Below are 72,089 nucleotides of genomic sequence, written 5' to 3'. Positions count from 1 at the left end.
CATCGCTGTAACTTGAGATAATGTCTGAGATACATGGGCATTTCTGGGTGGAGGGAGACTAAGAGATCATGTAAAATAATGGCAAAAAGAGGGGTGTTGTGGGTGTGTCATGGGTGTGTTTCGACATTTGGCTATGATCTCTTTCACAGCACTGCAGCTTTTCAGAAAGTTACAAGGGAAGCTGTGCGCCAGGCAGGGGCTGCTGGAGGAGTCATGTTGCCACCAATGGTGCGTTGATGGTGGAGTGATCGGATCCACCAGTGCAGTTCAGTATTGCTCATATATGCAAAGTGGGCACCATAGGTTTTGTCTGTCATACGGAAGTACACAAGAAGAATGCTCTAGCTGACATTTGCATATTTTTACACCCTCAAATCCATGAGAAACCAACGCCGTGCATAAACTGCGCATGATTTTGTGTCAGAAACATCCCATCTCTGATAACTTAGCATCTTAGTGTGACTTTGTCTCTGTAGGATGTTGATACAGACTCAGTGGTAGCAACCACAATGCCACCCTCAAAGAATGCTACACAGGTCTCCACAGCTGCAACTTTCAGGCTTACTAAACCCCTAATTTAGGTGGAAAGTTGACCTTCTGTACAACCCAGGTTGAAATGAAGCCCATTGTTTTGCCATCAAGTTCTTCAAACACTATATTGACTATGAAGCATGCTAGGAGTGGAGAATAAAGATCAACTGGAATGGCTCACAAGGCTTTTCCATGGAAGCGAATAGCCAAAATACTGTACCAGACAGGATTGAGGTTTACCACTAACCCTCCAGACTCCAAGAAGATAAAATACCTTATTAACATGGTAAGCAATATTAAATTGGAATGCATAGAACTCATTTATGGAAGGGGTGCAATGGAAATATTCAGCATAAGCTGAAAGCTGTACCTATTAGCATGGGCGCAGATAATGGTTCTAGGTCGTCTGAAAAAACAAAACAAAGTAGGAGTAGAGTCCAGGGGAAGAGCCCAAGGAGGAGATGTAGAGTGTAGCTGGTGTGCAAGAGAAGTAGGTAATGAGAACAGTAGGGAGTAGTGTATCTCGCACTATTGGCTTGCATTGAGACTTCACTGTAGAACCTTAAACATTCAATGTTTTGGTAATACCCTTGTTCTCCTAGAGGACATTACTTGGGCAGCATTTTACATTTGACATTTCCGGCTTTGGATGGACTTATTTTCCTCTATTCTTACTAAGCACTACAAATAGCACTGTAACTTGGACATTCGGGCCTGATTCTATGTTGCCAGCAATTCCATCTGCAGACGGAACTTGCCATTTTTGTCAGCCTGTACATTCATCAGGGCCTGATCACGCAACAGATCAATTACGGACATTTCAGAGTCGTACACATCTCAACTGGATTTGCACTTGCAGCTAAGTGGGTGTAACAGAGTGGCAATAGGGTGTTTGCACATAGTATGAGTGTTCCGTGGGCATGTCATGGGCGTGTTGATGGAATTCCGAGGTGAATGTATTGCAGAGATCAGACTGAGTGTGCTGGTGATGACAATGACTGCTTTCACCAGCGGATGGATGGGGGAGGAACAGTCGCATAGATGAGTCCGTCTCTGAATACAGCCGAATATCCACATTTATTTCCGAATGCATGTAGTGACCGCGATGGTGGGCACAATATGTGCAAATCTGTTCAACTGCAAGATACAGAGAAAATGTTCCAAAAAAGCAGTTTTCTAGGACAAAATAGAAAAACGTCTTATTTTATTTATTTCATGAACGGTTTCCTTCTAAAGTAAGAGGAGGTGTGACACTTCATGTAACGTTTATACTTTTCATTGTGCATATTTATCACATATTTCTACTTCCCCGCACACCTAGGTCCATTTCTAGTTCAGTGTAGAATATCTCCTTTATTATAAAAGTAATAATCCGGAGATACTTCTCCGACAAGATGATTAATTGCATTGTATTAATAGTTATAAACACGTATTCTACAGCACTTTACAGAGAATAATTGACCTTTCATGTCAGTCCCTGCCGCAGTGGAGCTTACAATCCATATTCCCTATCATATGGACACACATATAGATTTTTTGTCAGAACCCAATTAACCCACCAGTATGTTTGTGGATTGTGGGAGGAACAAACAATACCCCAGTTTGCTTATGAGTCTTGCTTACTATTACAGGGCAACTATTTGCTTTTATCATTTAGAACTCACCCAGTTTCATGTAGCAATGTATCGGATTTCCATTCTTCCTACAAATTGTATATATATATATATATATATATATGTAACATTTATGTTATCCTTTCATTATTTCTCCCTTTCATAGCAGCATATTACACAGAAGCAGTTAAAAAAACCCTTGCTCCCTATGAAGATGCTGAAGGAGACCAAATGCCCTTCTAGTCCTTGAACTTTCTGCCCCCGCACCTCCCTGTCTCTAGTGCCAACCACATCAAACATTGCCACGCAGATGCCCAGTATCTACTGCAACTAAACTCCCTGCCTGATCCCACATGGAACCCTCCCAGTCCCTATATAAAGCTCTTCTAAAAATAAGAGCCCCCCTCCCCATCACCACACTGAAACCCACACACCTCTCTTCCTCCGCCCCCAAACCCTCAGAGGCTGGGGTGGTCCCCACAGCTCCAGATATTTGGGGAATGTAATATTTGGCATTTCCGTGGCTTTGCTTTGTATGAATAAGGGAGGAGGCGGCAGGGGAACCTGTGGCTTATCATTTTATTATTTTATACTAGAAGATAGAATATGAATAACTTTTAATGCATCACGTAAGCAGATCATTACTAGTGACTGCAAACTGGGCTATACACCCGGGTTTCTGTCATATATAAATACAATGCTGCTTTTCCATATTGCAATGCAACATATTGTGTAGTCAGTGCAGATGCATAATATGTCTTCAAAGAATCCAACACAGGCGTTCAGTATGCATCTGAAATGATTCTAATCTAGCTGTGCACCATAGGTACTTCATGTGTCCGGTTATACATGGTAAGAAAATAGTTCTATGCAGGCGATTGTTAAAGAACAACTATTAAGAACTAAAAATAACACTGACAAATATATAACAATTAGGATGTTAGCGAACCTGAAGGTATTGAAAATGAAGGTCCGGATTCAATTAGACGCGAAAAGCCGTAATTTACGAAAAAGTTTCACCTATTGCCATTTTTCGCCTGTTTGTGTTTTATCGCCAAATTCAATTCCAGGACGTCTTTGCCTAAGCGGAAACTCAATGCACTGTAACAGGTGGACGAGTATCTCCAATGAATGGCAGGCGGACAAAAGTGCAAAATCTCTATTTTGGGGTGCAACTGTTGGGAAATTATTCAGAACCCTTTGAACACCCCTGCCCCCCCCCCTCCCAAAAAATTTTTTGCCACAGTACACTCCAAAAAAGACGTCATCTTTTGGGACGAAGAATGAAAAAGGTGGGGTGACAAGGATAAAAAGTAATGAAATAGGGACCTGATTCAGACCTGCTCGCTAGTATGCGATCATTCGTAGCTGGACGATTTTTGCACTATACACAAGCATCACAATGCGCGTGCACACACCACTGTGACAGATCGGGAAGCGCTCGCTCACCCAGCATAGACAGCCCAGTTGAATGAGCGACAGAAGAGGCCGTTTGTGGGTGGTAACAGGGGCTGGCCACTAGAAACGGAGGAGTGGAGGTACGAACGCAGGCATGCCTAAGTGTTTCAGCGCCGTTTAATAGGCGTGCATAATTAACAGGCAGCGTCATTGTACACGTCACCTTGTTGTAATTCACACTGAAGTGATCGCAGTGCTTGCGGCCAGGTATAATCAACCTCAAGCGCTGCGAGCACATCCGATGGTGCTCAAATGTACCAATGTTTTCATGCTCTTCCAGGAGATGACGTGCGCAAGTGGGTGTCTTATGAATGGCTGGTGGGCGTCTGCATAGACATAGTGATCGCACGCCAAGACATAGTGGGCATGCTAATGCCTTTCCGTGCAATCGCCTGCCTTGCTGGGTGTGCGCTGGATTTGCATACGCTTGGAGCGAGCGATCGCATCTAGCGAGCAGGTCTGAATCAGGTCCTAGGTTTCTTGGGGGGCTATATGGATGGGCCAGGTGTTTTTAGGATTGCAGGTGCATGCAACAGGTGGATTTTTCACTTTTTTAAAAAGTGCACTTTAGAGACACAAAAATATACTAGCACCCATTTTCAAGTACCCCAAATTTGACTGGACTATTTATTTCACCAAAAAATACGGTTTTCTATAATTTTTCACCACTTTTACAAAAAAGCTTCTAAAAAGCTTTTAACACAACTTAAGGACACAAAGTACATTTATTAGGGCTAATAGTACACATCTGTAATGACATCCAGTGTCAGTGCATCTTATTTTGGGGTACAGACTGATTCCCCCATTCTATTCAGTACTTTCCACCGGTTATGCATTCGTCAATTTCCTGCAAAACGCCAGTGTCAACGTCTACAGTGAAGAGGCGACTCCGGCATGCTGGCCTTCTAGGCAAAGTGGCCAAGAAAAAGCGATATCTGAGACTGGCCAATAAAAGGAAAAAAAGATTAATATGGGCAAAAGAACACAGACTTTGGACAGAGGAAGATTGGAATAAAGTGTTATGGACAGACGAATCGAAGTTTGAGGTGTTTGGATCACATAGAAGAACATTTGTGAGATGCAGAACAAGTGAAAAGATGCTGGAAGAGTGCCTGACGCCATCTGTCAAGCATGGTGGAGGTAATGTGATGGTCTGGGGCTGCTTTGGTGCTGGTAAAGTGGGAGATTTGTACAAGGTAAAAGGGATTTTGAATAAGAAGGCTATAACTCCATTTTGCAATGCCATTCCATACCCTGTGAACAGTGCTTGATTGGAGCCAATTTCTTCCTCCAACAGGACAATGACCCAAAGCACACCTCCAATTTATGCAAGAACTATTTAGGGGAGAAGCAGACAGCTGGTATTCTGTCTGTAATGGAGTGGCCAGCGCAGTCACCAGATCTCAACCCCATTGAGCTGTTGTGGGAGCAGCTTGACCGTATGGTATGCAAGAAGTGTCCATCAAGCCAATCCAACTTGTGGCAGGTGCTCCAGGAAGTGTGGGGTGAAATTTCTTCAGATTACCTCAATAAATTAACAGCTAGAATGCCAAAGGTCTGCAATGCTGTAATTGCTGCAAAAGGAGCATTCTTTGACGAAAGCAAAGTTTGAAGGACAAACTTACTATTTCAAATAAAAATCATTATTTCTAACCTTGCCAATGTCTTGACTATATGTTCTATTAATTTTTCAACTCATTTGATAAATAAAAGTCAGTTTTCATGTAAAACACGAAACTGTCTGGGTGACCCCAAACTTTTGAACGGTAGTGTATATTGTAACACGGCGTAAAGAAAAGAGGATTCCAGACAGGCAGGTATTTTTGGTAAAGCAGTGGCTTTTTTATAGCAGCAAACACTGCACCTTAGCATACGTAAGCATAGGCCTGCACACATACAGGCACTCCTTTTGCTAATCAGTGAACAGTGGCTTGCAGCCACAATTTGGGCATCCTCTCCCAGAATAGCCCTTGGACCCTGGTACTACAACACTGTGTCCCTACTTCCTGGCTGCTACTCAGCATCAGGGCAACGAGCAACAGGTGTATGAGAGTTTCAAACCCTTCCTGTGCTCCAGTGATTATTCCAGCTGGGTCTGTGTAAATGTGAGAACCTGGAATTCCACACCTCCACTGCTAATACGGAATGCATAGGTTTCATTCCAGCCTCCCTTGGAGGGAGCTGATTTCACCAGAATTTGAGAAATTCAGGCGAGAAACAACCCCTCTCACCACAATATCTATATATATGTATATATATATATATCTATATATATATATATATATATATGAATAAAGATGAGTGGTACACGGCGCTAAGTCCTTTAGAGAAAGTCACTTATAATCTTTCTTTCAAGTGAAGCACTCCCCAAGCTTAAAGGGTGGCAGCTCCTTCTCCCATCAACTGCAGTTCCAACACCTCCACCACATAGAAGGTGTTTGACCTGGTGAAGGGTATCTTAGATTTGTACGATATTGCACTAGGAGGCGCTCTTTTCCACTTTATATTTTATAGTATATAGACGCTTGCAACGTATTCAACCCCCTCTAAAAAGTCGTTAGGTCTGTCTGTAATACAAATGACACTTGGCCATTTTTTTTTTTTTTACTTTTAGGTAAGCCTTAGTGCATGCACACTGTGCAGAAGCTGTAGACTAGAGCTGTCCAATTGGAGCTGAGCTTCTATCCCAGGAGCGGGTGTGTGGAAGTGGAGGGCAGCCGGTGGCCACTACATGGACCAGGCCAGCCCAGCAGGAACCGGCCCGGTGTCCCAGCAGCCCGATCCGCCCCTGAATAAGATAAACATGGAGCCTTATGGCCTTAATTCAAAATGCTGTGTGTTGTGCATGCCTAAATCTGCTCATTCCCCAGCAATCACCATCCCGACAGTGATGTATGGAGGTGGCAGCATCATGTTGTGGGGATGCTTTTCCTCAGTGGGGACTGGGCATCTTGTTAAAATTGAAGGACGGATAGATGGTGCAAAATGCAGGGAGATACTACAAGACAACCTGCTTCAGTCAGCTAGAAAACTAAAGCTTGGGAGAAAGTTCATCTTTCAGCAGGACAATGATCCCAAACACAAGGCCAAAGCAACACTGGCGAGGTTGAACAACAAAAAAGTAAATGTTCTTCAATAGCCAAGTCAAAATCCAGATCTTAATCCAATTTAGAATTACAGTCTACAAACATCATCCAACCAACCAACCAACCAACTTGGACAACAAGGAAGAATGGGCAAAATCACTCCGAAACAGTGTGCAAGGCTGTTATTGCAGCAAAAGGTTGCTCTACCGAGTACTAGTCTCCTGCGGTTCAATACTTATGCAAGCAGCATTTTTTAGTTTTTTGTTTTTTTTAAGGAATCTGCAGACAAATAATGAATTATGAGTTTGAAAAATTACCTTAAGAATCTATTGGTTCACAATAAAATTACTGTCTGGAACAATCTGTGTCAATGACATTTGTAATACAGACAATACTGATGACTTTTTATGGGGGTTAAATGGTTTTGCAAGACACTGTATATAAATTATAAAATAATACAAACCACCTAACAATTCAGGTTTAGTTGTCTTTTCATTCGGATAAATGTGCCTGCTAGAGGAAGACTTAGCTTCAGAGCTTATGCACCATTCTGCATGTACTGTACATGATTTCTTAATACCATGTTTGAGAAGCATAGTGGACTACAAAAGCTAATCCTACCTCCTCTTTCCCATCGCCTAATCTTTTGTGTGTCCTTTTCCTTTCTGTCCTTCCCCTCAGGACAGTTTTGCCTCTTTGTGTCTCCCTCCCCCTGTGTAATTTGGGGCAGTGCAGGGACACACCTCACAGATAAATAAATGATAAGCTGTGTGACCAATCGGACATTGTCTGTATAGGCACGAAATGAGGTTTGTGCATTACACACTAAATTAGACCTTTTTTTAAAATTATATTTGTTTTGGTTTAAGAAAATAATCCCTACCCAAAATGACAGAAAGTAATCGGGGTCAAATCACCAGCAAGCACAAAACCAACGCGCAAAAATAATTTACATTGATTTATACAGCATATATTCAAAAAAAAAAAACCTAGAGAAATTGTTTATTTTATATATGAATCCACTTCTCTGAGTAATACCATGGTGACCATCCCACCATTGAAAATTCTACCAATCCAGTATATGAGTCTACTTCCCATACAGACTGATCCTGCTGACTGATAGGACCTATTTGCATTTTGCCCATTAATGTGGGTGGCCATACAAGACTTATCCAGTAATTTGGCACTTACGTGACCAGATCACATGAGAGCCTGCTGATGAGGTTGTGAGATGACTGCATACACAAGTCTAATAGTTATCTGTCAACTAGATTTACAAGTATGTCCACAAATAAGCAAATGTGGGCAGATTTAACCCTATCCAACAACATATTGCCTCAGTAATGTTTCACTGGATGTCATATATCTTTACAGGATTATGGAAGGAGGTCAGGAGTTCTGTATAACTGGCTGTGAAATACTGATGAGTTCTGAATGCTTTATGTAATACTAGATAGGGGATCAGGAATAAACGTATATTTTGGATACATAAAATGTCCAAAATGAAATATAGAGATGTTTTTATAGCTATTACTATCTCTTATTTGTAAAGTAACATAGTAGTCATTTACAACTGAGGAGATTATTAGCTTTGAAAGAGTCTCATTTACAGAGAGGCAAAAAGTTGTCCCTGCTGGTGACAGGAATAATTGGGGATACATTGTAAAACTACAGAGATGAGATAGAGTCAGATGGGGCGAAGTACAATTTGTCATTAATTAGGTGCAGCCCGAGGATCTTGGCAGCATAGATATTGTACTGGAAGGGTAAGGGACAAAATGTTCACATTCACAATGTTAACCTTTGGAATTTTAAAATGGACGTTATGTCAACATGCACAATGTCGACATGGTCATAAGGTCAACATTGTGAATGTTGACAGTCGGCATGTTGGCATATTTTTACTGTTACAGCCCTAACCCTACCCTCAGTGTAGCCCTAATACTAACACTAACTGCAGCCTAACCCTAACCCTGTAATGTCGATATTCTGTTAGCATTCACAATGTCAACATAATGACCATGTCGACATGTCTAACTCGACATTGTGAATGTTGACATGTTCACTATCAATATAAGACATATGTCGACATTGTGAATGTTGACATAATAAGTACATATGAGGCTGGAGCATATTTACTCCATATAAGGAGCATCAGAGCAATACAGAGATTTGCCAATAAGGGAAGGGAATATACATTAGAATCAGGAGGGTATACAGTACAAATCCGGGAATCCTGACATCAGCTGGTGCCAATTCTATAGTAACAAAATGTTTTACACAATCTGGAAATTAAAGTTGATGCCATTAGTAGAGGATGTGGCATTTGGAGCAGGAATTTATGTACACCTGCATATTATGCAAACCAGTTGGAAAGAGAAGGCTCTGATTTTTTTTCCCACATATTCAAGTACTGTTAGATACAAACTAATAATATTAATAATAATAATAATAAGTTATTTATATAGCGCTTTTCTCCTAAAAGGACTCAAAGTGCTTTACATTTGCCTTTACAGCACAAAATACAAAACAAACTTAACAATGGACATTAGTGAAATGCTTGGGTGAATAGGTGAGTTTATTTTTGAACAACTCTAGAGTAGAGGCCTCTCGAATTGTGCGGGGAAGTGAGTTCCATAGAGTCGGAGCCACAAAGCTGAAAGCTCGACCACCAGACGAATTCCAGGAGATTCTAGGTCCTGTAAATAGTCCTTCACCAATGGATCGCAGTAAACGAGTGGGACAGTAAGGAATCAGAAGCTGCTTCAGGTACCTTCGGCCATGATCATGTAAGGCTTTGTAAGTTAGTAATCCAATCTTGAAAAAAATTCGCCATCTGACAGGCAGCCAGTGAAGGGAGTAGAGAGTGGGTGTTATGTGGCTGGAATGGGGCTGGTTGGATAGTAGCCTGGTAGCTGCAGTTTGTACCCTTTGCAAGTGGTGCAATTCTTTTGCTGGAAGACCAAGATAGAGGGTGTTGCAGTAGTCCAGTCGTGATGATATAAATGCATGTATGACTTTAAGCAGATCTTCTGAGGGAATTAAGTGCTTTATTCTGGCTATGTTCCTCAGATGAAAGAATGAGGATTGATTGTGGCTGATACCTGATGTTTAAGTGTCAAGCCACTATCCGCACATGTTCAGTTGTGGTACCCCAGAACCTGGGAGTACCTCATGTTGTGTACCCTTATATATGTGTTGCTGGACATTTGAATGTATTCATTGGTGACAGTGGTCAATGTAGCCAGCTTCAGGAGCTGGTGTGCGGCTGGAGAGACTAGACTTCCAATGCAATAGAGAAACAGCGCCCCGCGATGAGAGGGGCTTGTACTGACAGTTGGGCGGCAGTTGGTGTGTGTAGTTTTTGAGGTAGCTGGACAGGAGAAGGGGCTGCGCTGCCTTGATGCTTACCTGAGGGCTGCGGCTGTACTCCGGGATGAGCAGCGGAGGTCTCTGAGGCAGGGAACATCTGGTGGGACCAAGCTGTGTCATCCGGGGAGGTTCCTGAGAACAATCAGCCTAAGAGGGGTGTGTCGGACCCCTAAGGGAGTGCCTCAGGCGGAGTTGCAGAAATATAGAGAGACTAAGCTTGTAAAGGAGGTTGGGAGCTGATACCTGAGGGGTAAGAAAGCTACTGCAACCTCCCAAACAGACGCTCAGTGACATTAGCGCCTATTAACTGGAGGCCTACAGTTGTCCAACGTTACATATGCACAGCAGTCCCTTCACAGATCAGCGTGGGGTTTATAGACTGCATTCATAATAGTAAGATTAACCCCCTAATACCACATATTGGAGGTTAGGTACAACAGTTACCAGCAGTGTTATTATTATTATTATTATTATTACCAGTTATTTATATAGCGCACACATATTCCGCAGCGCTTTTACAGAGACTATTCGGCCATTCACATCAGTCCCTGCCCCAGTGGATCTTACAATCTATATTCCCTACCACATGCACACACACATACACACTAGGGGTAATTTTGTTAGGAGCCAATTAACCTACCAGTATATTTTTGGAGTGTGGGAGGAAACCGGAGTACCCGGAGGAAACCCACGCAAGCACAGGGAGGGTGATACTTCAGTGCCAGCACTTGTAATACTCTTGCTATGAACTAAGGTTGCTAAGCAGAGAAGGAACTGACTGTAATACCAACACCATCGCAGCAGGATAATTTACAGAGGATTACAGTGTTGTATTAATTAGAGACAAGTACTGTAGCTGGAGCAGTTTAAGAACATCTATACAGGACTTGGCAAAGACAGAGTAGATTGCCAGTTAAATAATTCCCAAAGAACTGTTCTTCATATCCCGGGCAACGAAGGGTGCACCCTATTAACTATTTCAGCGGTGAACTAGCATTGTATGAGACTTGTAAAGTGCAGTAGTTTGAGGAAAACATTTTTCTAAAAAGATGTAAAGAAAAGTAACACAAGTTTGCAGTTGTATTCTTGATGTAACCTTATCCGTCTCTCATACTAACATGAGGTTGTTTGTATATATTTTAGAGATGTTAAGGGAATTGCTAAATTAGTAATTTGTTAATTGCCACTAGAGAATACTTACCCATTTATAGTTTGCAGGTTCGAAGTCCAGAGTTCACTAGTGATCTGCAGGTTCCTGAAAAATAAAATAAACAAGAGTGTTAATGTGTGTGTTACTGTCTACTGAAATGCATTGTTGATATATGAATACTGCCAAGTGTTTCTTTGTTCCTGCAAAGTAAAATAAACATAAGAAAGGATTCACTATTGCTATCTTTACTGTTATACTATGTTGTATGATTACATTGTGAAAAACTCATAGTTTATGGTATCACACAGTGTTTTGTAACTCTGAGCCCCCAAGCGCAAGTCCTGTTGGTTGGCTATGCTGTAGCCTTGTCCTGTGATCTATCATAAGGACCTCTGTTTTATCAGGGTACAGTCGCAGCCAACTGGCACTCATCCACTCCTGGGGCTGCCTAGCTGAGCTCCAAACTACCAAAAGAGTAACCAAGAATTAAGATAGGTACTGTGATCTGTCTACTCTATGGAGGGAATTCAATTAGATGTGGTAAAACGATAAGTTTTCTTGCGAAAACTTATCGGACCCGTCTCCAGAACAAAACCCTTTTCTCATGCACGTTTATCGTGTGAAAATTGGCGAAAAACTCATTCTCCCTAAAACTTTTTCGGGGATGATTTCAGAAAAAAAGAGAAATCTGCCTGTACCCCAAAAAAAGGTAAATAAAGATAGAGTCTAGAAGTGTGTTACACCATTTTCAGATATAAATTCCCAGGTCGCCACCCTTCACACCGGATCTGGGTATTGCAGTGACCTGATATCATCTCCAAGCTCCACTGAGACTGCCAATCAGAGCCTTTTAGGCATGACGCGGGTCGTACCGACCTAGGTTATGCCATTCGAACTAAAGGCGATCCAGGTCAGATCGGGAATAATCCTGCTACCAAGCAGGGTCATAGACGCGGGACTCAGACCCGGGTGGAGCCCTTTCACACATAGTCTAGACCAGGGTCGGTCATCTGCACCGGCAAAAACCTGGGTATTTAGACTGTGTGAAAGGGGTATTAGTTGCCATAATTAAAGGTTTTGGGGTTCTTAAATTGTGTTATTTAACTTTTCTAAGCAGTTTTCTATAACAGTAAAAAAAATGATAGAAAGCAATATGTTTTGGTCAAAATAAATGCTGTAGTTAAATTGGGGGTACATTAAAACGGGTGTAAGTATATTTTTGTGCCATCACTTTTAAAAAAAAATTGAAAACACACCTGTCACCGCCTCATCCAATGTTTAAAACACCTGTCCCATCCATACAGCCCCCCAAATTACCTATTCCACTACTTTAAACCTATTTTCCAGCACTTTTTTTTCATCCCAAAACTGACATGTCATTATTGACCAAATTAAGCTATTTAAAAAATAATTTTTGCCTAATTAGTCATTAAGGGGGGTGCCCAAGGGGTTCTGAAGCAAGTCCCAACATTTTTTACCACAAAATAGGGATTATTAAAAAGTTTTCACCTGCTCCAGGTTGCCGGAAAAAAAAAACTAGCGTAAAGTTGAAAACGCACTTTACGCCATGTGAAAAGCCCCTGAATCTGAAATACCCAATAACTTTTACTCAAAACTTTTCAGGAAAAAAGACATTTAACGCCAGATTTGCGCTTACCGTGGCTAATTGAATCCTATATATTTCCACAAAGTTTGACATCTCCATTAAATGCTAGTAATCCTAACAGAACACATTGGGGTTAATGCTGAGTTGGGCTCATGCCAGATTTCTTAGCTACATACAGAGACTGGGTCTGCGCAGGGTCGGCTCTACCATTAGGCAGCTTTATGTGGCTGCCTAGGGCACCAGGATCTGGGGGGGCGCCGTGACTCAGCCTATCACAAAATGAAGGAAGTCTCTGAGAGGTGTCGGCTGTGGAACTTTTTTGAGACGCCACGTCCACAGTTTCACATGAGTGGCTGAAAAGAAGGTATTAGGGTGTGTGTGTGGGGGGAGGGTAGGAAGACATTAGGGTGAAGTTTTGCCTAGGATGCCAATGAACCTTGCACCGACCCTGAGTCTGCGCATGCCCAGAAAACAGGCCGCATGTATTTGTGCATATACAGATTTCTGATAAGTACAGTGATCGTATCAATCAGGGTGTCTGAGGGCTGGTGCAAAACATGCTGATGATAATGACGATTGCCGGCACTAGCTGTTTCTTATTGGCTGCGTGTGGATTCAGCGCTGAAGTTGATAGGTGCTCACAGAATTTTATTTGATTTTATTGATGTACTTTAGCAAACTTTATTTACCTACTGTACAGTATATGATTAGTTCTTTTGATTTCATTCAAACTTAATAGTAAAAGCATATTTCGATTTTAAAACAAATGATAAAATTGGGTGTAAATGTATGTGATGTATACATGACATAAACTTGGTGCATCTGCTGACCTGCACACACCTGCACACAACATGCACACAACGTGCAATCTCTAGAACTTTGCACATGACATCGTTTTTGAACAAATTTTACATCTGTGATTTTAGACACAAAATAATTCAAACTCATCATCAGCCAAATTAGCTTTAGTTACACATTCTAATATAAAACAGTATTAAGTCTTTGTAAGCACATAAATGCAATATCTATATATGTATGTGTTTATACTTGCAGTTTAACATGCAGTAATAAAAATGCATTTTAAACCCTCGTGTTTGCATACACTTTGCAGAAGTCTGCATTGCTATCAGTAGGTCTAAATAAACAATATGCGTACATGTGATATTTATTATTATTTATTTATTAACAGTTTCTTATATAGCGCAGCAAATTCCGTCTCGCTTTAGAATTTGAATCAACATTATCATTATACTGGGTTGTAAAAGACATACATACATAAAAGAATACATAAGGGTAAAAGGGCCCTGCTCGCAAGCTTACAATCTATAGGTGATATCGTTGAGATGTCCTAATATTCAGTACAACAATGAAGAATCATTTCTTGTTAGTTCACCAGGGTTTAGCCTGCAAGACCCCAGGCTGTTCCTCACACCTGTGAATATCTGTTTCGCTGCAGGGCTGAATTGCAGGAAGAAGCAGAAACAATGCAAAGAAGACCCCAGCATGACAACAGGAGCACACACCTTGTGCTTGTGTCCACTACTACCTGTCACGTTACCTCATTAATCACTGTCCTCAGAACTGCTGCTACGTAACCAAAGATACCAGCTTGATGCAGGGCAACTGAAAAACAAACACGGTACTAAGGCAATTCCCATTAAATTTTTACTTACTGTATATACAGTATGTCATGCAAGAATACCAAATAGATTCTATAGATGTACTGGTAAACTCACTTTAAAATTACTGGGCTTAACTTACTGTGCAAAAAACAGTACGGTGCAACGCATAATTCTCTGCGGTGGTTATGAACGCTATGATTTGTAATGGTGCACCTAGATTTCTCTCTGAGTTCATTGTTTTGCTCAGCAAAATGGCAGCGTTTATACGAACTCCCAAACTCCACCATTACAGTCCAGGTTTTAGGGATATCTATGCTTGAATCCTAATGGTTAAATTAAGTTGACTGAGGTACGAATGAAGTCACATGTGCTCAAACATGGATATCCTTAAAATCTGGGGGAAAATGTAATAGGGTGCGAGTTCTGAAAAGGTACGAGTTTAGCGCTAAACTCACAAAATTTGCAAACTTGCACATGTAATAGGCTGCGAGAACATGCAAACTCTCATGTAACTCACATTTCCATTACTGGCATGGCCAAAACTCGCATCCAGATGTTTTCTCATTTAAAACATACAACTCACACATTGTAAATGGGTGCAAGTTGTAAACTTGTGTAAGGCAGTCCTGGCTGTAAAATTACGGGAAGGAAAATACGTAGGGGTCCCCCGTAATTTTCATAAACCGCACCATGCGGGGAGGCTTGCTGGGACCTCTAGTCCTGTAAAAGACAATATTAATTTGTTTATCTTATTTTACACAATCAACCCCACATCCACCGGTCAGGAATGCAGGAGATAACCCCGGGATTCAGCCCCAGCATGGAGTACCCTGTAAAGGGAGAACCCCTTTATTGGGGCGGTCCCCACCTCCCAAGGGATCTCTGGCCCGGGCTAATTAGTGTAAGGTGCTGAATGCTTTGGCCAGGAAACCCAGTGAAGCATTCCCCCGGCTGCGACATTATACCCACACTAGTTAGAGTCCCCTACTTATTTTGTCCCCCATATTTCCACAAACAGAACCGGCTCACAGAGCTTGGTGCTGGTTGATGAAAATATGAGGGACCCCTATTTCTTTTTCCCCCCGTATTTTCTCATCCAGGACCGGCTCACAAAGCCCGGTGCTGGTTAAGCTTTTTTTTTTGGGGGGGGGGAAACTCAGAAGCTGGCGATGGGGATAGGTAAGTAATGCTACTACTTCTGTAGCAGTGTTACTAATCAAGGGGAAAGCTGCTTTTCGGAGCAGCTGTCTCTGCACTGGAGCAATGATGAACTGCTTCGGTGATAAGTATCCCCAGTGGTGAGGTGGATACTTCATCATCGGGGGCCATACGGCCATAGACCCGAAATCCCTTTTTACACACTGAAGCCTGCACAGATCTCAATGATCTGTGTAGGCTTCTGCTAAACTCACAGTTTGTAATGAAACTCTCTTGGATTAGCATCTCTGACATTCTTGAACCCTCCAACTCGCACTCTATTACAGAGTGTAACTTTAAGTACAGACTCTCGGCAAACTCGCTGCAAATTGATGGGAGTACACAGTCGCACTAAAATTCGGACTCTATTACATTTCGCCCCTGGACTGGTGGAGTTTTGGAACCTCTGCTATAGAGGTTCATAGGATAGGTGCATAGAGCAAGGACACCCATAGCTAAGTACAGTTTTGGTGCAAAAGCCTTTTTCCCGCTTTCATATTGATGGGCAAAAATAATAAAATGAAATAGGAGGTGAAGAAGGTGCATATTTAGGGATGTTCCTCCCCATAAACACCTGAAGTCTGCACCAAGTCTGAGCTGGAGGAGTTTAAGTTTCCAATATTTTTTACTGGGACACATATGTGGGCAAATTGTGCGCATCTGCTTTAGACACACACAAAAGTGATAGTTGTAATAAGTGCAATCCTGATGTCCTCTAATGGTATTATAGGAGAAAAAGAAGATAAAGGTCTAGTTTAATAAAAATTGTTCTAAATTATATTGGATTTTGATGCAAATTTGACATACTCTCGTCTGTGTTGGATTCTTCCACCTCTCGCCACACCTAGGCAGGGCTTCTAGTTTTGGCTGGTGTCTCCAATGACCAGAAGTTGAAGCTGACCATAAGTGATTTGTGCTGCACATACACAATGAAGGTCTGAAATGAAGGTCACGGTCTCATATTGCTTTCACTCAGTGGGACTCATGTAGAGTTAGACGTACGTATCTTTTTTTAATGAAAACATGCATTTCTGTACTGCTTATGCCCACTTATCCATCCGTTTCTATCCATTTGAAAATTGTCACATCTTTCACTTACAGTTCCTTAACCACTTATCTGGCTAATATTTTTTACAAAAAAAACGCTCAGAAATTGTAATTTTTTTATGATAGAATTAAGTCAAGAGCAATTATTTAAAACTTACCCAACACTTTTTGTATATAAAAAAGTAAAATAAAATAAATAAAATGTTTAAAAAAATATATAAAAAAAATGAAAATAGGGAAACACAGATTTTTTTCGATGTATCTGGCAATCAAGATAGATTATCGGTGCAGATGATGGGTGCTGGGGCTGCTGTTTCCCCGGTGGCTGCTCCTTTCTGCAGCTGCCGGGTATTTATGCTAACAGGGTGCAGAGCTAGCTTCACTATCCCGACGGCTACTCTTCTCTGCAGCCGCCGGTTACACACTGAGGGGACAGTGGTCACATCGCTGTAATGATTTCCCAGCAGCTGCGAGGAACAGCGCTGGGTAGACATAGGCAGCGGCTTCTTTCACTGGCTTTCCCTGGCGGTTGGTAGGAGCAGCACCAGGTGTACACAGGGGGAAGCGGCTCCACTTACTAGTTTTCTGCGGCTGCAGTTGTACATAGGCGAGTTAAATGCCCGCCCATTTGAGCTGTCAATCCTGGCACATCGGGCAGACGAATTGGTAAGTGTGTATACTTCTAAGCACCGGAATCCCGTCACCTGTCAAAAGCCAGCACCGGCATCCCGACCACCGGCATTCCGAGGGTAAGTAGTAGGGGGATAGGGAGGTTTAGGGTTAGGCACTAGGGGGGAGGGTTAGGCACTGGGTGGCAAGGGTTATGGTTAGGCACTAGGCAGGGAGGGTTTGGGATAGGAATTAGGGGAAGAGGTTAGGTTCAGGGTGCAGCGAGGGAAGGTTAGGGTTAGGATATCTACAGACAGGTGTCAGTATCCTAACCCTGTCGGGATCCCGGCATCACTATTTTGACCGACAGGATCCCGAGTGCCAGCATCCCGTACCCACACATGAGCAAATCACCAGGAAAATAGCCGCTGCACCATTTTTCCCTGTGATTTCTGCCTGTAGAGCCAGCTGATATGGGACTCCAGAGAGTTAAGTAAAATATAATATGGGTGCAGGGTGGGCCCATTATAGATATGCCATGGGGTCCGTGTGCCAATGCACCCCATGGCCGTTGCTTATGGCTAGCAGGGTGCCTGGAATGACACCATGCAGCCATGATTGCTTGTGCAGTGCCATCTGGAGCAGACGCTCCAAACGGGCATTGCAGTCTGTGCTGCCGGCCTCTCCCCTTTTGCAGAACATCATGACGTTTCTAATCCTTGTTTTTTATGTTCTATTCTACATCAGGAATTGGATGTATCACTTTTGCCAGCTCTATGTTTGGTTTACTCTGGTTTAAGTCTTTGTAAAATCATTTATATATATATATATATATATATATATATATATATATATATATATACATACAACATTATTGTTATTAATAATAATAATAACAATAATAATAATAATAATAAAGCACTTAATCTAGCATCTAAAAATCTAAATCCTTGAAATGGGACCAACACGCCCATGTTTTCTGGAGTGCTTCCTGTCGCCGCCCTTCACATGTGCACAGCATGCCAATCAGACACAGATCTGCACATGCACAGATTGACAACCATCGGAGATGTACATAAGTCAGGGGTTCCCAACAACGGTCCTCAAGGCACACTAACAGTCCATGTTTTAAGGAAAGGCGTACTTAAGCACTAGTGTCTTAATTAGTACCTCAGTTATTTTGATTTAACCATCTGTACTCAAGCATGGATATCACTAAAACCTGGACTGTTAGTGTGCCTTGAGGGCCGAGTTTGGGAAACACTGACATAAGCCATCGGGTTTACGTACAGCTCTGAATTAGGCCCAAAGCTGGGTACACACTATGGGGGTCATTCAGACCTGGTCGCAAGCACTGAACACTCGCAACCGGGTCGATGTTGCCCCACTGGGCATGCACACGACGGAGCCGGCTCCATCGTGCGCATGCGCGAGACCCGGCTAGCGATGGGGGCTCCGTCACTAGGGGTCTTGCAGCAGATGGGGCGAGCTGTCCATGGTGAGTGACAGCTCGCCCCGTTTGGGAGGCGGGCAGGGGGCGTGCCTGCCCAAACTGAGGCGTTCCTGCCAGATGTCAGTGGGGAGGAAGCTCCCTGGGGCTTACGAGTGCCGAGACCCAACCTTAGGGTCTCGTCGTAAGCCCCGATGGTCGCGATGGTCTTGACCATCGTGACCATCACCCTTGTCGGTCGCTAGAGCTGTGGGTGGTAACCCACAGCTTAGTGATTGACCAAGAGGCGGCAATACAAGATGCAAGCGGCCACCCTCATTCAGAGCGACCGCTTACATCTTACGACCGCCTCTGAATGAGGTCCTATGTATAAATTGGGCTGATCCGACGATTTTGGGCTGTTTGGCCTGATAATCTCAGCGTGTACTCAGCACCCAGGACCCATCATTCCAAAACCTGCCAGATCAGATGATTGGAACTGACTTGCTGCAAACATTGGGTTGGCTATCAACCATTGATGGTTAGCAACCAGCGATGGTCTGATGGTGATGGTGAGTGTTTCATCATCAATGGGAGGCCACCGATGAGTGCTGGCCCTGCTATGCACATGCACAGGTGCAGTCTGCGCATAGACAAACAAGGGCCAGTCCCAGATGTACTAGCACACGGTGCAAGAAATTTTTTAGCCCCTCCCTCCCCAACCCACAACCACCTAAACCAGATATATTCATAATACTTTTATTAACCAAAAAGATTTTTCCTAGTTAGTAATTAAACAAATTATTCCACAGAGGAGAAATTAAGAAATGCTGAGGATTTAAGACACATTGGCCCCCACAGGACAAAAAAAAACACACACATTGGCCTCCATAGGACAAAAAGACACATAGATTGGCCCTCACAGGAATAAAACATCACACACTGGGACCCACAGGAAAAATAATTCACACACGTTAATTAATTGCCCCCACAGAGAGAAAAAATACACAGTGGCACACTGATGCGCAGATAGTATGGCAGGCGGCAGAGCCGAAGCTAGACATTTTGGTGCCCTGTGCCAGAGAGAGCTTTGGTGCCCTCTCCCCATCGAAAATAGGACAGGGCGCACCAAAAAAACCTGGCAGGTTCTGTCACTGTCCAGTGTCCTGGTGTCCACACAGCACAGCCACAGGGAGCGGCGAGCTGTGGCTCCGCAGAGAGACTTCACCCACGGAACTGTGGGAGCCTTGGGCGGGGAGACCTCATGACGTAAAGAAGTCTCTCCCATCTGTCACGGCTGCCGACATATGAGACTCCTGGAGGGAGTCAGGCCCACTAGGCACAATAAACTGGGGTGGTCTACGAATGACCTTTCCATGAAACTCAGTAGCACAGGGTGTAAAGTAAAATAGAATTTATTCACAAAAGAATTATAATCAGCAAGGTCTCATATAAAGTCACAAACAGCACAGAGATTCATACATATATGCAATAATAAGTATAGGAGAGAATCCCCAAATATATATGCAGTCTTTAACATATAAGAACTAACGTGGTAGGGAACCCAGAGTCCAGTATGAGGCTACCACCTCAGGATGGCATTGAGGACGTTGGCCAGGGTAGAACCCTGTAGTAATGGAAATCCGGAGCAGAGCGAGCCCTGCAGAACAATATAGTTCCAGGACAGGGCCGAGACCTGCGGTGCAGTGAGAGATGTAACAAACTTGAGCCTTGTGGTATAATGAAGACGGAGCAGGGTTAAACCCTGTAAGGCGATGAGATTCCAGAACAGGGTTGAGCCCTGCACCGTTGCTAGAGTATGGAGCGGGGTTGAGCCCCGTGATGTGGAGAAGATTATAGCAGGGTTGAGCACTGTGGTGCGGCTGGGGTTCGGAGTGGGGTTGAGCCCCGTGATGTGGAGAAGATTGTAGCAGGGTTGAGCCCTGTGGTGCAGCTAGGGTTCAGAGCGGGGTTGAGCCCCGTTATGTGGAGAAGATTGTAGCAGGGTTGAACCCTGTGGTGGGGCTAGGGTTCGGAGCGGGGTTGAGCCCTGTGATGCAGAGATAACATTGTAACAATGCAGTTGACAACTGGAACAAGGATGAGTTCAATATCCACAGGAACGAAAAGACAACAGGTAAAGTGCAGCAAAATGATGAAAGCACAATGATGGAGCAAATTTTGTCCCCTGTATTTTCACAACCAGGACTGGCAGTGAAAAGCCCGGGGCTGGTTGTGCTTTGGGTGGGGAGCGGGGCATGTCCTTTATTTTATTTTACACATATTCAATTTTCCACTGCCCCGCATTCCTGCAGCCCGACCCCACAGCCGCCTCTCCCTGTGCACCCCCAAAACACTTCCTGTGTGCAGGCCTTCCTCCACCTGCGCTAATGTACCATTTTGTTGCAATATATAATATATATATGCAGGGGAAAAAACTGAAGGGCACTCAGTAGGACTTAGGCAACCTGAACAACTTAAAACAATTAACCAGGCAGAGCCAGGATGTATGCCAACGTTTCAGCAGATTAGTGCCCTTCAGTTTTTTCCCCTGCATAATCTACCTCATGGTTTGTCGTGACACCGGGGCATTCTATTGGTCTTTTGGAGAGTGCCGGACTCCTGCTCATTATATATATATATCTGGTACAAAAAGGGAAGAAAGAAGGGAGCGCTATAACGTGCATGAAAAAGTTTTATTACGAGCATAAAATATCCACATCTCCAAACATAAGAAGATGGACTCGTACCAATTAAATATACACTGTGGGCTGGATACCACATGACATATACTGCACCAATAGGCAGAACAGTATATGTCATGTGGTATCCAGCCCACAGTGTATATTAAATTGGTATGAGTCCATCTTCTTATGTTTGGAGATGTGGATATTTTATGCTTGTAATAAAACTTTTTCATGCACGATATAGCGCTCCCTTCTTTCTTCTCTTTTTGCACCAGATCTTTTGTGCCCACTGAATCCAGGGTAATTTGAAGGAGAGCTGCAGTCCTCAAATTTAGGATCTGAGTGCTACAAACTCACGGAACTGTGCAGGATTCTTATGCTGGACTATTGAGAATTTATATAAGGACAGCCTTTAAAGTGATCAGCGCATGGGTATTTGTATGTATATATATATATATATATATATATGTAGTATCTGGTACTACTATTATTCCAATAGAACAGCACTTGTAATTATGGATAAGTATTTTCCTATTTAGTTCCCTTGAATAAGTCATTTTCTTGGACTGCCACTAGAGAGCCATTCTCAATGGCAGTAAGAGTTAGATCTGTATACATATTATCTATAAGCAGGGCCGCCATCAGGAGGGGACTTCCGGGACTGGAGTCCTGGGCCCAGACATAGAGGGGTGCCCACCCCTGCTCCTACCGTCCTACTTGGAAAGCTGCACAGTGGCAGAACTCCTGGAGGCCATGGAAGCATTGGCCTCCGGGTGCCAGCTACCAGGGGTGCACAAAGAGATCCATCTATACCCACTGCCTGTCCCCTGCTGATTACTGCAGCGGTGCAAGCAGCAGTTATAGATGGATCTATCCTATCTGCTACTGTGGGATCTGTCCGGGCACCCACTTGCCGGCGGCTTCCTAGTAAATAAAGTTTTTTTTATTGAGACAAGGCGTCACGCACACACCACACCACATACAGAGGAGCCTGCTGCAGCAGGGAGAGCAGCAGTCAGAAGACACATAAGAAAGTAAATGTCTGGGGACTGCAGGGGGCTGACTGGAGATACAGAAGTACAGAAGGGTGACTGGAGAGACAGTAAGGGGCTGACTGGAGCTGGAGAGACATTGGGGTCTGCCTATATTGTCAGTCCAAGGCCCTACGTTTTGTGATGGATGCCCTTGCTATAAGTCCTGTTATGCTGCAGTCTGTAAGTATATTTGGAGGTGTGGGCACGTGCACTATTAACCTTTTAGTAGGAATGGAGTCCTAGGTGTCTTATCAAGGGAAGCTCCTAGGTGTCTTCTCAAGGGATGGATGTGTGTGACAGGATGTGCCGTGATGGCTGCAGTGTCTGCTTACCTCTGTTCACCGCTGGCAGAGCTCTTGCACATGGGCTTGAGCTGGATCCTGTCTCTATGTTCCTATAGGTCCTCACAGTTAGGGTAGTTCCTTGGTGCTCCCTAGTTACACAGGGGATGTGTATAGGGGGCAAGTAATGTGGTCACATGCTCTGGAGGACGTGATAGGTGTGTAGAAGCCATCCAGATTGATCCTGGGTCCCAGCAACCACACTGTGCCCCCTAAGGGGTGGTGCAGCCTATAGGCCGCTCCACTAGAATAGCCCTCGAGCCAGCACTGAGACAAACCGTCAATGGCTCAGTCATCAATGGTTTCATACAGATGGTGAAAATAACATCGATCATCAGGTCATAATTAGCACAACATTTCTCCAAAACTATATTGTCCACATTTGTGTGCATGCATTTCTGAACATGTGTCTGACATTTTTGCAGATAGTTCATTTAAAAACATCACATTTGTGACAATTTTAGGACAGATAATTGTTCGGATTGGAAAGATAAATCACTAGTGTGTAGACTCGAAATCTGATGTTCTCAAATCGTAAAGTTGGTTGAATTGTTAGTGAAATCATTCAGGTGTATATCTAGCATAAGTCATTTATTTTTCTCCAATACGGCCTACACTATAAATAAACGGATTATACTAATTTTATTATTGAGCACCAATCTGTGCCAATTACTTGAAATCTTTCCTGGATGATACATAACTTATAGCATTATGATAACTTTAGAATACAAATAACTCTGTATTTAGGGCCTGATTCAGAGCCGGACGCTATTTGCGCTCGCTCGTTCAGAAAAAGGGGCCGGATATTTAAATTGAGCGCTCGCTCTTTGCGGTTTGTTGACGCCTCTATGTCTGAGCGAGCGAACGAAACATGCGCTCGTTATTTTGTAAAGACGCCCCCTGGCCGCTCGCATCATACGTCATCTCCGCTATTTATTAGATTAATCGAGTACATCGAAAGGCGTCTGAACTGCTTGCAGTACTTGTGGTTGGATTTTCCTACAGCAATCATGCGAACAGTTCAGGCTAAGAGACAACCAAGTGACGTGGCCGAAGACGCTGCTTTGTTAATTATGCACACCGTTAAAACGCCCGTTTTGACTGTTTGGCACGCCTGTGTTCGGATCTCCACTCCCCGTTTTCAAGCACCTTCCCCTGTTACCACCCACAAACGCCTCATCTTGTCACTCAAATTAGCAGGCAATCGCAATTTTGCGAACAAACGATTTCCGACCGCACTGACTGGTTGGCGCATGCGCATTACGACCCATACGCATGCGCAGATGTGCGAACATCGCTCAGAGCGAACGAGCGGCCGCTTACGAGTGGCTCTGAATCAGGCCCTTAATACAAAGTTGAGCACCACATTGCAACTTGTCTTCCCGCAATTAGTATATGTGCAACAGAGGTGTATAGCCCTATATCTTTGTGCATGCACATCCTTACACATATATACTACTGCTCATTACAGACCTTAACTTCACATTATATTGTCCAGAATGCCATGGGGCAGATTCTCACCTGGAAATCTACTGCTGAGTTCAATTATCCTCTCTTGTTCTCTGCTTTATTAGTTTTTTTTTCAGACATCAAAGAGCCTTTCTAACCTATTTAGTCTCCTGCTGTTTCTAGGGGATGACTCCCATGCTTGACAAACAAGCTAAGTGGGGGTCCGCAGAAACGACCCGATCACATTTATAAGCTTTGCTGTTGTCATCTGCCAATATATGCAATATGCAAGTCGCCGGGTAATGCAGAACTGAACACAGCTGGTTATTCATATTCTCACAGATTAATATTTATTGAAATAAATGGTCGATAATCTTCTTGCTATTGAAATCAACCTTTTTATTCTAATCAAATCTGACCGTAGATCCCGAGCACCATATAATTGCACTGTCTGCCCAGAGTATCATCACACAACCACTGTGTGTTATATGAGATTAGAATAATAAAATAACTTTCATTTTAATTTCCTGAACTGTGATGTTATGGGTGCAGAAGTCTCAATGTGTTCTCTGCTTGGTCTCTTCTTATAAAGCTAGATACAGAACGTTCAACATAGATATTAGATTTATTTTATACTGGAAAATGTTGTGGCCTCTATCCACTCTTCATTGAATTTGCCTACAGAGACATACTTTGTCTAGGGTGCTGTGTAGATGAAAGCCACACAACACTAGCTGCAACAGAACCGAATTCACACACTCAGGAAACAGAATGGTTAAAATAAAGAGCTGTCATAAAAATTCTTGCGCTTTAGTTTGGTAGCATAAGATATGTCCACATCAGAGAAGGATTTATAATGAAGCGTAAAGCTGGGTACACACCTTACGATGGTGCAATATAACTACACATTGCATATCCGTACACACTGCACGATCCGCCATACGATGCCACAATGTATCGTTACATTCTGCATATAACCGCACCGCGTCCACCGTGGAATCGTCTCATCTGATGTGCAGCACAGCTGCTGGGATGATTCAATGAACGACAGCCGGGAACAATGGATTGGGCATACACACTATATTATGCGTACGATATATTGTTCCGATCCACGTCGGACCGATATATCATATGACAGATCGTATAATGCAGAGGTTCCCAAACTCAGTTCTCAAGGCACCCTAACAGTCCCGGTTTTAAGGATATCCATGCTTAACCACAGGTGACTTAATTAGTACCTCAGTCAATTTGATTTAATCACCTGTGCTCAACCATGGATCTCTCTAAAACCCGAACTGTTGGGGTGCCTTGAGGACCGCGTTTAGGAACCTCTAATATAATGTGTACCCAGCTAATGGAAGAGCATATAAAATCTTATGTGGTGGAAGGTCCTAATCCATTGCACACCCATATAATCATATATATCAAGTCTTATTTTTTTGTGGGGACATTTTTCTGTGGACAAAGAGGTGTGTCCTAATAAATTGAGGGCGTGACCAGTGCACTTTTTAATTGTGGCCTGGAAGATTACTGTTGTGGATAAATGATCAATCTTTTACAGAGTGCTTTAATGAAAAAAGATAGCGGTACACACCTAAAATTACAAGTTTATACTAGACATATACCAACTGTGGGCTGGTTTTCTGATGCTTATTTTACTCATTTCTGAGATTACTTCACTGATTTCTTGCTGTCATGAAACTAGTTATAAGAGCTAAAAAGTATACAAAAATAAGTTCTGGCCCTCGGTATCAAGGAATACCACTAGAAACAAATCTCTGTGTGTTACAAATATCACATGTAGTGCAAATAGAAAATATTACACATACAGTATATCCTACACTTCAATGGTCTGTAAATCACAATGCCCCTTGCTCTTACTAAGAGCATGGTCAGGCCCAACTGCCACGTACAGTATGTCCAATCCTGATACAAATGTAGGCTTGTATGAAGTATATCTTCCAAAGTGAACATTATAAAAACACTGAACTAGATGTAACAAGCCTTGGAGAGAGATAAAGTGGAGAGGGATAAAGTGCCAGCCAATCTGCTCCTAACTGCCATGTTACACGCTGTTTGAAAAATTACAGAAGCTTGTAGTTTATATTTCTCAACTTTATCTCTCTCCAAGGCTTGATACATCTCCCCCAGTACTATATCCAGATCCTAGGTGGGAAATAATGACTATATCTACTGCAAAATCATAATAACTAAAAATGTGACATTTAGCCATTTAACTCACAATAACATCCAAATGACCAGTTTAGGATTCTTATTCTGACATTTAAGAATCCTAGCAGCTTGGTTGTACAAAGGCTCAGTATAACAGTTCTATGGGGCACAGTGGTGACATCCAAGATGTAGTCAGCATCCCGCCATGCGGGATGCTGACAGCCGGGATCCCGGCACCAGAATCGCGACCGCCGGCATCCCGAAGGTAAGTATCGGGCGTTAGGGGGAGGGTTAGGGTGCGGGGTTAGTGTTAGGCATTAGGGGTAGGGTTAGGGTTAGGCACTAGGAAAGAGGGTTAGGTTTAGGCACTGGGGAGGGAGGGTTAGGGGTTAGTCTTACCTTGTTTCCTTATGGGTGTCGGGATTCTGACTGTCGGGATGCCGCTGTCGGTATTCTGACCAGCAGCATCCCGAACATCGGGATCTCATATCCAACCCGTGACATCCTATGACTTGACCTGCTGAGATGTAATGATTAAATGAAGCATTATCTTTGAAACTTTTGGATTTTTAAATATTTTTGTCAAAAAGTTATTTTAAAACATGCACCTATTAAGTAATATGCAGATAGGAATCGTATTCTATTATACAACCTGTATACGACATGGATTGCTTCCGCTTGCTAAGCATTGTGTTGTCAGTCAGGCCAGCACAACAGGACACTGGGACAGCTGACAGCAGTGGGAGAAAAGGGGAACTGGATGATGTCAGTGGAGCATCTTGCAGCTGTATTCAATAAGTCACGATAGCCCACTTACACATGTAAAAGGGACTTTTTACAGGCGACGCAAATTTCAATCTATTCAGTTAGCCGTATAAGCTAACCTGATTTAATTAATTATCCATAGGATTTAACACAAGATTTTTTTCGCAACCCCCTGAGCTTGTGAACATTTGGTGAAAATCCCTACTTTAAGGTACAATTGTGGGGACTTGAGAGCTCATTCAGACCCACTCGCAAGATGCGATCGCTCGCTGGCCAACAGGGGCCGGATATTTAAATTAAGCGCTCACACTGCTTAGTGTAAGGATGCCCACTGTGTGTTAGCGAGCTACGGCAAAGTGCGCGTGCAAGTGTCTGAAGACGCCCCCTTGCCTCTCGCAACACACGTCATCTCCGGGAAATATCTGATTAATCTGGACCTTCGTGAGCCATCGAAGCAGCTCGCAGTCCTTGGGGTTGCCTTTACCCACCGCAAGCACTGCGATCAGTGTGGGCTGAAAAGCATGCAGGTGACGTGTACAACGACGCTACTTTGCTAATTATGCACGCCCTTTAAATGGCATTTTGGAGGACAGACACGCCTGCATTCGCACATCCAATCCCCCGTTCACAAGCACCTTCCCCTGTTACCACCCACAAATGGCACTATCTGTCACTCAAAGCAGCGACCTGATAGTGGCTTACAAGCTACCAAAATCAGACCGCAACGAATGGCTTGCGCATGCGCACTGCGAATTATATCACAGCAAGCGATCGCGCCTTAACGAGCGGGTCTGAATCAGGTCCTTGGTTCAGAACCACTGGGACACCCTCCCTAATGATTAATTAGGCACTTAGACATTTTTAAATAGCTTAATTTGGCCAATAATAACATCATGTTTGGGGTGAAATTCTGCAAAATGCAGAATAATGTGTTACAAGATGTAGGACAGGTATAAGGGGGTGCTCTATGAATGGGACAGGTGTTTTTAAGCTTGCAGGTAGGAGTTGCAGATGTTCTTTTAAATAATTTTTTAAAGTGGCTTAAAATGACACAAATATCTACTTACAGGCATCTTTATGCACCCCAAGTTTATCTGGACTAGAGCATTTATTTTGCAGAAAACACTTTCGCTTGCTATGATTTTTTTCACTGTTTTTGAAAAATAAATATAACAGCCATTTGACACATTTTAAGAACCCCAAATATTTTTCTTTTGGCCACTAACAGACGTCTATACTGTTATCCAATATTAGTTTTCCTTAGATGGCAAGGGCGATGCGGTCTCCATTGTCAACAATGGGGACCCAGTGCTACCTTTCCGGCTTCGGTGAAGCCTTCCAGGCACTGCTGGGTCGCCGCCAGATTAAAGTGCCATGCACATGCGCAGACGGACCACATTACACAGAAGCCCGTCGCTGGCAGCGCACCTTGCCAATGAGGAGGACATCGCTGGTCCTCGCCGGAGGGGTAAGTCATGATGAATACCAGTGGCATTTGGTTTGAATCACTGGGATACTAAACAAAATATGCCGCTGGCATTAAGCTTCATTAACAAATGGGGCCCTAAATGACAGTAATAATGTGAATAGTAAAATAATCACCACTCTTATTTGTTTGCCTCTTTCATAAAAAATTACGCTTTTGAACATTTTAACTCACGTGGTCTTACTTAAAGCATATGGTTTTCTTATAATATTGTGAAAATAAGACACATGAATTATTATGATGTTGATGATTAATTTCTGAATTATTATTATTATTAATAATAATAATAATAATAATAATAATAATGATAATAAATTAACCTAAGCTGCTAATACTGTTACAAATTGCAGCCAAATTCAATCCTAAAGCTAGGGCTACACTGGTGGTTTTTTTAATCCATGACAAAGAGGCTCATTAAATATCATGGTGCTATTTGTACAAATGTGCTGTATCCCATAGATGTTCACCTCTATCTTCCAAACAGTAAAGTAACAATGTTCGTTGAAATGTGTTTGGATTCTGAGGGTTACAACAACACACTGCACCATGTTATTGAATAAGCCCCAGTGTGCCACCGAGTTACATTGTGTCAAATCCCTTTAGAGACTCATAAAACATTAAAGCATTATTGTGTATATTTGTTGTGCATGTGTGTGTGTGAGAGAGAGAGAGAGAGAGAGAGAGAGAGAGAGAGAGAGAGAGAGATGTTATTTTACACCTATTGAACACATTGCATATATTGCTCTTGCACTCTGTGAAATGCTATAAGTACACGTATTGCATTATTTCAGCACTTGGTCTGACCACCTTACATTCCTGCAGAGCCTCCGTGTAGAATGCACATAATAAATATATCCCCTGGATCCAAATGGGATAATAACGTTATACTAAACTAGACACACACCCTACCCCCTTTACTGGTTTCATGGGGGAGGGGCATTTAATAAACACAAGTGCACAGGAGAGGTGCAGCCGAATGAGCCTTGGGGCAGTGGGTGGATCAGTAGCTCTCTCAGGACCACAAGTGCTCAGTCCCTTCACTCAGAGCTTCGGCAGCGGCGACACTTCCAGTGGAGCGAGGAGGGGATGGCATCTCCCATGCTAGAGGTAACTCCGTACTGGCAGCAGACACCGGACTGGGGCATAACGCATAAGTGTGTTGGTGATGATAATACAAGTGTGGGATGTTGGGATAAACGCTTTGAAGTGTAACAATCATTTAATAGTATGTTGCGAATGTATGATAGGGTAATAAGCAGCCCTGGTGAAAGGGACACATGTGTAAAACAATGTTGCTAATAGCAGGTGATTGGGATGTAGTAAGTCATGTGCGTTTGGCTACTAGAGGAAACGCTGCATGACAAGGTAGGTTGCGTCAAACGCGTTTAACGTTTCGTTTCCATAAAGTAACGAGCACCCTATTTGGTTCTACATTCTAATGCTGCACCTGGGAATAGATCTACTATTTAACAGTTGGAGTAAACTGTTACACAATTCTCAATACTGATATTAATACGAGTGTTGTAATGCTTTAAAAGAGCAGTATTCATGGCTAGGTAATTTCCATCTTGTTAAATAGAATACTAAAGGGCATAGGTATCAAAGCTTGATGTGAGATAGATATATCTATCACCAACCAATCCGCTTCTAACTTACATTTTGCAGGCTGTGTTTAATAAATGATAGTTCGGAGCTGATTGGTAATATATATTTCACATCAAGCTTTGATACATATACCACTAAATGTATCTTGTTTATGCTCGTATGTGTCTTCCTCAATGTAGTCTATATAGCAGGGCTTCGCCTTTACAGTCAATGGGGTAGATGTATTATAGCGGCACTTAACGTACTGCTAACTGCTTCGCCTCTTTACCGAGGCGAAGCAGGAAGCACTACCGATGAGATGTATAAACATCTCATCGGCCAGAGAGGGGGAGCGTTAACTCCCCCCTCTGGCGCTACCGTTAGAGACAGCAGTGCATCAGCCTAGTGCTGATGCCCTGTGTCTCTGTCCTGGCCGGCTCCACTGAGCGCGGAATCTCTCAAGTATCGCGAGATCCCCGCATGGAGCCGGCAGCAGGGACAGCAATGTCCCTGCTGTGGGGATAGGCTAGCGCCAGGCTGTAGCTGTCGATAACGGCAGCTACAGCCAGCCGAACGGTCAGACGATCTGACCGTTCATACATAGCCCAGGCTATCAGCGCTGCTATCTTGTAGATGGCAGCGCCAATAATGACAGGGGCGCATAGCGCCCCTGTCATTCACCGCCCAGACCCCCGATCATACATCGGGGAGAAGCGGTATCAGTGCACATAACGTGCGCTGATACCGTTTCTGGGCTTCATACATCTTCCCCAATGTTTTAAGAATATCCATGCTTGAGTCCAGATGGCTAAATCAAATTGACTGAGGTACTAATTAAGTCACCTGTGCTCAAGCATGGGTATCCTTAAAACCTGGACTGTAATGACGGCATTTGGGAGCCTCTGTTATATAGCATTGGTCTAGGTATCGGGAGACTGGGAGTTTGCATTGAAGTTCTTGATGGGATTTCAGCTTCAGTAGGGTTAAAGTATCAAAGTAATCACTCTGAGAATCCTGTCTCTCCTCTCAACCAGAAATGAGGACTCAGTTTGCGGATTTAACCAAAATGGGAGTTTGGGTCCGGAAACAACAAAGTTTATTTCCCCCCCACCAAAATCCTCCAAGGGGAATATATATTCCTAACTGTGGTTAGGAGCGTTTTCAAAGGGAAGCACAAGGAAGAATCCAGTTTAACCCAAATGTTCCCAGAGATGAGTAGTGCTGAATTAACCACTTTCATTTCTAATTTCAGAATGCCACAATAACTGATGTTGCCAGAATTTCTGCTGTGAAGATCTGGCCACAATGCTAGGCATTTATTTACTTTGTATGGCTTTATTTATTTTCTGCGTCAGGTCTGTTAGTTTTGGATACATGGATGTGTCCTATTAATCAACATGCTTTTTATTGGACATTTGGGGGCATATGTATGAAAGCTTGATATGAGATACAATTGTGAGCTCTATATCACCAATAAGTGGCTTCTAACTTACATTTTGAAGGCTGTGTTTAAGAAATGATAGTTTGGAGCTGATTGGTTGGTGTTATATATTTCACAATTTTATCTCACATCAACCTTTGATACATATGCCCCTTGGTGTAATAAATACAGTGTGTAATCCGTTTGAATGCATTAGATGTGACACTATCAGGGGTACCTTCTGGTGTTGCTGATGTCAAATTAATTAATGGTATAGATTGAAAATTCACAAGAAATGGACGATACTCCCTAAATTTTAAGTATCTCTTTTGCTACAGTCAGAGCAGTTATTGCTTTAGTGTAGGCAGATGCTGACTGGTCAGCAACCTCACATTCCTCCACGCACAGTTATTGGCTGTGAATATCTGTCATGCTGAAAATCTTTCATACAGGCCCCCAGCATCTCCTTCTGGAGACCTAGCAAGGTTCAAAAAGATGAACATAACCATCAATGTTTAACTTCTGCTGAATCTTCAGCTAATTGTAGGTGTTGACTGCAGGTCGTCAGTCCCTACAGCTTATTTTATAAAAGAAGTTTTTCCTATACATCCTAATATTTTGCTAAAATAAGTCGGTGCAAAACTACAAATTGCCTACTTGCCACACTGACATAGCGATTCTATCTCAAGTGGCTATTTGACCTAAATTTCACATAATAAAATAGGGAGAACATGATCTTGCAAGGAAAGGTGTGTGTGTGTGTGTGTGTGTGTGTGTGTGTGTGTGTGTGTAAAAATAGCCATCGTACAGCATCAGTGTCCTAAATTTGTTTTTTTCTGAATAAAAATGGAGCTAAATATATGGGCTTGGTATTTATGAAAATGTAAATTGTTTTGTTTCATAGGACTTCTTTTTTTTTTTTTTTTTTTTTTTATTAGACCTGAATGTTTTACTTTCTTTACAATATGTGTTGGAGTGTATCTCTTAGCTTATATTTAACTGAGTATGAAAAATGTCACCTGTGTAGAAGAATATTTCAGTGAGTTATATGTTTTGAATTGAGTAGATATTGAATAAACCGGTGGTTTCTTGTCCTAAAGTACTTATATTTAATTGTATTTAGTGTAGTAGTGTTGCCATTTATGTACATAGCAATGAATATGGCCCAGCTTTCATTTGCTGCAAGCTATTTGGCATCACCCATTTTTAAATAATATATTCCTGACTGTAGTGTTAATTGTTTTATCTATCCACTGAGAGACTTGTATAGGTAATTTTGCACAGTTGTGATACAGTGCTACTTGTTTCTTATATTAACAATAATCTTTGGTCGGCCACATATGCCGTGATAAAATATATATCTCTATCATAAACAACCTTCTTAAATATTACAATTTTAGCTCATGAGATCTGTATAAAACATGCGTGTTAGATATGGGGAGAATTTTACACATCTCAAATAGGATTTAATAAAGGCCTACCCAACTTATGACCTGCGGTGTAACTAAAGACCACCATACATCTCTGATTAATTGGGGCAATTTGTCGTTTTGCAGATTGTCCCAAAAAATCGTCAATGTATGGGGCTTGCTGATTCCATTCAAAAAGTGATTAGAATCATTAAATCAGGTTGTCCAGCGATTTGCTGACCATTCCTAGTAATATGATGAACCTTTTAAGATTGCCATGTCTGTGATTTGCTGAAAATGATCTGCAAATCACTAAAAAATATCTATAATGTATGGATGCAAATTGATGGATTGGGATATCATTAAATCTAGGGGGGAAAAAATTACAGAATCTGATATTCATTTTTTGTGTGTTGCTGATGGGCCCCTTTACTCTGGAAATGCCATCATGAATTAATGTCAGTTGTCCAAAGTTTCCAGAATAATTTTGAAACTTTGTAGTTTCTTCATGATCCAGGTAACTCTTCATGGGAAGGACCTATGTGAAATATGCCTCGAATATAAGCTTCAAAAATAATAAACTCCGTGATGGCACTAGTGCTTCCACTAGAAAAAGGAGCTTTTTTTAAAAAAAAACAACAACCCACAAACAAAAAAAACATAGAAAGTGCAGTGGATGACATTGCAGTGTCACAGAACTAGGGTCATAAGTTCAGTTCCTACCAGGACCCTATCTGTGTGCAGCTGTGTATATGTATAAATAGAGTTCCCGCTAGGCTGTTTTAGCGGGGCACGACAAAAAGCGCCCTGCCCACACAGCCTGTGGGTGACGTCTTCCCCCGCAGGTCAGTGTCCTGCGAGTGGGGAAATGTGCGGTGACTCGGTCACCGCTGGTGAATAGACGCCAGGCGCATGCGCCCAGCATCTATTCTCCCTGTCAGCAGCGCTTGGGGGCTGTCCAGCGTGTCCGTAAGTGCCGGGCACTCCTCCAAGAGTGGCGAAAAAAAGAGTGACGCGTCCTATAGACACGCCCCCTTTTCAATGGCCATGCCCCCTCTTCGGGTGCGCGGTCGGCGCGTGCAGCAGTGACCTCTCTATCTCCGGCGCCCTGCCTGCCGCCGGAGCCAGAGTGAAAGAAAAAAAAAAAATATATATATATATATATATATATATATATATATATATATATATATATATATATATATATATATATATATATATATATATATAGTGTGTGTGTGTGTATGTACACTCACCAGTCTTCAAAAATGTCTTTATTTAAGTTTCACAGTATGGCAGGGTTACAGCATATCCATATCTGTTTCGGTCCCAACCCTGGACCTTTGACAAGACACATATAGGGTAATATTTTTACCCTAGCATGTGTGAGGGAATATAGATTGTAAGCTTCATTGGGGCAGTTACTGAGGTGAATTACTAAAATATTAACTGTAAAATGCTGCGTAATGTGTGTGCTATAATATAAAATTGTAAAAGGAACCATTGATCAATTGCCATGTACCAGGTCCAGCGCATGAATGTTCAAAGGAACTGGGTACCTCTCTCCAATAACTTTTATTTATTTTTTTGCTGGTTCCCTAGCACACAGGTTACTACACAACTGTAATTCCTACATTCCAGCACAGAAGCTCGTTCTCATTCTGTAGAAAAACCCTCAGTTTCCAGAAATCAAATCTAAGCTCATCCATGCATAAAGTCCTATGCCTCTCCAGCTATCTGCTTTGTAATAGAATTATGATGTTGAGGAGAGATATGCATTTGGTCAATCCTCTATGTGCACCTGACTGTCTAAACCAGGGGTCTTCAACGTTGGCCCTCCAGCTGCTGTGGAACTACACATCCCAGCATGCACTGCCACCTTTTTGATATAACAGCATGCTAAAACTATGGCAGTGCATGCTGGGATGTGTAGTTCCACAGCAGCTGGAGGGCCAAGGTTGAAGACCCCTGGTCTAAACCAAAGCAATGTGATGTGTGCATCCAAGATGTGCAAATAATTGGTTAAATATCCTTTAATGAGTTGACTAATTTATGTGGCACTCGTAGGCACCACATGGCATTTCAGCAATGGAGAAGCTGAGTTCCAGTAAGCAGAATGACTGGACATACTGGGACTTATAGTTCATCCTCAGTCGTAGAACCACAGTTTGCCTACCTCTGATGTATAGTATAATAAACTTTTGCACAGTGACTAGGAATGACATAAAGTAAAAAGCTGTAAAAATTGACCACTGCTGGTTAAACAGGCCTTGTGCTCAATTTATTTGTAGGGGATATTATTAAGTTCACACTTTGAGACTAAGGTGGAGATCCATTTGGGTGGGATCGTAAAAAATATTAAAAATAAATTGTATAAACCTAGCAGGGACATGCTTCAAATTCTGTGGATAATAAGCAGCCTCAGACGCTGGCTTAGCAAATATTAGCCAGCACTTTGAGGTCAATAAACCCCAGAATTTTCTTTGCAAATGTTATTTGTGGAAAACCTATATATAGGTTGGTATTCTTCTACTTGTAAACACCTTGTAATGCATGCAACCTAATAGGACAGTTAGATGTTCTGACAGCATTGCCTACTGAAGGGATCCTCACACCTCTGTACAATAACTGATTATATTACAGTTTGCACTGTGGTGATGGGGCATGCTGTTTTATTTAGACATTTAAGCAGAATTTTTAACTTTTGCTGAATCTTCAGTTAACTGTAGGTATTGACACCATGCCATAAGTCCCTACAGTGTTTTCCTTCTATCATACACTATATGAGCCACCACTGGCTGCAGGTTTACTAAAATTCCAGTTTTGGAAACTGACCATAATTTACTAAGCTATTTACAGGTTGACACACAAACTATGAAGAAAATATATTTGCTCTGCCCTTTAATATTGGTCTTCCAAAACTAATGTAGAACACTGCAAATTGAAACCTATTTTATCACCCCCTCCTCAAATTAACAATTGGCACCAAATTAATTAAAAACACTTAAAATGTATATGAAACCTTGACAACTGTTCAAATAGATCATATCATGTATAACCCACAAATAATTAAAATAAATTTAAATGACTGTAAAATGTTCAATACTAACATGAAGTTAATGTCATGTATAAAGTAGGGATGTGCAGGCTCGGATAGGTTCGAGTTTGCACGTGGAGTTCGGATTTTTCCCTCCAAAAAAACGGAACTCAGAACGAGGCAAAACGTCATCTTACATGGACGAACATCATCATTCCTGGTCTTTTGTCCAGGAATGATGATGTTCGTCCATGTAAGATGACGTTTTGCCTCGTTCTGAGTTCCGTTTTTTTGGAGGGAAAAATCCGAACTCCACGTGCAAACTCGAACCTATCCGAGCCTGCACATCCCTAGTATAAAGTAACTGAAAAGCAGCAGTCCCCCTGATGTTGGCAGGTAGGGTAATTTACATTTCTTCTTTTTTTTTCTTTTTTTAAGTCCACACTACTGAGAGAAGCTGGAAAGGTTTTCAGTGCTTTATATTCTATTCACCAATCAGTGATGGACATAAATCTGCAATATGCTAATAAATAAATAAATATATATAATGGGCTAGTAATAAAGGCTACAGACAACATTCTTCCTTAAACCACTTTTAGACTGACAGCCCGGGAAATACCTGTGAATTTTCCTGGTACAGAGCAGGATCGTGAACCCGGGACTTCAATCCAGGTTGTTTGCATTCACACACAGCAGCAAAAATCCATAGAGGCCTGCAAACCTGTTGCAGGATATATGATGTCTGTGGTGGAACTATCTGCCCATACTTTTATAACCCTCGTGACATACATCCAGTCCTTTACATATAGCTAGTAAATGCAATTTCATGATCACCACTAAGAGTTCTCTGGAAAACTACCTCTTTATTAGAGCATACACTTGTACACCGAGACTTCTGTCCCAGTCTCCACTCTGTCACACTTACACCTCTTGGGTCAACTGTGCTCTTTTTCAAGGTTCACTAAGCATACCATGATGAGGATTGTAGTCACCAAATGTGTGCCTAGAACGTCTCGTGCATGATGTGCTCTCACTCGACACCAGTGTCCCTGATGGCAACAGTGGATATGGTATGCCGCTTATTAGGAAACCAGTTCCTCATCGAGAACAACTAGTCAGGTTTAAAGTCTTTGTGTAGACACTAACAAAGTAATAGTCTACTCCAGTTACCTGTAAGTTTTTACAGGCTTTCCCTAATAAGTGCATGTGTCTGCCCTCATAGTCACCAAAAGTAAGGGTGCACAGACGCTGATTAGGTTAACGGGGTGGGCTGCTTTCTGTTGATATTTGAACCAATCGCTTACTTGAGATAGCAAGGAGCAGAAACCATTGAGCTGTGGCGACACTTGCAGGTCTGTTGTCATATAACATAAACATAGAAACAGAATTTGACGGCAGATAAGAACCACTTGGCCCATCTAGTCTGCCCTTTTTTACCTTTTGATAACCTCAACCCTATGTGATCCTCAGTTCTTTGTAAGGATATTCTTATGCCTATCCCAAGCATCTTTAAATTGCTCTACTGTCTTAGCCTCTACCACCTCTGATGGGAGGCTATTCCACTTATCCACTACACTTTCTGTGAAGTAATTTTTCCTAAAATTTCCTTTGAATCTACCTCCCTTCTGTCTCAGTGCATGTCCTTGTGTTCTAGTGTTTCTCTTCTTTTTGAATGTCTCCCTCCTGCACCTTGTTAAAACCCATGATATATTTGAAAGTTTCTATCATTCCCTTCTCTGTTCCAGACTATACATATTGAGATCTCTTAGGGCACTATTTACTACAGTCTGCATTTTGAATGCAGATTGTAGTGTGATATTACCAACTGAATTCGCATTGCGAAATTCAGGCAGTGTCACAGGGATTTACTAAAAATCCCTTGCAGGGACAGAGCTTGTGAGAAAGCTGTCCCTGCGAATCCCCTTTGCACACTTGTCAAGGTATTTTCACAAAAAATACCGTGCCGACGCATGTACCGACCGTTGCTATGCCCCCCTCCCTTAAATAAACTTACCTGCAGTGATCGGTGCTCCGGTGATGTCCTCCGTGGCTCCGGTCAGCTGACATCCCATCCTGCACTGAGACCCGGTCAGGTGACGACCGGGCCAAAGTGCAGGCTGGGAGACCTCATCAGAACCCCCGATCACCGTTCCCTGGAGTCAAGTAAGTTGTGTGTGGGTTTTTTTTTTTTTTACAGTGTATCAGCGTGAGGTCTGTTTAGACCACACAGCTGATCACTGGTGCCGGCTCCGGGCTCTGCCCTGCCCGTTAGAGCAGAGCAGGAGTCCGGTAACCGGGGAGGATCCTGGATAACGCCACCTGCAGCTGTCGTTATTATCACAGGGCTTTTCTCTGTATTTTTTCACTATTTATTTTTAGTAGCTTTGGCCAGATCATATTTCCCATTACATTTATGTGAAATGCGATCTGCTTACTAAAAATAAGTGATAATTAGGGCTTGGAGTACAACTTTACGAATTCTACTCCAATTGCCCTTTAGTAACTTTAGGTGATACTAAAATAATGTGAAAACACCCTTTTTCACTTTATTTTAGTAAAAATAATGTTAATAAATAGAGCCCTTCATCTTTCCTGGTAAGTTTTTTGTGATGTAGGCCATGCACCATTTTAGTTGCCCTTCTTTGTACAGTTTCTAATATATTTATATCTTTCTGGAGATGTGGCCTCCAGAACTGAACGCAGTATTCGAGATGAGGACGTACCAATGACCTATACAGTGGCATTATCACTTCTTTCTTTCTGCTACTGATTCCTCTCCCTATGCAACCAAGCATCTGACTTGCCTTTCTCATTGCTTTGTTACAATGCTTACCTGCCTTTAAATCACCTGAAATAGTGACTCCTAGATCCCTTTCCTCATCTGTAGTTTCCATTAGAGTATCCTCAATACTATATTTAGCTTTTGGGTTCTTGAGACCCAAGTTCATAATTTAGCATTTTTTAGCATTAAACTGTAGTTGCCATGTTCTTGACCATTCCTCTAGTCTAGCTAGATCCTCAGTCATTTGTCTAACCCCTCCAGGTGTGTCTACCGTGTTGCATATTTTTGTGGCATCTGCAAAAAGTCATACTTTCCCTTCAATACCATTTGCAATGTCACCAACAAATATATTAAAAAGCACTGGTCCAAGTACAGAACCTTGGGGTACACCACTTGTCACAATTCCTTCCTGAGACTGCACTCCATTTACTACAACTGTTTCCTATTCTGCAACCAAGTTTTTATCCATTTAACCATCTTCGAATCCAGTCCCAAGTTTATCAGTCTGCGATGTGGGACCGTGTCAAATCCCTTACTAAAGTCTAGATAAGCTACATCTATGCCCCCTTGATCTATTACTTTATTTATTACCAGTTATTTATATAGCGCACACATTCTGCAGCACTTATTACTTTAGTCACCCAGTCCAAAAAATCAATAAGATTTGTTGATAACACAATTTCACCTTTTGGCCCTTGACCCAACTGGACAGATAAAGTGGCCATATAGTCAAACACACGGAACACACCTAACAACCTATTAATTGCAACAGATCAGGCAATTGCATTAATTTTAGGAACTGCCGAACAATGGTTGCTATGAGTTACTGCAGTTTTGTTATGTAGTTACCTGTTTATCTGATGCTCCCACCTCTTTCCCCCATTGTAGTCTGTAAGAGGTAAAAATTTTGTATAACAAAACATCAAACTTTGTTAAATAAAGAAACATGATTGATATTAAGGAAACTGTCGGACATAATCTCTCGATATTTTATCTTTCCATTCCGCATTCAGTTCAGTCAAGCAAAATAACTTTTTCATAACTTTCATGTTTGTTTTTGTTACACTTTGCTATAGACAAAAAAATTACTTTCATTGCACTAAGGGCATGGGCAAGCCTCTTAATAAACTGCAATTCCCAGTATCATGTAGAAGGTTAAACTTTTCAAATACAAGTTGCAATTCTGAAACCAATAGAGCACAGGTTCTCAAACTCGGTCCTCAGGACCCCAAACAGAGCATGTTTTCCAGGTGTCCTCACAGAGTCACTAGTGAAATAAATTTGCTCCTCATGTGGATCTTTTAAAAGGTGTCAGTGAGTAATGTATACACCTGTGCACCTGCTAGGTGACCTGGAAAACGTGAACTGTGTGGGGTCCTGAGGACCGAGTTTGAGAACCACTGCAATAGAGTGAGAGTCTGATTTCCCATACTTTGGATTGTTGAAGGTAAAAATGTATATATATTTTTAAAGGACCTCTTCTACAAAAATGGGGATGATGCAGAGTTGATCAGTTTTGTGGACATATCTTGCGTGTTTTCGCACTCCACATGCATGGATGTTTATGGGTGATTCAGAGATGTACACAACTCACATCTCTGCTTACAACTGAAGGGTTGTAGTGGGGTGCTTGCACATTGGCTCAGTTTTCTGTAGGCATGCCAATGGGCTTGGACTTAACCAGTGGCGAATCTATAATGAGTTCAGTCTGTGTGGTGTACCTGGGCCCAGGGAGGGGCCAGACTGCCCACCCGGTACTAATGTGTTTGGGGGCGTATTTATAATGGGTGCAGGGGGTGCCCGCACCGCAGACCCTGAATCCATATTATATTTGCGTCTCCGGAGTCCCATGTCGGCTACAGTGTCTGCGCTGTAAAAAAACAGCTGGAAAATGGCCGCCGCGGCCATTTTCCCATCTTATGTGCAGTACAGGGAAAATGTCTGCCGTGGCCATTTTCCCCATGACCTGCGCTATATACTCTGGGCACGCTATAGTGCCCAGAGTCTATGTGCAGCGCTGGCCGCGCACCGCTTAGTGCGCCGCCAAACTGATAGTAGGGGGCCTATGACTGAGACTGCACACGGGCCCCCTCATCTCTAGAAAAGCCCCTGAATGTGTTATACTTGCCTCCATAGAGTCCGGCATCTTCATCATAGATGTTGCCATTTTTCTGGAGACTTGCGCATGCGCAGTAGATCATCATGGGCGCCATGTTCCCATAGACCTGTACACTACATACGCATTACACTCTGGCAAGTCTACTACGCTGCACACAGGCCCCCTGCTCTCTTAAAATGCCCCCGATTATGTCTGTTTTCAGATGGGTCTCTTGAAGCAAGGACAGGGATAAGTACGCATAGATAATGATGGCAATTAAACTTGGCAATCGGATTGGCGCAGACAGGTCACATAGATGCATACAACTCAATGTACAGGCAAATATCTGCATTTTTTTTTTTCCCCCTGTCCACGCAATATGAGTGCAACTGTAACCGGCTTGCTTTCAACTCTGCATTAGGCCCTTTGTGTCATAATTTACTGAAGTTCATTTACTAAGTTACTCCTTGATATAACCCAGACTGGTGCTCTTTATTCTGGTAATTTATGAATCTATTCTAGCATTATTTAGGCTTTGCATTCCTGTACTTGTTGACTGGAGTAATATTATTTCTTCTATTTCAGGAAGAAGCCCGGTATGTTTCCAGTCCTTTAGCTATGCTAACTGCTGCCTGCAACAAATTTGGGGGGTCAAGTCCTAGTAGGGATTCTTCATCCTCCTTAAAATCTGGAGCAAAAAAGACCTACAACCCAAACAATGATTTCAGTGCCACTAAATTAATGACAGATGGATACTCCTCTACATATCTGGGAGGAAATTTATTGACATCGTGTGGTACACCACCTGCTTCTTCAAGTTATGGGAGTGACTATGGTACCTTCACTCATTCTTTCCCCACTTCCTCTGGATGTCAAGAACCCAAGAGTCTCTCAACAGCCGATTGTGTTCCAGGAGTCTATACTTCTTTAGATGTAGGACATCCTTATAGTTCATGGTACAAAACTGGAATCCATCACCCATCAATCTCTGGTTCACCCACTGGCACTGGAGGATCATGGTGGGATATGCATCCAAACAGTAACTGGCTGGGCAACCAATCACAACCAGAAGGGCTGACTGCATCTATGCCACCTGTAACTAGTCCAGGAGGTATGAGCAACCAATATAGCACTGAATACACCACTCTGACACCAGCAAGCTACCCCTCTGTGGGTTTTCCATCCATATCGCCCTCATCAAGCCCCTCTCCGACTGCCCATTTGCTGTCACCCTCTCAACACTCCTTGGGTCCTGACATGTACAAGCCAAAGCTTCTGACTGCTAGCCCATTGCTTGAGGCGCCAGGGCCTCTAAAGCCCCAAAGAGCATCATCCTATGGCAATAATGGACGTCCTTCATGTGACTGCCCAAACTGTCAGGAGCTGGAGAGGTTGGGTGCATCTGCAGCAAGCCTGAAGAGGAAGCCAGTGCACAGCTGCCACATTCCAGGCTGTGGTAAGGTGTATGGTAAAGCATCGCATCTCAAGGCTCACCTTAGATGGCACACGGGGGAAAGGCCCTTCGTCTGCAACTGGCTCTTCTGCGGCAAACGTTTCACACGTAGTGATGAGCTTGAGCGTCATGTGCGCACCCACACACGTGAGAAGAAATTCACATGCCCACTGTGTGCTAAAAGATTCACACGCAGTGATCACCTGAGCAAGCACCAGCGCAGTCATGTCGAACAAAATGTAGCAAAGGAAGGTGGCGTTCAAGGAGATGGTGATGGAGTAGTTGTAGAGGGCTCTGGAGAAGGACAGGGGGTGACCGAGGGTTCCCCAGTTGGTGCTAGCCAAGATGGGGCCTCTAGTAGTCCAGGGCAGGGTGGGTTGCTAGAGATATGAGGAGGACAACAAAACTCTTAATGAGTTGTCTGGTGCTGAAGAACTCCCAAGAGCTGCTATAGCAGTGTAGTGCAATTTGTCCCATCTAAGTCAATGAAGATCCATTTAAAAACTGCAGTTGTTTCAGAAACCTATTGCTGAGTCTATCTTATGGTAAAGAGGCCAGGTGGCAAACAACCGATTTTCATTAGGCCTCATCAGTTGAAAAGTGAAATAAAGTAGGTCACAGTGTGTTTATTTCCCTATTTTAAAGCATTCTGAAGAGCAAGTATAACGAAGACCTCCGATCACTGATTTTAGACTCTCGGGAATTAGTATTTTAAAAGTGCTAAGTAAATTCATGAACATTCTCTTCTCTTACCATTGTGACTGTTTTTGTTATACTTCTTTCCCTCTGGATCATCCACTGTCAGTGCTCTACAAGATTTGATTTGGAACATCCTTACAGTGAATGTTTACCCCTCAGTGATCATGAAGATATCTATGCATGCCCATTAGGACATACATTGGTCATACAAAAGAATTAACACCTTTTGGAAGAGGACTCCAGGCTAAAATCTGGCAATTTGTTTTCTGGTGCCTTTTTATCTCCTCTGCACTTTTGAAGATTGCACTGAGAACTGCCAGACCTACTGTAGCTGGACAAAAGACTGATTTGAGCTGAGTTTATTATTTTTATTATAATATTTTATAAAGAATTTTAGATTTGATAATTTTATTAAGAAAATTGACAAGCACCCACACACAAACTGATCATCTTTATGTATTGGTAGCTAGAATGTCATTAATTTCCATGCGGTTTCACAGTTTAGTTCTGAAAGGGCAGGATATTGGCTGTGGACTGTACAAGTTTTCATGAAGCAATGACCTCATTGAGGCATGGATAGGGCCTCCTGCCTCGGCGACTGGTTTCTAGTGAATTGATAGCCTGAATGTATGTTTAGAAGATCAGAAATTTAAATTAGAGATGATGGGTGCCAGCTTCATGCTGGGAGTACCAGAGGCAGGTGCACGTGGCATTGAAGGGAAGTCTCTGTCACATCATCACATGTTGTGCTGCTTTCCCAATGTCCCTGACCACACCCCTTTCTGCATACACTATCCAATTAGAAGCATCTACAAGTTGGGAGGTATGCAAATGTAAAAAACGAAAACCTGGTTCTATGTATTCATATTCATATACATATTGTTTATTTAGAAATTTGTATATTTAGACTTCTTCTAAGTTTCAGTTGGGAGAGTTGCCCATAGATACCTGATTCTACCCAGCTATCATTTTATAGAATGTACTAGATGAACAATAGATAAAATCTGACTGGCTGCTGTCCACTTTAGAAGATTTGATACATCTCCTCCAAAAAGAGCAGTAATATGCAGAGAACACACAACACTAGTCTCCAAGGTTCCCAATCTCCTCCATTACCATCCAGGTTTAAAGGATATCCATGCTTAAGCACAGGTGACTTAATTTAGTACCTAAGTCAATTTGATTTAACCATCTGGACTCAAGCATGGATATCCTTAAATCCTGGTTGGTAATAGCAGAGTTTGGGAAATTCTACGTCAAGGAAATGCTATATTGTTAAGGCATATTCAACATGTCTGTATTCTATTTAGTAGCTTAAAAACAATACTTTATTGATCCAAATCACTGACCATGTTCAATAAACACATCTGTGATTAAACCGGACTAGTTGCAGGTAAGGAAAGGCAATAGTTCTGTTATAACTATTTTCATATATTGTATAGGAGATAATTCCACTTTGACAGTGGTGCCACTAAGACATGTTTCACTCCAGCTCGGAGCACTAACATTTTTAAGGGTTGTAGCCTTTAGGGGAAATGTATCAAACCTTCAAGAGAGAAAGTGGAGAAGTTGCCCATAGCATACCTCCCAATATTCATGTAGCTAAATTTGGGACCGTGCGAGTGTCAAAGGCGTACATGAGCAAAAATGGGTGTGTTGCAAGCAGGCCACACCCCCTGGAGTGAGGTTTCGGGGTGTGACTGGATGTGTCACCCACGTTTTTAGGTCATGCTCGTGGCGAGCGCAGCACTCTGTCAGCTGCTGGGCTGCCCCCTGCTTTCTCCCTGCACTAAATTCACCTTCACAGGCACCACTGCTCCGGAGTGTCCCCCCAACCTCCCACTCGCCTGCGGAACATTGCGGCCTGGAGGTGGGACAGCAGGGTTGTGCCCGAAAAGTGGGACTGTCCTGCTAATATCGGATCACTTGGGAGGTATGCCATAGCAATTAATCAGCTGCTAGGTATCCTTTATCTAACACTATAAAATTATAGAAGCTGGCTGGTTCCTATGGACAACGTCTCTCTCAAAGGCTTGATACATCTTACCCTTCGGGGTAGATTAACTAAAGCTTCTAAAAATGAAAAGTGAAAGTGTTGCCCATAGCAACCAATCAGATCCTAGCCAATGATAGACAGAATCTGCTATGGGCAACACCTTCACTTGTCTGTTTTAGAAGATTTAGTCAAATTTGCCCCTTTCTGTTAATAACGTTGCTGTTCCCAAGTATATGAAGACTTGTGTGCGTGACTATCTGTTCCCTCGCTCATGCTTCTACATACAGTAGAAGGATAAAGGTTACAGTGGCAGCTGGAAAATAGAAGTACAATTGAATATATATATATTTATTTTCTATCTGGTGGTCATTTCCCCTTCATTAGTATAACTGTGCTTACATCTCGCATACCTACTTGTATGACACAAAGCTAGTAGCGAAGATAATTGTAAAAATGCCGGCTTCTTATACAGTACATAAACCCAAATAATCTTGTAGGGATGTGGAGTATTTCTCATTATAGTGAGAGCACCTCTTTGTTGAAACCCAATAATCCCTAGAATACACTAGCTAGACTAGAGCCTCTCCATTTTCACAGATGATGGAATTAATGACGGTTAGTAGAAGGAAATGTGTGTTGTACTGTATTATCTTATGTTTCCAGTGGTGTGGTCACAGCCTTTAGCTCCCAGCACAGCCATATTTCAGTGCTTGCTATAATTAGGCGCTTGTCATGCATGGATAGCACCAATAGATCAGTTAAGTCAGCACATGGTGGATATATGGACACATTTCAATAAAGTAAATGCAGTTTGTTTTTCTGGGGATGCGATGCTATATATAATGCAGCCATAAAGTACTGTTTTATACCAAATACAATCGAACACAAGTTATTACCCATATATTTTTCCTTAAAATGAACGTACACAATAATAGATCAGATCTATACAGAACTGTGCAAATGTTTTAGGCAGGTGGGAGAAAAATGCTGCAAAGTAAGAATGCTTTCAAAAATAGAAGTGTTAATATTTTATTTTAATCAATTAACAAAATGCAAAGTGAATGAACAGCAGAGAAATCTAAATCAAATCCATATTTGGTGTGACCACCCTTTGCCTTCAAAACCGCATCAATTCTTGCAGCATATTTTCCACACCTGCCTAAAACCTTTGCACAGTATTGTATATTATACCCAAATTTTCACAGGCAACACTCACAGGTCTTTGCAATATACATACATACAAAAGCTCTCGGGCAAAGAAAAAGAAATCTGACATTTCAGTTTTAATCAAACTGTTTTCAAGGATATACAAATAGGTGTTAGTTATTTTATGGTATATTTACTGCCTTAGAATAATACATTATTGGTCATACCTATTGGTTGAATCATCATAAAAGGACACATATATAATGCATTGTTTTAAAATGTCGGCGACTCCATGCCTCTTATAGCTGAATTGCCACCTGCATAAAAGATTCTAATAACCTGCACCCTCTCCTCAGCAGCAGCCATTTTTCAAAGCAACCCCTCCATTACGGCCGCAGTCCAGAACCACAATCTCTAAATAAATTCTTACTCTGTCCGCCGGCTCACACATCCCATTTAAAGTAGATGAGCTACAGTGATTTGCCATTTATATGATCCGGTGGCCTGGTGAAATGGCTGCGTGTAATACAATCACGTGTTTCAGCTAATGGAAGGAGAACATTGGTAAACTCTTAAGCTGTGTACACACATAAAGATTTTCTGTCCAACCATCCAACTAGTTGATTGGTTGGAATGAAAATCTGGATAAGGTATGAAAGTAAAGGCCCCCATACATCAGCAATTGATTGCAGCAATCGTGCAATTTGCAAATCGATTGTGTATAAAAATCTTTCCCTTTTTCAATTGATTGCAGAATTGCCACAATCAATTGTGTATAAAAATCTTTCCCTTTTTCAATCAATTTGCAAATTGCACGAGTGCTGCATTCAATTGCTGATGTGTGGGGGCCTTTAATGACAATCAGCAATTTGCTCCCAAATACCGGAAAATGGACAAAAACTGTTGTTTGTTAAATGTTGGATCTAAACAATTTGTTCAAAGAACTTGTCTGACGACCATTTTCATCTTTCTGGCATTTAGGAGCAAATTGCTGATCATCAGTTACTCCCATAAGTTACCAGATTTTCATTCCAACCAATCAACTAGTTGGATGGTTGGACAGAAAATCTTTAGGTGTGTACCCAGCTTTATGTACGTGGTAGTGCAGCTTTAATGTGTCACTAAAATGAATATACTTAATGTGTGGCCTACAATACATTAGTACAAACCTGGACCTGAGATACTGAAGCTAGTTCCTAGGGGAAGATTCTATTAGTTGTGAGGTTCAAACTCTCAACACTAATACCATGTGGGTTTTCTGAGCAGGAGGTTTTCTTTTTCCTACCATGGTTTCTAGTGGCAACGTTATTTATCTTTCAGTAACTACAAATAACTAGGATGTCAGAAATGATTTGGTCCAGTTCTTCTGCCAGCCCAGCCCGTTGCTGTGAGAGTCCTCGGTTGAATCAGAGCTGCTGGCTGGCACGTTAAGCTGGTACTTCTAGCTAATTCAAAAGTTTAAATGTCTTTTGTATGTATTTGTATTTCATAGGAAGCTAAATAGTAGACAGGTGGAGAAGTTGCCCATATCAACCAATGATCTTCCAGCTAGCATTTATCAAGTACATTCACTGAAATTATAGGTAGAAGCTGGATGCTGGTCAACGGCTGCACTCTGTAGATGGCTTGATACGTCTCCCTCACATTCTTTGGAGCTGGCCCAATCACTGTAGGTGCAGAGCTCCGATCACACTGTGGGTGGCCAATGACTCTGCATATCTACTGATGGGGGCATTGGCTAGACAGGACTCTCATCCCCATCAGCATGTGTATACAGTCACAGGTACCATGTCCTGCCCAAATATATCTAATTGTATTTTAATTGTGCAGGATGAAGTCACACATAGTACAATATTAGGCAAATTTTTTTGCAAATAACCCTACTATACAATTGAATCATGTCTTACATTGCCATTGTGCCAGCAATTCAGTATATTTGTTGTACTTCAACCAGGATACAATACATGAAACATTGCACCATGTTATCTCCCAGTTGAGCATAGAAAGCAGGTTGTGTGTTATACAGACAGTGTTGTCTGGGGAAAGTATGCAGTCTTTTTATTTTATTCTATTTTTTTTTAAATGTCTTAACTTAATGTTAATTGTTCCTGTAAATATATTAAAGGGGATGTGCATTTGTTGTATTCCATTAACCCTTTCATTGTGCCCTACAGTGATCACATGAGAAAGCCATATAGACTCCCTGTAGTGTGGGGGTTGGCTTATCTTTTGCATCGGTTACACAGTATTCTGATTCGCCTTCAGGAAGCAAAGGCGTTAAACGCTGTGGAAATGCACTTTGAGACATCTATGAAACTTGCACTCTATGATTTTCTATTTTTAAATAAGTATTCCAGGTGTCCCTGTGTTCGAGTTGCCTTCAACATACATTACAGGCTTTCTTTGCCCATTAAAACTTTTTTTTTAAGGTGTATGTACCCAATGCCAAAGTGTTTGATTTTGTTTCCCTTCTTTTAAGCCAATATGTATACATTAAGATATTTGCTATTTTTATGTTCTGGATGTATGTTCTTTTTGAATTAACTCTTTAATGGTCATTGAATCTTATTTATTTGCAATTTTAGCTTCAATAAAAAAAAAAAGTGATAGTGTACATTATTTCTTTTGTAAGTTACAGAATATATGCAAGGCCATGCAGCACCAGACATTAGATGTTATATAATTGCATGATACAAATTTAGGTAAAAAAATTAAATAAAAATCTGTTCTGAAAGATACTACTAAGCTACACAAGCCATAGTAACTTACTGGACCTTTTTAATGGACAATATAGTATGTTTGTACATAGGGCCGGCTCTAGGGGTGTTCAACCAGTGCGGTCGAACAGGGGCGCCACCCATAGAGGGCGCACCCCTCCCCAACATCCCGATTTCAGCAGGATAGTGCTGTCCCACCCGTGGGCCGAATCTGGAATTTGGGGACCCCCCACCGCCGCAGCTGTGCGGTGTTGCTGGACCCCGGAGTCTGAATGGATGCTGCTACTACAAGTACCTGGTGAGTGCCCTTTTTCTCTATTTCTGTGTGTTGGATGCTTATTTGGATCCTTGAGGAGCACCACATTGCTGACTTAGGCCCTGATTCAGAGCCGGACGCTCTGAAAGAGCGCTCGCTCTGAATCAGGGCCATCCTTCTTAATTTTTAGAGCGGCCTCCTGGCCGCTCGTATAGCTGTAGGTGACCACCCACAGCTAGTGCGAGCGGCCATGATGATGGTCGCGATGGTCAAGACCATCGGGCTTGCGACGAGACCCTTGTGGTAGGGTTTCGTTGCTGCAAGCCCTGGAGTGCTTTCGGCTCTATCAGAGCCAAAAGCACGCCCACTGACACCACTTGTTATGTCAGTGGGGCCGGCCCCAGACGGTAGGCGTTTCCATGGGAATGCTTCCGTCTGGGCAGCCACACCCCCGGCACGCCCACCATCCACAGCACGCCCCCTTTGGTATGAGACCCGGAGCGACTGCTTGCCCGTCGCTATCCGGGTCTTGCGCACGACTGAGCCGGCTCCGTCGTGCGCATGTGGACTGGGCCAACATCGTCTGAATCAGGCCCTTAATCTTTTTTTCTTGAGTGCGGACACCCAACAGTTATATAATATATAGATATATATATATATATATATATATATATATTATATATCTATCTCTATCTTGCACTAGAACTTTATTTGTTGGCTTGTTATAAGAGTTCAATATAAATATTTTTCTAGATATAATCTGAGTTTTAACCAGACGTATCATATCTTGCACTAGCACTTTGTTATTTATTGGTCTGATATATTTATTTATTATTCAGCGTGGAACACGCTCTTCTATATGTTCTGAGGTATAAGCAGACTTAATTGCATTTTGAAACCAATACTTATTCATTGTATCTTTCACTCTGTGTGATTTTACACATCTAGCAAACTAGTCGCCTGATTGTCAATTCCCTTGTTTTTCACTTTCTAATAATACTCACACTGGTATTACACTATTGACTCAGAGCGGACGCCGAAACACTAATAGGCCAAGTTGCTATACACTATACAGTTTAGTTGTTTCACTCAGTAAGTCACACAGGTAGTGGCGCTGTACCCATCTATTTCTTGAGAGATATATATATATATATATAATCTCCAAAGACGGAAGGCACACTCTTCAAAAAAACTCTCATAGAAAAAAAATGCAATTCTTTTAATTGTTCTGACAAACCATGCATCTTCATCACTACCCAGTGAGAGGAATGTTTAAACCCTGGCACATGTTGGTAAAGTGCCAGTCAGATAACAACACCGCAATGAGATATCATCAATAAGCATACTGGCTGATAAATCAGCAACAAGCCCAATATATACTCATGGGGTCTGTCGACCTCGGTCCCATCCAGGGCCGTTAAAGACCTGCAGCAATCACTCCAAATGTCACTTCTGAAAACAAATGAATCACTCTCCTCGACACACCTAAATACGCGCTCCATGAAGCAATCTGGGCATCACCTGTGTGGACATGCTTAGCAAGCCACCGCATGCGTTCCAACCGGACTACTCCACGCTTCATTCACGTCCGGCGCTCGTGGGTGACGTCATGCGTTTCACCCTTGCGTTCCACCGCCCGGCAGATCAGCAATCTGTGTCCTTGGATAATCCACACACCTATGCATGCGCTATCACCATAGCCTAATCAGGCACACTAGTAAAAAAGGAAGCCAATATGAAAATGCCATGCCATAGCCACTTCCTAGAGCGTGCATATTAAATGTCTCTAAAGTGAGTGATTCAATACAAGATGTCTTAAACAACAAGTACTTAAACTAAATTGACCAAAATAACCAAAGTTAAGAATAAAGAATGAATACATGTTACAAAACCCACCTAGAAAAACGAAAAAAACAAACAAAAGTAAACAAATATGTCTAAAGAGCTCAATATTCATAAGAAACACTTAAAATTAATATTCTCATTAAGCCCTCTCGAAGCAATCGTGTCCAATCTGTAGATCCAATGGGCTTCCTTTTGCAACAACAATTTATTTCTGTCACCATCCCTATCAGGCTTGGGGACATGATCTATCAGAATAGACTTTAATGCAGCCACCTGATGACCACATTGAAAAAAATGCCGCGCCACTGGTTTATCACTCTGTCCATCATTAAGAGCCTGCCTAATCGTACTCCTGTGATTCGCCATCCGCTCACGGAAGCTCCTAGAGGTCTTTCCAATATAGTATAATCCACACGGACACATATATATATATATAACAAATGACGATGTACAAGTCAGCCAATGTTTGATAGGTTCGGTCCCCTTCTAAAAGCAACAAGTGGCGGTTTCCTTAAATTTTTCAAATGAGGATCGCTTCCAACAATGGGCCAATTTTTTTAACAGCCCTAGCAAAAGTCGGTGCTCTGGTGTTATACTGGGTGGTGACATCAAACGTCCCTCAGCGTTCTCTTCCCTCACTGTCTAGGTTTTGCGACAGATGTATCTAGCTTTTTTTAAACATCTAGTGACCACTCTATTTGAGTAGCCCCTTTCAATAAAACGTGTAGCCATCTCTCCCAACTGGACCTCTGCCGTCTCTTTGTTGGTATTATTGCGAATTACACGGACGAATTGTGAAATAGGCAGGCCCTCTTTCAATGCCCGGGGATGGTGACTTGTGGCATACAAAAAAGTATTCCGATCAGTTGACTTACGGAAAAGAGTTGTGCCTAAGGAATGCTCATCAATAAAAATGGACACATCCAAAAACTCTATGGCCCTACTATCAACCCTACTAGTAAATCTTATCGAGGTGTCAAGAGAATTTAATTCTTCTACCATCCTTGTAAAGGATTCAATGGTGCCACGCCAGAGGATAAGGATATCGTCAATGAACCTAAAATAGTGCAGAATCCTGGGACCAAACCTGGGGTAGATGTATGTACGCTCATACTGCGTCATATATAAATTAGCATACACCGGAGCCAAATTTGACCCCATAGTGGTCCCAGCACTCTGCACATAAAAAGAATCACAATATTGAAAATGATTGTTGACCAACACACATTCAATCACCTCACAAATAAACTCAACTGGTGGGCCTAGAAAATCTGTGGTCGCCAGAATGTCCCTAACCGTTTGTATCCCGTCGATGGGGAATCACGGTGTACAAGGACACAACGTCCATTGTGGCCAACACAACATCCTTGGGTATCTCACCTATGTTTCTCAATTTCTGGAGGAGATGGGGAGTATCCTTGAGGTAACTTTCACTTTTAACTACCACCTGTTGTAACAACCTATCAATAAATTGGGCAAGAGGTTGCAAGACCGAATTACGGGCGGACACTATGGGGCGGCCTGGTGGTGATGTTAGGGACTTATGTATTTTTGGTATGCTGTAAAAAATTGGACAGACCGGATGGTCGACAGTCAGCAACCTATGCATGTTCTCATCTATCCACCCTTGACCTAATCCCAAACTCAACAAATTGTCCACTTTGGACTTTATAGCATACATGGGATTTTGTGTCACCCTTTGGTAAATTGCTGTGTCAGTCAATTGTGCTCTAATATCAGCATCATATTGGTCCCAATCTGACACCACCACCGCTCCACCCGTATCGGCCACCCGAATCACGATCTCGTCATTCTTCATCAATGACTCTATAGCAGCACGTTGTTGAAATGTCAAATTGTGGTAAACCCGATGTTGTTTACTAGCTGACTTATAATCATGTTCAACCATACGCAGAAAAGTTTTTATACTCGCGTTAGATGACTGTGGATCAAAATTACTGGGATGTTTAGGTAACTTGGAAAGATCTTTACCAACACTCAAAGAATTATCTTTAAAGTGTTCTTTCAGCCTTAATTTCCTCCCCATTTTGTATAAATCAACTTCAAAGTCAAAATCATTACCCCTGTATGTGAGAACAAACGTAAGTCCCAAAGCTAATACTGATTCCTCAGCCTGTGTCAAAACATATTTCGAAAGGTTAGACATTGTCTCTCATCGCCTCCTTCTTACTCTTTTTGTTCCCCCTCCTCGTGGTTGGCCTTTTTCTCCTCTGGATTCCATAATTTGTGGGGCATCCCCTGTAGCCTCTAAAAGAGAATTGGGGTCTCTTTTCGGGGGTCGGAGTTGGCTACTACTCTCCATATCAGACGATGAATAGGACGAGTCAACTGTAAAAGGTAACCTACGCCTATTCTGCCTAAATCGTGGTTTATATGATCTCGAGCCATCACCAGTTAACCAGGGATAGACCTTATGGGTCACATAATCATTCTGGACCACCTCTAGCTTGTTCCTTTTAAAGGCCACTAATTCCTTTCTATATATATCAATACTCAATGATAATTTCTCGAACCACTTTTCAGACTTATTCTCAACTAGTCTCAGTTGTGACTCTGCCCTAAAAAGTCCTAAATTTGCTCTCGTTTTCTTCAATTCTACACCTTCTTACAAAAAGACGGGTTTGTGCGTCCAATGGTAGGCACATTATGGATCCTGAATCCCCTTGGAATCTTTTTTTTGCCTAAAATAGTCTGACAGGAACTGTCTGTGAAGTACCAAATCCACTTCCCTCTTACTTAACCGTAATAGCTTATGGTACAGATCTAATGAAGTCTCAAACGGTAGTTCCCCAAACTCCTCAACTTCAAATAAAACCTTTTTTGCATCCTCGTCAGTAAGGCTAACCTGTGCATTTTCTGCACTATCCAGTAACAAATCATCCATAAACCTGACGTTACCTTGAGACATCCCCAATCCCTGGATGCGTGGCACCAGTACCAAACAAGGTAATTATGGATAATACTAAATCGTCTCAGAAAGCTACTCAAGACATGAATCCTTTCACTAAAATTATCACATTTTATACATCCTCCTATTATTTATTACCAAAAAATACAATATTTAAATAACAAAGAAAGAAAAAAGAAAAAGAAAAAAATCAAACAATATGTAAATAACACAACACCGCTAAAACACCTTGTTACTTAATCCCTTCTAGCAGCACATGTTCCGATGCTTCATTAAACACTCAAAATCTTCTGGGGTGCAATCAAAAAATTAGGAGAAACAAGTCCAGCTCATAAGAATATCCACTGTCATGAATGCACACCTCCATTAAATCTCCATCAGCGAGGTGCTCTACCCCAGGTTTGGTCCCAGCATTCTGCACTATTTTAGGTTCATTGACTATATCCTTATCCTCTGGCGTGGCACCATTGAATCCTTTACAAGGATGGTAGAAGAATTAAATTCTCTTGACACCTCGATAAGATTTACTAGTAGGGGTGATAGTAGGGCCATAGTTTTTGGATGTGTCCATTTTTATTGATGAGCATTCCTTAGGCACAACTCTTTTCTGTAAGTCACCATCCCCGGGCATTGAAAGAGGGCCTGCCTATTTCACAATTCGTCCGTGTAATTCGCAATAATACCAACAAAGAGACGGCAGAGGTCCAGTTGGGAGAGATGGCTACACGTTTTATTGAAAGGGGCTACTCAAATAGAGTGGTCACTAGATGTTTAAAAAAAGCTAGATACATCTGTCGCAAAACCTCGACAGTGAGGGAAGAGAACTCTGAGGGACGTTTGATTGTCACTACCCAGTATAACACCAGAGCACCGACTTTTGCTAGGGCTGTTAAAAAACATTGGCCCATTGTTGGAAGCGATCCTCATTTGAAAAATTTAAGGAAACCGCCACTTGTTGCTTTTAGAAGGGGACCGAACCTTAAGCAGCTTTTGATGAGCCCAACCAAAAATTTCAAAAAGGATAGTGGCTCAACCTGGTTGACAAGTAAAAAGGTTGGCTGCTATCGCTGCCTTGGCTGTACCACTTGTGGAGGTATGCTAACGGGCAAGGAGTTCGCCCATCCTCACACAGGGGTGAAGATTGGTATCAAACATTGGCTGACTTGTACATCGTCATTTGTTAGGTATATACCTATGTGTCCGTGTGGATTATACAATATTGGAAAGACCTCTAGGAGCTTCCGTCAGCGGATGGCGAATCACAGGAGTATGATTAGGCAGGCTCTTAATGATGGACAGAGTGATAAACCAGTGGCGCAGCATTTTTTTCAATGTGGTCATCAGGTGGCTGCATTGAAGTCCATTCTGATAGATCATGTCCCCAAGCCTGATAGGGGTGGTGACAGAAATAAATTGTTGTTGCAAAAGGAAGCCCATTGGTTCTACAGATTGGACACGATTGCTCCGAGAGGGCTTAATGAGAATATAAATTTTAAGTGTTTCTTATGAATATTGAGCTCTTTAGACATGATATATTTGTTTATTTTTGTTTGTTTTTTTCGTTTTTCTAGGTGGGTTTTGTAATATGTATTCATTCTTTATTCTTAACTTTGGTTATTTTTGTCAATTTAGTTTAAGTACTTGTTGTTTAAGACATCTTGTATTGAATCACTCACTTTAGAGACATTTGATATGTACGCTCTAGGAAGTGGCTATGGCATGGCATTTTCATATTGGCTTCCTTTTTTACTAGTGTGCCTGATTAGGCTATGGTGATAGCGCATGCATAGGTGTGTGGATTATCCAAGGACACACATTGCTGATCTGCCGGGCGGTGGAACGCAAGGGTGAAACGCATGACGTCACCCGCGAGCGCCGGAAGTGAATGAAGCGTGGAGTAGTCCGGTTGGAACGCACGCGGGGGCTTGCTAAGCATGTCCACACAGGTGATGCCCAGATTGCTTCATGGAGCGCGTATTTAGGTGTGTCAAGGTGAGTGATTCATTTGTTTTCAGAAGTGACATTTGGAGTGATTGCTGCAGGTCTTTAACGGCCCTGGATGGGACCAAGGTCGACAGACCACATGAGTATATATTGGACTTGTTGCTGATTTATCAGCCAGTATGCTTATTGATGATATCTCATTGCGGTGTTGTTATCTGACTGGCACTTTACCAACATGTGCCAGGGTTTAAACATTCCTCTCACTGGGTGGTGATGAAGATGCATGGTTTGTCAGAACAATTAAAAGAATTGCATTTTTTTCTATGAGAGTTTTTTTGAAGAGTGTGCCTTCCGTCATTGGATTTACATTATTGGCTGCAGGTGTACTGTGAGCCCTTGGAGTGAGCACCTCGCTGATGGAGATTTAATGGAGGTGTGCATTCATATATACATACACCCCCCCCAACCTTACTCCCACCCCCTTATCCTCCACCTGTGCAAGGTCATTTTCACCTGAGGGGCTAAATGAGTATGAAGAGGGGGGGGCGCAGGCAGAAGTTGTGTATGTACACACACACTATCAAGGGCGTAAGTAGAACTTTTTGGGCCCCATAGCAACATTTTTAAGGCCCCTCCCCCTAACTTAGGTCTCACACAATGCCCACAGTAGTTCCCCTAAAACACTAAATGCCCACTGTAATGGTGCCCCTTACGCAGTGCCCCCAAGTAGTAATAATGCCCCTTGAAGTGGCCCCTGTAGTAAGCAACCCCCCCCCCGCGCGCGCACACAGAAAAAAAAACCTAATACTTACCTTAAACCCTGCTCCAGTGTCCGTCCCCAGCGCCTGCTCCTCAGAACTGTGGGAGTGACATCATGACGTCACTCCCATAGTGCACTGTGGGACCTGGAAGACGGAGCTCAGGAGTGAGCACTGTCCTCTTGCTGCCGCTGGCGCCGTAGGGCTGGGGTGGTGTGGGGGAGAGGAGCCGGACGCCAGCTGGTAACACAATATCAGCGGGCCCCTGGCAAATGGGGGGGTGCGATCGTTGTGCCGGGGGGCTGGGCGCCCCCTAGTGGCCGGTGCCCCTAGGAAGCTGCCTAAGCTTGTCTAGTGGAAGCGCCGGCCCTGGGTGTGGGGTGATGAGCAGGGCCATAGCTAGGAGTGTGTGAACGGTGTCATTGTGCAGGGCTCTGTGGGTGGCACTAACGCTGCCCCACACTCCCTGCATCTGCCTAGCAGGGTGTCTGGAACGTTATATGCTCCAGACATGCAGCCGGCAGCCTATACAGCACCCTGGGGCATCCTGACGATGCATTGGTGGTGCTGCTGTCCTTACCAGCACTGGCAGTCCCGCCCCTTTGACATGCCATGTGGCCCAGGGGGCACAGCCAGCATAGGGCACCATAAAGCCCTCTTACGTCTCTGGTAATAATTATAATGAAGAGAGTTGATTTTTTTTTTTTAAACTTGTTAACTACAGGTCCTAGGAAGCCCTGTCCTACCTAAAGTGTATGGGTATGCTGGATCTTAGTGAACTACAAGTGCCAGCATACCGATGGTTGCCAGAGCATTACAAGAACCAGTAAGCCCTTTGCATCCTGAGCCCACTGAGACCTGTAATACACCTGTAAAAAAAAAAATGCACACCATGAAAAATAAACATTTAATTAAATAAAGACACAACCCCCCCCTTTCTCCAGGCATTACTCACCTAGTTCCATGGGGGTTCCTCTGCTTTCTTAAAAGCTTGCAATCCACTTGGCAGAAAACTTAAAAGACAACACAAGACTGCTTTGTGAAGGAGCTCTGCTGCAGAATGAAACTCTCTACAGCTAGGTACACACTATTCAATTATTGGGCCACTATGCAAATAAGCTGATTTAGTCTATAGGCATGAGCCCAGGGCCGGCGCAACCCACTCAGCATGGGCTGCACTGCAAGGAGGTGCCAGGCTGGAGAGGCGCTCTCCCTGCAGGGCTGCTGAGTCCATTGTTGCTGCACACGTCAAACTGTATGACAGGCAGAGGCAGCCTGCTGCAGAGAAGCGCAGCTGTGGCTCTTCACACACGCTCCCACGAGTCCCACCTCTCCACCTACTATGCTCCTGGTAGGATAGCTGCTACCTACAGTAACACAAACTACATTTGTATCAGTACTACATACAAAATATAACATGACAGCTGCATTATTATTCCATCTACCAACACGGCAGAAACCATTTAGTATTTTGCAGCAAATAAAGTAGCATTTTTAATGAAGTGACCGTCAGATAATACAGAGAACATCCCAGTGACCACAGTATGATGCAGGTAAGATCGCAGTGACTGCAAGAGAATGCAAGGTACATTGTAGGGACCGCCGGATAATGCGTAAAGCATAACAGTGACTGCCATATAATGCATAGAGCGTAACAGTGACTGCCATATAATGCATAGAACAGTGACCACCAGATAATGCATAGAGCGTAACAGTGACTGCCATATAATGCATAGAACAGTGACCACCAGATAATGCATAGAGCGTAACAGTGACTGCCAGATAATGCATAGAGCAGTGGCGTATCTATAATGGGTGCAGTGTGTGCGGGGCACATGGGCCCCCGGGTCCAGGGGGCCCTGCACCGCACACACTGCACCCATATAATTTTAGACTTACCTGTCCGTGGTCCCGCGTCGGGTGTCTGCGCCACCAAGGCCATTTTTCCAGTTTTCTACGCATGCGCAGTAGACTCCAGGCACTAGAGTGTGCGCGGAGTCTACTGCGCATGCGGAGAATGCCAGAAAAATTGCCGCCGAGGCCATTTTCCGGCATTCTGCGCATGCGCAGAAGACTCCGGGCACACTTTAGTGCCCAGAGTCTACTAAGGCTCCGGTGGCTGGTCATGTCAGTTGGGTGATGTCAGTGGGGCCGCCCCCAAACGGCAAGCGTTCCGTCAGGAACGCCTCCGTTTGGCCAGCCACCCCCCCCCACCCCGCCTACAAAACGGTGAGAGCTGTCGATCACCATCGACAGCCGCCCCTTTTGTAGTGAGCCCCGGAGGAGAGAATTTCTCTCTCGCTCCGGGGCTTGCAGCTGCGCATGCGCAGGGCCTCAACATCGACCCGCTTGCGAGCAGGTCTGAATGAGACCAAGAGTGTAACAGTGACTGCCATATAATGCATAGATGGTAACAGTGACCGCCAGATAATGCATAGAGGACCTCATTTAGAGCCGCTCGCAAAATGCGAGCGCTCACTCTGAATGAGGACGGCCGCTTCTATGTTCCGAGCCGGCCTCCTGACCGCTCGCTAGGCTGTGGTTGATGGTCGCGATGGTCAAGACCATCGGGGCTTGCGACGTGACCCTTGTGGTAAGGTCTCGTCTACTGCAAGCCCCAGTGAGCTTTTGGCTCTATTAGAGCCGGAAGCTACCACCGACATCACGAGTGATGTCAGTGGGGCCGCCCCCAAACGGCAAGCGTTCCGTCAGGAACGCCTCAGTTTGGCCAACCACCCCGCCTACAAAATGGTGAGAGCTGTCGATCACCATCGACAGCCGCCCCTTTTGTAGTGAGCCCCGGAGCTTGCGCACGCGCAGTGCAGCAGCTGCGCGTGTGCAGGGCTTCAACATCAACCCGCTTGCGAGCGAGTCTGAATGAGACCAAGAGTGTAACTGTGACCGCCATATAATGCAGGGAACCAACCAGTGACCACCATATAATGCAGGGAACATCGCTGCGACTGCCAGATCATGCAGAGAGTGTAGCATTGACCACCAGATAATGCAGAGAGTGTAGCATTGACCATCAGATAATGCAGAGAGAGTTGCAGTGACCATCAGATAATACAGAGTGTGCCACAGTGACAGCCAGATAATACAGAGACCATCACTGACCCACATATAACAGATAATTTGAAAACACCCCTCACACATAAAGAAACACAATAATTATATCCAAGCACACACATTAAGTAATACCCAGCAGACAGTATTAACACCCCCAAGTAAAAAACAAATACACCCCTCCCCATTGCATAAGTATACCATCCCCCGAGATAACATTTAAACATTTTCACACCTCCACTAGCACATATCAGAAGGAGGAAGTGTCTGGTCCCTGCAGAGCTCCAGGCCAGGGTACAGGAAAATAATTCAGACTAGGGATGACCATCGACCGTTGATGATTCAGAATCATCAAAAGTTTATGGCCGAAGTCGAATGCTTTTGACAACGATGGGGAGAACAAGATAGTTCTCCCCCCATCGATGTCAAAGCATAACCGAATGTTTTTAAAAAAAAATATTTCAAGGTGCCAGGACTCAGAGCATAGCTCTGCCCCCACCACTCGCGAAGCCCCACCTCCATGTTCTGATTGGCCCATGGGCCAGTCATTCAAATAACAGGGATGACCATTGGTTGGTGTTACGATCAATGGTCATCTATTGAATAGTTTGTAGCCATCGATGGCTACTTGCTATTTTACAATCGACGGTAACCATCGATGGTAATACCACCAATGGCCATCCCTAATTCAAACTGAGACAGGATAGACTAGGAAAGAGGCGGAGACTCAGGGCAAGGGGGTGGGGTCTGTCAGTAACAGCTCCTTGAAGCTATATTGTGCTGTCTGGGGGGCATCTGGTTCTGGAACCCTGCCCTCCGGTCCAGCCCACGAACAGCAAGGGGATTGGACTGGGTGAGGAGCTGCTCAGGCTCAGCTGCGCTTCTCTGCAGCAGGCTTCCACTGCCTGTCATAGTTTGACAGATGCAGCAGCAGCCGACAGCAGCAAAAACGGACTCAGCAGCAGCTGCAGGGAGAGCGCCTCTCCAGCCTGGTGCCTCTCTGCGGTACAGGCTATGCTAAGTGGGTTGCACCGGCCCAGGTTTCCACCCAGGCCCGCTGAGAGCCGCGGTGGGCCCGGGTAATAGGGGGCATGGCCTAATCATAGGAGGCGTGGCCATGCCCCCTTCCCGAGAAAAAAAAAAAGTGCAGCGGCGGGGGGCGCTCTGTGCCCCCTCAGCCCTGCTCAAAGCCAGGGGGGACGCGATCAGTGTGATCGCTCCCCCCCACAGGCATAGGAGACTGCTGTGGCTGCTGCTCAGCAGCCACAGCAGTCTCCACTGCAGCTCAGCACACTGTGAGGAAGGGGGAGTGGCGCCGGGCCCCTGAGGAAGCCTGGGCCCCGGTAATCTGTACCCGCTCCCCCCCCCCTCTCGGCACCCCTGTTTCCACCCTCCAAAACAGTATTACAGCCAGCAATTTGGAAGCTAAGATCACAGAAAAATTGCAGCGATTCACATTCTATTAAATTCTACCCTGGGGTGTTTGTGTCATACGTACTGTACCTACTTTAAAATAACTCCACTCCGGGAGAAGCCTGGAGAGGAGATGTACCTGACAGCTTCGGGGGGCGGGTTGTCCACATCGTTAGGCCCCTCCACTGTCACTGTAAAATGCAGAGGTTCATGGGTCCGCAAGTAGGGGATGGGGCTAAACAACGCAATTCACGTCATTTTACCCACGCCCCCCTCATAGTATACAGACATCCATATTCCCAGTATAATCTCCACATCCTACCCACTTCACTAGGGAGTGTGTTAAGGGGGGATGCAGGAGATCTGTATACTCTACTGGGATGTGGGGGGCTACACGCAACTTCTGGGAGAGTAGGCAAGTATGGTTTGTGTGTATGGACTGAATATTTACTATAGGGATCAATGTTCCTCATTTTTACAATCATTCAAATTGAGTTCACTCTGAATGCAACATAAACTAATGAAGTGTTCACAGTTGAGAACAAAGTAACTGGACAAACCATGTCTTGCAATCCAAGGGGTGCAAATACATTTATGTTTTTGTATGCTGGGTAAATACTGGCTGGTTTGGCATGTAGCCCATAAATGTTGAACAGCTTTATTTTTACACTGCAATTTAGATCTAAGTTTAGACACACACCTCTCAAATCTAAGTCTCTCTGAACAGGGCTGAATCCAAGGGGAGCTGTGCCCTTTGCAGGACAGGACTTAGGCACCCGCAACCAAAAATGGGGTTGTGGCCTAATTACCATAGTCCACCCCCCCTTACATGATGTTATTTTGGGGCATGCCCGTATGGCATGCCTCCCATTAACATCAGGCTGGTGGCAAGCCCAGCACTACGTCAGTAGCTGGGCTTCTCCCAGCCCTCTTCCTGCACTGAATGGAAGCCCTCTTCCCTGGGCCGGCACTGCTGCACAGCTGTGGCAGGGGATGTGCCGAACCTCCTGAGCACCCGCGGGGCACTTCACCCCGCAGGTGGAACAGCGGGGCAGTGCCCGAAAAATGGGAATGTCCCACTAAAATTGGGAATGGTTGGGAGGGGTGCGCCCTCTATGGGGTGGCGCCCCTGTTCGACCGCACTGTCTTTGGACATTTAGATCTGCCCCACCTGCAGTGCAACCTGGTTTTCCCCAGGTACACAGGGGGTATTCAGACCCGCTCGCGAGCGCAGGACGCTCGCAAGCGGGTTGATGTTGCCCCACTGCGCATGCGCACGACGGAGGGAGCTCCGTCGTGCGCATGCGCAAGACCCGGATAGTGACGGGCTCTCCGTCGCTCCGGGTCTCGCACCAAAGGGGGCGTGCTGTCGATGTTGATTGACAGCACGCCCCCTTTGGTGGGCGTGCCAGGGGCGTGGCTGCCAGACGGAGGCGTTCCCATGGGAACGCCTACTGTCTGAAGCCGGCCCCACTGACATCAGTAGTGATGTCAGTGGGAGTGATTTTGGCTCTGATAGAGCCAAAATCACTCCAGGGCTTGCGTCAGCGAGACCCTACCGCAGGGTCTCCGTCGCAAGCCCGATGGTCTTGACCATCATCATGGACGCTCGCTATAGCTGTGGGTGGTCACCCACAGCTATGCGAGCGTCCAAGAGGCCGCTCCATTTTCATGGAGGAGGGCCCTGATTCAGAGCGAGTGCTCTGGTCAGAGCGTTCGGCTCTGAATCAGGCCCACAGGTCCTAATTTAGAGGTGGAAGCAATGCTGATGTTTGCGGATTGAGCATTTTCTTTGTATTGCTCATGTGTCAAAATAGCACTGCGCCAAGTTTGATTGCGTTTGCAGTGAATATATTGATGCAAAGTGTTTGAAAGTGAGTGAACGTTTGTGGAAGATAATGGAAGGAGGGGGTGACAAGTCAAATGCAGGTATGTCGCAGCCAATTTAAGGCCGTGTCTTGGCCAGTGACTGACGGCTTACTTCCAAAGGACATGCTGAGCATCTATAGGGTTGCTCAGAGGATGGAAGGCGCGACCAATGGTGTGTCTTTGTACGAAAGCAGCAGATCAGAGAGGCAGTCGATGGGCATCACTGTATAAATCTCAGCGGCTGCGACATTTGCATATATTTTTGCAGCTGTGCTGCATACGGAATCGCAGTCGCAACGGGATTTGCGCCTACGTCTAGGTCAAGCCCATAGTTACTTTCTCTTTTTTGCTCTACTCCCATTTTAGAATCAGGTCCTAAATGTCAGTAGGACAAGGCAGCTCACCCTACACTACTGTCATGGGAAATAACCATTTAAAGATGTTTAGAATTTTGACTAATCAAATGTTTCTTTTATTATAATCAAAATGCTATTGAATTAATTAGAAAGCAATCTGGCATAGCTATATTCAGCTTCGATAGCTCCCAATGAGTCTAAAAAACATGGGTTTTATGCTTTACAAAGAAATGCTGACTTGTATGATTCGGCGTAGGACAAGATTGCAAGAAGATGTGCGCATCTTATCATAACATTTAGCTTACACAGCAAATACAAAGAAACAGCTTTAAAGAAAACAAAAAGTATATGCAGAACAATTGATCTGAATGTTCGCTTTCCCACATACAACAGACACTTGGCAGTATTATTAGTGTAGAGGAGACATCTGTTCTTCTTGTGAATCAAGTATAAAACTTGTCTGAGTCTCATACATTCATACACATCTGTATAATTCATGCTTGTCAATTAACCGTTAGCATCCAATTAACCCTTGCAATCCCTGCTCTTATGCTTTTAAAGCCCTTTAGGTCTGAGTATTAGTTGCACACAAGTGCGGTCGCATTGCTTGCACAGAAATGTGAATCTTTGCCCATATACAATAGCTATGCAGGCTCATCCAGCCGTATTAAAGTCACCCTCATTATTATCAGTGCACATTCTCTCCAGCGCTATACCTGGTGTAAGAAATCTGTTCAAATTAACGGATCTCTCGTGTATACAACTCTCCATAGCCCACAATCAGGGATGTCCCCTGGTCTACTAGCACCCTGAGCAAGACATTTTGGAGCGCATAGGCATGAGAAAAAAAAAAAAAAACACACATTGGCCCCGACAGGAGAAAACCCAAAAACATTGTCCCCCACAAAACAAAACACATTATTTTCCCCAGCCCCCCACAGAAGACTTACCTCACCTGCAAGAGCTCCCAGTCCCTCCCTGCCCTTCCCTCAGCTGCGGGTGACACTAACAGCGGTTGCAGCCTCCAGAGCACTGTGCAGAAGGCTGTCATGTCGCCATAGGTCATGGCCCGGGTAGCGTCTGAGCTATACAGGTGAGCCCAGTACTGCCTGGGCCCAAAGTTATAACTGACGCTACAGTTACCGCCAGCACCACTAGTCTAGATCAGGGTCCTGGCGGTGGCCACACAGCACAACATCCCAATGGCAAAAGAAGGATCTTTAGAGGGTGGCTTACAAATGTTTGATATTAGAGCACGTGTGGCCAGTCCATGAAGAGGGCATAAGTAGAACTTAACTCAGTATAGTATGTCTCATACAAAGTGCAGTGTATATAGTCAGGGCCAGATTAACAATGGGGCGGATGGAGCTACAGCTCCAGGCCTCCAAATAAAAATAGGCCCATCAACATGACAGAATGATTGCCAGTTGCTTAACTGCCCATAAATTTTAAGTATTTCAACAGTTTTTCTAGTCCCTCGTCCCCCCCAAAAAACAAAATGAAACAATTTTTCTATTTCTATGTAGTTAGGGAGACATTGTGGTCATAGTGTAGGGGGTGTATACACCAAGGTGACTCTGACCACAGCCACACAGCACCGATCACAGCTCTTCCCCTTCTCAGTATAGGCCCTTGAACATTTTCAGCTCCAGGCCCATGTGGGCCTTAATCCGGCCCTAGTATATAGTACTTCAGACATATACTACATAGTGCCAGCAATCACAGTAAAAGTAGAAAAATATGCTACCACTGGGCATGCACAGCAGCTCGTGATACCCATTTTACTGCATGGCCGCAATTCTAGTAAAAACATATTATACAGTATATTACTGCTGAGGGGAGTTTCCGGGCAACTGGAACCCCCCCCCCCCTGATTTTTCCTATGATTCCTTACCTATGGTTGCCCTCGCGGAAAGTAGCTTAACAATGATATTAGAAAATGCATAAACAGTTTCACTATTGAGCACTTAAGACCATATACTACACATTGCATTTTTACCTTTGCAACAGTATGAAATTGGCTATACACTGGGTTTAGAAAGCGCAACACATGTTTCTAAATGTTAATGCTTATTTCTATGTTTATTTTCTAATCCTTACTAGGTAAATGCTTATTCGGTGTGCAGGTTATTACTTCCTATATGCAGTGTCATATGGTAATGTGTAGCACAAAGATTGGTTCTGACAGAAACTTTACAGTAACTATTCTGTAGATATATAAAAGGCAGAAATAGTTTTTTATGTTAAACATTTTGGTAAAGTCCTTCGCTTTAGTCCAGAATCTCTTCTCCACACCATGTTAGCTTTACAAGTCCCATACAAACAGCCATTTTGTCCCATTATGAGAGTTACTGGTAGGAATCAGTCATATTGTGTAGTAGCAGGCTATTATTTGTATGGAGTGATTGGGTACATGCGTGGACCCAGAAGTTAGTCCAGTTTAAGTTTAGTGCATATTAACATAACAGAGGTTTAAATCTATTTAAGTCATAAATCTGTTTATAGCATAAGTAATAACTGATGAGATACAAAAAGAAAGCCAACATGATGCATGGATAATGTTTTCTAGAATCGGAATGACAGTAGGTCAGTGTAACATGTATAGACTATTCTCTCAAAACAAGAAAAGAATTCTGCACTGAATTATGTATAAGGTGTGTATAGATTACAATATATAAAACAAGAATAACAGGAATAAAAGGGCGATCAAATTGGGTAAAATATAGAATGTTCTGGTGGTGCTCACCTGAGCAGGGCCTTATAGAGAGCCTGGCTGAACCTGGGTACTGGCAAGAGACGTATTCTATTGTACAGTGGTATGGCCACGCTTCTTTAAAACCTAACCTAGTATTTATGGCGTCTCGAAGTGAAGTCACATGTTCCAAAAGGGGGCTCCATTGTGCCCCTCAACCAGAAGCAGATCCGGGAGGGGGGGCACGATCAGTGTAATCGCTCCTTTCTCCCACACAGCCAGCCCAGCACACAGCAGCGTGTGTTGGGCTGGAGAGACACTGCCGCTGACAGGTAAGGGGGTGGGAGTTGGTGCACCTGGACCCCCATCGGGCCCCTCCATCAAGCCCGGATAATTAGTACCTGCTCCCCCTCCTTCTTGACGCTACTGCCCCTGAGTAAAGAACTTGTACAGATCAGACAGAAGAAGAAGAAAGAAGTGCTCACTATTTGGGGGTACTCTAGAATAATAATGTTATTAACATGTAACTTTTATTAGGTATGAGTAAAAATAACAGAGGCCTTATAGAAATGTCTTCATTAAAATACAAATTACAAATAAAATACAAATTGTTCCACAAATGTAAGTGTCCCAGCCAGGGGGGCACCTACATAATAATGATCCTGATGGTAGATAACCAAATGTCTATATATAGGAGGGAATCAAATTAGTACCTGACCAATTCAATCAACAGGGTACAGGGTGCGTTAAACCACAGAGGTGCACTTTTCATCACAGCTGCAGGATCGGCAAAGAAAAGTCAGCAAGAAAAATGCACCCTGTGGGGTTTAATGCATGGGGAAAACCCATTGTTCTACACTTTGCGTGCTAATTTACAGTGTAAGGAAAATGTTATTTAATTGAATAGCATTTCCTCGCATGGTGCAATCAATCAGCTGTGGGACATATCCCACGACAAATTGAATTCACCCCACAGAAATCTTTTGCCTAAATAAAAAAAAAAAAAAAGAAAATAAGAAAAGTAGTATTGTGTCTTCTGCTTAACCCAGTGTGTCTCAGGGACTGAAAATGGAATGATAGAGTCAGCAGCACTCCTCAGAGGGTAGAAGGAGTGGCAAGGGGGCTTCTGCTTTCCACCATTATGTCAAAGGGCAGTGATTGGAAGATGCAGCTGTGCCACCCTATGGAAATGAGAATAGATGAAGGTGGGGAGGAATGAGGATTCAAGTGGAGAAGATCTGGGCTTCTGCTGTCTACCGTTTGCCAAGGCAGTGAATGGTGGATGAGAGAGCTGTACTCTTGTATGACAAATCTTAAGTGAGTAAAGTGAAATGAGTGAGTAGTGGTTGTAATAGTTTAGTTAATGAAGAATTGTCGCATTTTGAAGATAATAACTGTTAAAGGACATTTAAATACACATGAAAAGTAAATCACAATTCAAAAGCTGTCATAGATACTTATATCAAATGTAAAAAAATATAAACAGAAAGGTGAAGTTAAACAATTGTGAAGTGCTAGGTGTAAATCATAACCTAAATTAATCCAAGTCAGACTCTCAAAATATCAAATTTGTTATTTAGCTGTAAATAATAACTAAACAGAAAATTGACAATCAAAAAAGCAGATTGCTAGTGTAGATGATGCGAAATAGTATATACTGTATCTCACAATTGTGATATGCTTTAACTGCCAGGAAGCAGAAGTGGTTGAACCATCAGGGGGACTGTAGTAAGGTGGGGTCCCGATGTGCTTGATCACAACAGATTTGTGTTTTAGTGGGAGAACAAGCTCAGATAATGTATGAGATAGAGAAATAGTGAGTGCGGACCCTAAATAGTGCTTCTATTAATTTGGCAGCAGATGTTACCATTTTCATAATGGGAAAATGTGTGTGCTGAAAGATCGAGTGGTGTGATTTTCCTGCGTCAGAACTCCCAAAGCAAAATGATCCTTTTCATGACAGAAAAGTCAAAACATTATTACTCTAACTTGACAATCATACAGTTGGATCACTGGAAAGTTTATGTCTATGGTATAAAATGCTATTACAATTGTCTCCATTAGGATAGTGCATACTTGTACAGTGACTCTTTCCTTAACCACTTGCCTGGTGTGGTCACATTGTTTGCGATCACGCCAGGCAGGGCGTTAACTGACATAGTCGCAAACAATGCGACCTGTCAGATATGCACAGACCCCATGGCCCCTCTGCACAATCCCTCAGTGACTCTAATGCTGATGATCACTGCTGATGGGTCAGAATGACAAAAAAAATTGCCACTTAAGTAGTTAATAGGGTTAAAAATTGTATAGAACTGAGAAGGAAATCATGTTATTAGCCACATGGCTGGGCACAAATTGAGGGCCCCATTCAGAGATGCATGCTAACCCGATGGAACGTGCCTCAAGCCGGCCCTGTCCAGATGGCGTTGTTATCGCAGTGCTCCTTTCTCTCCCCCTTCACCCGGTATTTTTTCACAATTCCCCTTAGCACATTTCAAGCAGATCGCATTTCCCATTGCAAGTATGGGAAATGTGATCTGCTAAATGAAAAAAATGCGAATTAAAGGGCTTGTAATAGTTTTTCAATTTCAATGAAACTAAAATAATGTGAAAAGGGTGTGAAAACTTTTCACATTTAAAAAAAAAGATTGATAAATAGAGTCCTATATAATCTGCTACTGACTGTCCTTTATACTGTTCACAAGCATTTATCTTAAACCAATTTGTGCATGGATACTGGCTAGAGGATGGGATCTGGGGCTGCTAAGATATTGAACTTACCAAGCTCAGGGCTCCATTTATAAACAAAATCTTAAGATTACTGCTGTTTGCCATAGCATCGTTCTCACCATCTTTAGATCTTTAGATGGTGAGAGTGATGTGGTCCCCATTGATGGCAATGGCATTGGGGACCCAGCGCTGCCCTTCCAGGCACTGCAGGATCCCTGTGTCATGCACATTACACAGGACCCCGTCACCAGGCCCATCAAGAGCCGCACTGGGCCCCGGTAAAAGGGGGTGTGGCCTAATCACAGGAGGTGTGGCCACGCCCCTCAGGTAAAAAAAAAGTTTTGCAGGCGGCGCTGTGCGCTGGCGAGGGGGGCGCAGTGAGTCCCCTCAGCCTGGTGCATAACCAGTTGGGGGTGCGATCAGCTTGATCGCTCCCTCCACATGCATAGGAGACTGTTGTGGCTGCTTCTTAGCAGCCGCAAGCAGTCTCCCAGTGCAGCCCAGCACACAGCAGCGTGTGCTGGGCTGCTGTGATGTAACGGGGGGGGAGCGGTGAAGGACCTGGCCCCTGCCGTGCCCCTCCGGCAAGCTCGGGCCCGGGTAATTTGCACTTGGGCTCCCCCCTCTCGGCGCCCCTGCCTGTTGCTGGCAACTTTAGGCTTCTAGCACGTGAGCGGTGGACCTCACCGATGAGGAGGACTTTGCTGGACCGCGCCGGAGGGGTAAGTATTGATAAATACCAGTGGCATTTTCGTTTGTATCACAGTGATATTAAACGAAAAATGCCTCTGGTGTTTAGCTTTGTTAGTAAATGGGGCCCTAAGATGACATTAGACATTGTAGTCTATTGGCTACACTTTGCAAAATATAGAGGGACACGTTCGCACATATGTGGCCTGATGACTGCGCACGCGCAGTAGCACGGCTGGGCCACAAACATTTACCCATTGCAGGGATGGGCTGTTATCGGAGCCCCTAAAAAATATGCGCAGCACCGCATGCTGCACAGACGCAGATCTGGAGGGGGGGCGGGGAAAGGGGAGGGAAAGAGATCAGGGCGGTCTCTCCCCCCCACACAGCAGGCAGCCACAAAGCAGCATGTGCTGGGCTGGAGAGAGAGACTACTGCAGGAGGTAAGCAGTGTGAAAAATAAAAATGAATCTTCAAATATGCAATAAAACCTTAAAATAGAAAAATGAAAAAAGATTGTATTAGATTAAAAAATCCTACTTAGTTGTCCATAGAGTTGGTGCAATGTTCACTTGTTTGCGTTTTAATACCAATAGCGCTGGATTAGCGCCATAGCCAGTGGCGTATCTGTACAAATCAGCTGTGGCATTGGCATAAAGGCGCAGTCGCGTTCAATAAAAAAAAAATCACAGTTGTGGATGGATCAATGTCCACCTCTGAAACAGGCCCCTATCCTGCTAATGACACAGAGGCATATGAGAGCATGGAAATGTATTACCTGTGATTGACCAGTGAACAGATTACTAACAATAATTGTGCTCTTTTCATGAAGAGCTTCTCCTGCTGTCATTGTCCTAGAGCCAACAGCTCCAGCTCACCATCACATAGCGCTGCTGTGTCACATGGCTGGTCCTCTCTGCTGCAACAATTTATTGCAGTCTATAATTGTACTAATGAGCCTTATGATGAGTCGGATACAGCACCTTAGACGGGTACAAATAGTGAATGTTAATATACTACGCATGCGCAGAAGCAATTTTATCCACTTTTGCATTTATCTGGGAAATTATGAGTCGGACAGATCTCTCTTTGGGGCCTATTTATCAATATTATTTTTACAAAAAAAATGAAAAAGGTTGTTTTTAGGCCCTTTTCACATTATTTTAGTATCACATAAATTTATTAAAGGGCAATTAGAGTAGTTTTCATGAAAAACTACTCTATGCCCTTAAATTTGCATATTTTCAGTAGGCAGACTGCATTTCCCATACTTGTAATGAGAAATGTGATCTGCCTGAGATTAACTAAAAATAAATTGTAAAAAAAATTAGTGGGAAAGTCCTGTGATAATAAGGCCACCTTCGCATGGAATTATCGGGGCTTTCCCCCCGTTCCCGCGACTCCTGCTCAGCCCTGATAAGCAGAGCAGAGCCGGCCCCATGTGATCAGCTTTGTGGTCTAAATAGATCACAAGCTGTTTACTGGAAAAAAAATAGTTAAAAATAATAATAAAAATTACCTGCATCCATGGACTGGAGATTGGTGCTCCGATCAGATCCTCTGGGGCTCCGGTCAGCTGGTCTCCTGCACTGTGACCCTGGTCAGCTGCTGCATAAAGCAGCTGACAGGGGTCACAGTGCAGGTGCCGGGAGACCAGCTGACCAGAGCCCCAGAGAGAGGACCTCGCCAGAGCACCAATCAACAGGTAATTGGAAGCTAAACGGGGGCAATCGCAGGGGGTGCTCGCGGGAGGAGTGGGGGATTTGCGGCGGCCGGCAGTGCATGCGCGGACACATAACACACTTTTCACTGTATGTTCCGCAAAAAATACAGTGATTAAGTAAATTTGCAAGGACAGAGCTTTATTGGAAGCTGTCCCTGCATGCAATTTTAGATACATCCTTATGATGTATTCAAATATCACATTGCGATAGTGGGCAAATTTATCACAGCCAATCCGCATCCGAGATGCGGATTGTTATAAATATGCCTCTTTACATGAAATGAGGGTTTCTGAGCCATGACCATGCAATTACACGTAAATGTTCCGTCTCATGTACAGTAAGTGTCACTGGTGTGTTGTAGACGTGTAGTTATACTTCCGCACGGACGGCTCTCTTGCACCCAACATGGTTCAGGTGCAAGTGCTGATACTAATGATTAAGGTGGTTGCTGTGAACGGAAAATTAGTAAGTGGAGCATTTTACTGCTTGATGTCGTACTGATCCCTGCATTAGCCCAACAGATACTCGCATTAACATAAGGTGGTAAAATCTGGCTTCTGTGGGTTCCAGGAAATACAGCCATTTTGCCTCTGACTCAGATCAGGCCTTAAGACCCTAAGGGGCCAATTAGGTTTTTAGGTTTACACCACAGTTATGGGAACGAGCTGCCCGATTCAATTAGCTGCGGGAACCCCGCTCGCTAATTCCCAGAGACAGGATTTTTCTGCACAGCCCTCAGGAGTTGTGAGCAGCATGGGTGTAACTACCATTGATGCAAGGGTGCTGCTGCTATGGAGCCTACAGATTAGGACCATCTTC

General features: G+C 43.4%; 1 protein-coding gene across 1 annotated transcript; it reads left to right on the top strand.

The window, feature by feature from the left end:
- The first annotated feature begins 29,637 nt into the window (after positions 1-29,637).
- Positions 29,638-46,876, top strand: SP7 (Sp7 transcription factor). Its single transcript, XM_088469276.1, has 2 exons — positions 29,638-29,761; positions 41,570-46,876. Exons 1-2 carry the CDS (start codon positions 29,741-29,743, stop codon positions 42,827-42,829), a joined length of 1,281 nt encoding a protein of 426 aa, XP_088325402.1. The 5' UTR covers positions 29,638-29,740; the 3' UTR covers positions 42,830-46,876.
- Positions 46,877-72,089: the final 25,213 nt, after the last annotated feature.

The sequence above is a fragment of the Taudactylus pleione genome, unplaced genomic scaffold, assembly GCF_031769625.1.
Source record: "Taudactylus pleione unplaced genomic scaffold, aTauple2 ptg000089l, whole genome shotgun sequence".
Classification (NCBI taxonomy): Eukaryota; Metazoa; Chordata; class Amphibia; order Anura; family Myobatrachidae; genus Taudactylus; species Taudactylus pleione.
This window is presented reverse-complemented; position numbering and strand designations above follow the sequence as displayed.

Excerpts from the sequence above, each read along its gene's own strand:
- SP7 (XM_088469276.1), top strand. The coding sequence starts at position 29,741 with ATGGCATCTCCCATGCTAGAG. Across the intron at positions 29,762-41,569 it reads TGGCATCTCCCATGCTAGAG|GAAGAAGCCCGGTATGTTTC; the intron begins GTAACTCCGTAC and ends CTTCTATTTCAG.